The sequence below is a fragment of the Lissotriton vulgaris genome, unplaced genomic scaffold, assembly GCF_964263255.1.
Source record: "Lissotriton vulgaris unplaced genomic scaffold, aLisVul1.2 SCAFFOLD_2206, whole genome shotgun sequence".
Taxonomy (NCBI): Eukaryota; Metazoa; Chordata; class Amphibia; order Caudata; family Salamandridae; genus Lissotriton; species Lissotriton vulgaris.
In genome coordinates, this window is record NW_028254763.1 from 287,905 (window position 1) to 359,993 (window position 72,089).

General features: G+C 46.7%; 1 protein-coding gene across 1 annotated transcript; it reads right to left on the reverse strand.

Annotated features, from left to right (window-relative positions):
• Nucleotides 1-30,596: 30,596 nt before the first annotated feature.
• LOC147659419 (beta-1,3-galactosyltransferase 2-like) lies at nt 30,597-33,922 on the reverse strand. Its single transcript, XM_086951756.1, has one exon. The coding sequence runs from the start codon at nt 33,903-33,905 to the stop codon at nt 32,835-32,837; it is 1,071 nt and encodes a 356-aa protein (XP_086807882.1). The 5' UTR covers nt 33,906-33,922; the 3' UTR covers nt 30,597-32,834.
• Nucleotides 33,923-72,089: the final 38,167 nt, after the last annotated feature.

Consider the following 72,089-nt stretch of genomic DNA (forward strand, 5'->3'; position numbering starts at 1 on the left):
GGAAGTCCTCATCCTGGGCTCCGCGCCCTCCGCCTGGGACGACTCCTCGTGGCCCCCCGCCCTGGGCACCGCACCCAAACCGACAGACCACGCATGCAACCTGGGCTTCATCCTGGACTCCTCCCTCTCCATGACCAGACAAGTCAACGCCGTCTCCTCGTCGTGCTTCAACATCCTGCGCATGCTACGGAAGATCTTCCGGTGGATCCCCACCGAGACCAGGAAGACGGTCACCCAGGCCCTCGTCACCAGCCGACTGGACTACGGCAACGCCCTCTACGCCGGAACCACCGCCAAGCTCCAGAAGAGACTCCAGCGGATCCAGAACACCTCAGCCAGACTCATCCTCGACATCCCACGACTCAGCCACATCTCCGGACATCTGAGAGACCTGCATTGACTCCCCGTCAACAAAAGAATCACCTTCCGTCTCCTCACCCACGCACACAAAGCCCTACACGATCAAGGCCCGAGCTACCTCAACAACCGCATCAACTTCTACGCTCCCAAACGCCATCTCCGATCAGCCAGTCACGCCCTCGCCGGCGTCCCCCGCATCCGAAGAACGACAACAGGAGGAAGGTCCTTCTCCTACCTTGCCGCCAAGACCTGGAACTCCCTCCCTCCCGACCTGCATCTGACCCAAGACCACCTCTCCTTCAGGAAGAAGCTCAAGACCTGGCTGTTCGAGCAGTAGCAGCACCCCCCCTCCCCCAAGCGCCTTGAGACCCTCCGGGTAAGTAGTGCGCTCTATAAATGTCTTTGATTGATTGATTGATTGATTGATTGTGGGGATGTAGGCAAGTAGTCAGGGGAATCATCTATTGGGTCTATTTTCTTGAAGACACTTGAAGCCACCAACCCTAAATTTGCTCTTGCACTGTGATACCATCATAGCTAAAATGATAATAAGGATCATGTGCAGATACTGATGAGGGACAAAGACCGCCAGAATTGCTTGAAATGTCAAATGCCCTGCCTACTATAACCATCTAAACCATGCTAATCTGGACATGTAGAGGTCTGCCTGTCCTATTTAGAGACCCTCACCAGCCTTGCTGAGATGTCCATCCTGTGAGGACAGCCAGGACAGGGGTGGCAGCCATGATGGAAGCACTCCCCTCATGCTCTGCAGTGGTTGCTGAGCAGGCACAATGTTTAAATCAATCACTTGGCAAACTTCTTTGCAGTGGGAAATTCACTCTCAAAGCAGGAGTTTGTTTTCTCAATACAAAACACAAGGGGCCTGATGCACAAGGAGGACTTTCTACAGCAGAGGCCTCAAACCTTTTCTGCATTGAGAGATAATTCGGCTCAAAGAAAGTTCTCCTTGCCTGCTGGCAAATTTGATGCCTCTAAAATGGTGACCACGTGAGTTAACATTACACCACCCACCAGTCCAGGCCATGTCCTCCCTGGACCGGAAACAAGCATCCTAGGACCGGTGTCAGGGTATGTCACCCTTCTTCAGCCAGGCTAGCTTGAATCCAGTGGCACAGTGAGCAAGGGACCCACTTCTGGGCATACCCATCCCACTTAGGGCAAAAAGTGTTACAGCAAACAAATAATGGACGGAATTCTGACAATGCAAACATTCTCCCCCAGTCAAAAGATCTGGGTTAAATCCATGGTTCTTTTGCCTACTACGCCACCCGAGTTTGGACCCAGGCATATGTAAATCAGTCTTGACCCTGTGCCCCAAGGGAACAGTCAAGACCGAACTGCCAGGCCAGGTGGTCCAGCCTGGACCGGAAACAAGCATCCTAGGATCGGTTTCAGCGTATGTCACCCTTCTAACCCGGAAACCGGTCCTAGGATGCTTGTTTTCAGTCCAGGGGGGGCCTGACTTAGCAGTTCGGGCTGGACTGTTCCCATGAGGCACAGAGTCAAGACTAATTTGCATATGGCCAGGTCTAAACTGGGGTGGCATGGTGAGCAAAAGAATAATGGATTCAACCTCGATCTTTTAACTGGGGGAGAATGTTTGGATTGTCAGCATTCAGCAGGATCACAGCAACATTTCTCAGTTTTTTAGTCAGGGACGTGGTCCTATGAGAAATGCATCACTAAGGCGAGGGCAGGCATGAAAATTCCAAAAATATGTTACTCCCAGACTATTGTCGTGAGGTTCAACGTCACCCACGGACCTTTGAGGTGAAGCTCAGAGCCCTCCGCATTCATTCAATCCCCGGAGGATGCTTGGGCCTGGATAGAGGAGAGGCAGATCCTTCGCCACCATGGATGGGGAGGGGGGTAGTTTTCATGGTTAGTTTGACAATCGCGGGGATAACTGTAGAACAGTGTTCTCACGGGGTACACAAATATATTGAACACTCTCAACACATAGGTAGGTGACAGAGAGAAAGATCATGTCTCATGGCTGTATCTACTTTCGTTGAAACTCCAGACATTACGGTACTGTCATGGAATGTCAATGGCAGGGTGAGAAAAACAAGGGGGTTAGTGCAGCAATTTACCAAGAGAGTACACCCAGATATAATGATGCTCCAGAAGACACATCTGCAGGGGAAGTAATGCAGGTTTCCTAGCTGTGCGCTTATACAGTACTGGCATATGCAGGCTACTCCACAGGGTCATGGGGCATAGTCATTTTAATCGAAAGAACCCCCATCTATTTAGCGATACGCCACTGGTTAGATCCCATGGGTTGATATTCGGGAGTTATGGGAAAATGGTGAAGGAGAGATATAACCCTGATATGCACATATGCACCGCCCAGGCACTCACATTAAGCAAGATCAGAGACAGTTTGCTCAAAATACCCTTAACCCTTCAAGTGGTGGGGGGGCGACTTTAATGATGTTATGAATCCAATGCTTGACTGCTTCGGAAGAACCAGGGGCTCATTGACTCCTACCCCTCTGTCCCGATCCGCTAATACCCTCTGGCTTACCGACATGTGGCGACAAAGACATCCTCATGATAGGCTGTACTCCTATTATTCAGGAGCACACAGAGCATATTTCAGGCTAGACTATGTTTTTATTACCGGGGATGAAATAAGTGAGGAGGGCAAGCTGAGTATTTGGCAAGGGGTCTATCTGACCATTCTCCACTCATGGTGTGTCTAGGGACCCAGGCCATGATCACTGCTCGGGGTGGCGCCTCATCGCCTGGGACCTGCACAATGATTAGATACTTAGGGGAATATGGGCAGAAACTGAAATATTTTCTCTTGAAAATTAAAACTCCTTCCCTTCTGGAGTGACAGTATGGGAAGTCTGTATTGCGGGACAAGGCTCAAAACAAAAGAAAGAAAGGGTCAATCAAGCAATCAATCAGAATACTTGTAAAAAGCGCTACTTACCCATGAGGGTCTCAAGGTGTTGGGGAAGATGCTACTGTCCGAAGAGCCAGGTATTGAGGAGTCTTCTGAATGAGAGTAGGTCTTGGGTCTGTCGTATGTGGGTAGGGAGGGTGTTCCAGTACTTTGCAGCGAGATAGGAGAAAGATCTGCTGATGGAGGTAGTACGTTGGATGCGGGGGACAGCGGCGAGGGCGAGGCTGGCGGAGAGGAGCTGACGGGTGGGGGTATGGAAGCTGAGTCTGCTGTTCAGGTAGGCTGGTCCGGAATTATGGAGGGCTTTGTGTGCATGTGTGAGGAGCTTGAAGGTGATCTTCTTGTCGACGAGAAGCCAGTGTAGGTTTCTCAGGTGGGGGGTGATGTGGTTGCGGCGTGGGACGTTGACGATCAGTCAGGCAGAGGCATTTTGGATGCATTGTAGTCGGCGTAGATGTTTGGCTGGGATTCCTGCGTAGAGTGTGTTGCTGTAGTCCAGTCTGCTGCTGACGAGGGCATGTGTAATCGTTCTTCTTGTTTCGGTCGGGATCCACTTGTAGATCATGCAGAGCATGTGGAGGGTGTGGTAGCAGGAGGAGACGGCGTTGACCTGTTTCGACACGGAGAGGGAGGAGTCAAGGATGAAGCCTAGGTTGCATGCATGGTCGGTGGGTGTTGGTGCTGTTCCCATTGTGGTTGGCCACCAGGAGTCGTCCCAGGCTGAGGGGGTGGGTCTGAAGATGGGGACCTCTGTCTTGTCCGAGTTCAGCTTCAGCCGGCTGCTCCTCATCCAGTCGGCGACGGCCTTCATTCAGTAGTGGAGGTTGGTTTTGGCGGTGAGTGGGCCCTTGGTGAGGGAGAGGATGAGTTAAGTGTCTTCGGAGTAGGAGATGATGTTGAGGTTGTGATGGCGGGCCACTTGTGCGAGGGGGGCCATGTAGATGTTGAACAGCGTCGGGTTGATGGATGAACCCTGGGGGACGCCGCAGAAGGAAGGGTGGGAGGCGGACTCTCTGGGTTCTGCCTGAGAGAAACGACGTGGTCCAGTCCAGGGCCTTCTCTTGGATTCTGGCTTCTAGCAGGCGTGTTTTTAGAGTGTGATGGCATACCGTGTCGAAGGCGGCTGATAGGTCGAGGAGGATGAGGGCTGATCTTTCGTCGTTGTCTAGTTGGCGCCTGATGTCGTCTGTGGCGGTGATGAGGGCTGTCTCAGTGCTGTGGTTGCGTCTGAATCCAGATTGGGATGGGTCTAAGATGTTGTTGTCTTCCAGGTGGCGGGCCAATTGCATGTTGACAATTTTCTAGAAGACTTTTGCCGGGAACGGGAGCTGGGAGATGGGCCGGAAGTTCTTGAGGTCCTTGGGTTTGTTTTGGGCTTCTTGAGGAGGGCGTTGATTTCGGCGTGCTTCCAGCTTTCTGGGAATGTTGCTGTTTCGAATGAGATGTTGATGACCTTCCGTAGTTCGGGTGCAATCACTGCGTCTGCTTTGTTGAATACGTGGTGGGGGCAAGGGTCTGACGGAGATCCTGAGCGGATGGAGTTCATGACCTTGCGTGTCTCGTCGTCGTTGACTTTGGCCCAGGAGGTCAGGCAGTTGGCGCTGATGGTATTCGCAGGGGAGGTGGCGGCTGGCGTGGTAGGGGCGGTCGTGGTGTTGAAGCTGTCGTGGATGTCAGCGATCTTGCGGTGGAAGAAGATGGCAAGTGAGAGTGTTGTCCAGGTGGTTTTTGAAGGAGGATCTCTGGTTAGTCTGATGAGGTGGTGATGTCTGTGTATGGCATCCTTGTGGGCTATGTAGTTGTCCGGTGTGCGTTTGTGGAGCGATGTCTTCTCCAGTTTTCCGGCATGCGTGTTTGGAGGTCTGGAGCTCCTCGGTGAACCAGGTGGTTCTTTTGCTGGTGTGGTTGTTGGATGGTTTCTTGAGAGGGACGAGGTGTTGGCTCAGTCTTTGATCCACTGACTGAGGTTGCGGGCTGCGGCGTCTGCGTTGGTGGGCTCGGTGGGGGGGTTCTGGGCGAGGGTGGTGATCAGCTAGTCGTCGGTGACTTTGCTCCATCAGCGGCGAGGTAGCTTTTGGGTGCGGTGGTGTGTGGTTGGCTTCTTGAAGGTGAAATGGATGCAGCGGTGGTCGGTGCAGTGAAGTTCGGTGGTGTGGTCGAAGGTGACGTGGGAGCCTGTGGAGAAGACGGGGTACAGCGTGTGGCCGGCGGCGTGGGTGGGTGTGGTGACGAGTTGTCTGAGGCCGAGGTTGGCTAGGTTGTCGATCAGGGTTGAGGAGTTTGCGTCATTGTTCTCGAGGTGGAAGTTCAGGTCCCCGAGGAGTATGTAGTCCATTGAGGTGAGTGCGTGGGTGCTGGCGAGGTCGGCGATGGAGTCACTAAATTGAACCCGTGGTCCGGTGGGCCTGTAGATGAGTGTTCCTCTGAGGGTGGTGTTGGGGTCGGTTTGGATCTGGAAGTGCAGGTGTTTGGCGTATTGAGGATGTTGTCTGCGTGGGTGGAGACCTTGAGGGTGGATTTGTGGATGATGGCTATTCCTCCTCCAACTCCGTTGGCGCAGTCCCTGCGGGTGATCTTGCAGCCGTCCTGGATGGCTATCGCAATGCCAGGTGCTGGGGAGTCGTTCTACCAGGTCTTGGTCAGGATGGCCACGTCTGGGGCAGAGGTGTCGATCAGATCCCAGAGTTCGACGGGGTGTTTGCATGCGGAGCGGGTGTTGAGGAGTATGCAGCGGAGGTGGTTGGGTCCGGTCCTCGGAGGTTTAGTGGTTCTGTCGCAGGTGAAGCTGCGGGTGCTTCAGAAGAAGGGTCTGTGGGTCCGTTTCCGGGCTGCCTGGAAGAGGGTGCTGGTGTCGTAGTGGATACTGGTGTCGTGGCATTCGCAGAGTTCAGGGGTTCTGGCGCTGGGCGCGGTACAGGCACGTACCGACGCAGACGGGCTTGCCTTTGGCGCGCCTGCAGCTGCCGCCATTTAAGGCGGGGAGGGAGGAAAGAGCAGCTGGGAGGTGGGAGCGGGGCGGCGAGGGGGCGGGGCCGCAGGGGGCAGCGGTGGAAAAAAACAGGGGTGCAGGAACAGGAAGGGGGGCGGCAAAATACAGGGAGGAAAAAGACCCCAAATAATAATACAGTAAAAAAAGGCGCAGCAGCGGACAGAGGCAGTCAGGGCACAGAAGGCTCAAACTCGCGCTCCGAACAGCGGTAAGCAGACAGACAGGTGGAGCTGTTTGGCAGTAGGGGGGGCGACCTGGCCTGCAAGCAGTGTCAGGGGTCGTTCCTACTGTCCAGCAGCGGACGCCATTTAAGGCGGGGAGGGAGGAGCAGTCGGGAGTGGGGCAGCAAGGGGGTGGGCCGCAGGGGGCAGCGGCGGGAAAAATGGGGGTGCAGGAACAGGAAGGGAGGATGGGGGGAAAACAGAAGGGTTGGGGCTGTGAATACGGTACAGAAAACAGCAAAATACAGGGAGGAAAAAGACCCCAAATAATAATAATAAAAAATAGTAAAAAAGGTGCAGTAGCGGACAGAGGCAGTCAGGGCACAGAAGGCTCGAACTCGCGCTCTGAGCTGCGGCGAGCAGACAGACAGGTGGAGCTGTTCGGCAGTAGAGGGGCATCCTGGCCTGCAAGAAGGGTCAGGGGTCGCTCCTACTGTCCAGCAGCGGCCGCCATTTAAGGCGGGGAAGGAGGGAGGAGCAGCTGGGAGGTGGGAGCAGGGCGGCAAGGGGGCGGGCAACAGGGGGCAGCGGTGGGAAAAAAAGGGGTTGCAGGAACAAGAAAGGGGGTGGGGGGGACAGAAGGGCTGGGGCTGTGAATACGGTACAGAAAACTTCAAAATACAGGGAGGAAAAAGACCCCAAATAATAATACAGTAAAAAAAGGCACAGAGGCCGGAAGAGGCAGTCAGAGCATAGAAGGCTCGAACTCACGCTCCGAGCAGTGGCGAGCAGACAGACAGGTAGAGCTGTTCAGCAGTAGGGGGGCGACCTGGCTTGCAAGCAGGGTCAGGGGTCGCTCATTGGAAGACGTAGAATATCAGCTTGACACCCTGAGAGAGGAATACTGGGACATAGCTATGAATAATGTCAGGAAACAAAGATTTGCGATGTTACATCGCCTTTCTGAGGTTGGGGACAAGGCCGGGAAACTGGTCTGGCTTAGTAAAAAGGAACAACAATCCAGATGAGTTATGGACATCGTAGGTAGCCACGATGTAAAACACACCAAAGACATTCACATCACCCAGGAATTTGCCAAGTACCACACGGAGTTCTATAAAGCACGTCCACCTAGTAACAACAATGAGATAGAGGAATACTTGGCAGCAGTTCAGTCCCCAGTGCTAGGAGATGAGGAGGTGCAGGGGCTAGAGTCTGATCTGACCCTAACAGAAATACAAGAGGTAGTGAAAAAGCTACAACATAAGATGACCCCTGGTCCTAACGGGATACCAGTGGAGTTATATAAATGTTGTATAGATCTCCTGGGTCCAAACCTGCTGCGTCCTATCCAAGATGCACACAAAGAAGGCATCCTACCCCCCTCGACTTGCAATTGACAACAATGGTAGTATTACACAAAGATATTAAGCCACATGAGAGATGCAACTTATACCATCCCATCTCCCTACTACACACAAAAGTAAAGATATTAGTTCTGATGACCCATCTCTTAAGACATATCACATCCCTTATTCATGATGGCGAATCAGGTGTTATGCCTGGACGTGCCACCATATTAAACCTTCACAGGACCCATAACTGGCTGATGAAGGTGAAGCACCGTGACTTGCCACATGTATATTTATCTCTAGACACAGAAAAAGCATCTGACACAGTACACAGGCCATTTCTAGAATGCACACTGGCTAGTTTTGGTGTAGGTCCTAAATTCAGAAGCTGGGTAGCACTACTATACCATATGCCCACTGCCACGGTTAGAGAGCCACATTTTTTTATTTTCAGCTATTTTCAACTTTATGCATTCTTTGCACTTCCTGGTGTAGGGGGCGTAGCCAAGATGGCGGCCACATCGGACTCTCAGTAAACATGCTGAATCCCGGCGATTACCCTTATAAATTGAATCCCGGGTAGGTACCGGAGTGTTGGCGGACACACTGAGACCCTGACCGGGTTGGCAATTTCAGAGACCCGTCTCCACAGAGAAGGCTGAATCTGCGATGGGGTGGGGCCTGGTGGATCCGAGAATGACCTCTGCTCTTGCGTAAGAGAACGCGGGGAAGTAAATGGGAGGCCAGAAGAGAGGAGCGGTGCTGATACCTCCACGGGGGCGGGGCCTCAGTGACTGGAGGTCATGATGGGTGCTGAAATAGCACGCATTGACTGGAGACCTGACGGCGCTGAGGGTCCCGCGTCTGACAGCAATGGGGCACCCAGACAAAGTTCCGATGAAAGCGAGCCCAGAGACACCAGGAAAAACCAGCGGACAGATTGGCCAAACACGGCAGTGAGTGTGGCCGGCCCTTAATCGTGAGGCCAGAACCTGCCCCACGGCTATAAAACAGATTGCAGTGATGGCCTCTATTGGCACTATAAGGGGGAAACAGCCGGGAGCAGGTCAGATCGGCAGGCCCCAACATCGAGGATTGCATGACTCAAAGTAGACCGAGATAGCCCCCTGGTGAGGCCTGAGAGTAGCCTGTAGTTCTAGTGCTGCCCCCAAAATCAATCAATCAATGAGGGGTTTGTAAAGTGCAGCTACTCACCAGCGAGGGTTTCAAAGCGCTAAGAGACGTCCCAGACTGGAAGCAAAGAGCTGAGTACTTTTCGCCCCCCCCCTAGAGCTTTGGTATTCCATAGTGGAGAGAACCCAGATTGAAGATTGTGGGACATCGCCATTCCTGCTCTGAGAGACTACAACATACTACGGGGCCCATGAGACAGACAGGAGTAGGCACTGCACTGCTTGCATCGCGCTGGGACCTGAGACTTAGGAGAAGGCAATTGCAACTGAAGGTCAGTATATGGAACTGGTTTTAGCCGAGTGGAGACCCTGCAGTCCACAGGAGATGAGGGGAGGTGGCCCAGCGACACACCTTTGCCCACAGCCTATGTGAGAAACTGGGGAGACGTGGGTGCAAACAGCAGGCGATGAAAGGAGCACCTAAGGCGCACACATCGGCACACCAGGAATGTTTATGAGGGGGCTGCCCACTCAGTGTAATATTCTAGATTGGTGGATACCCCCGAGATCCTCCACATGGGCCTAGAAAAGTCGACTGCTGTGGGGAGGGATCATTTTACTTTCGACGCAGATGGGCAGCAGGGAACAGCCAGTGTGTACTTAATGAGATGCCGTGGGACTTTTGGGACACCAGGCCTGTCTTGTAGTGCCGCAAATGAGGAAATTTGCAAGACAGAGTCCAGCTCCTTGAAAAACGAGTTGAAGATGCGGAAGGACGTACCAGGTGCAACAACATCAGAGTGGTTGGATTGGCGGAAGGAATAGAAAACGGGATATGGTGGCCTTCTAGGAGAATGGGATATGAACGGATGTGCCCCGGAGTTGCTGACTTTTTAGCATTGGAGCGAGCTCATCGAGTTCCATCACAGCCACTGCACTAGGCAGCCCCCCCCTCTGGCTGGCGGTGACCAGGTTATTACACAACCGGTAAAGTGACATTATCCTGCAAAAACACATTCGGATGGCCCCTTTGTTGTGGCCAATAGTAAGGTCTCCATATTCCCAGACTACACAGCTGGGGTACAGGCCAAGAGAGCCTTATTTTTGAGGGTCAGGAAAGTGCTCCAGAACACAGGCATACAATATTCCCTGATGCTTCCCTCCAGTCTCAGGATAGAAGTTGATGGCACCATGTATTTTTGTGAAGATCCAGACTCCGCCTGGACGTGGCTGGAAGCATACCATGCTGGGAAAACCCTCCCAGTGACACATTCGAGATCATTACCTCACAGGAGAAGGAGGCGCTAACACCCCTGCGGGACTATCCAGAGCAAAACTAGAAGTGGCCCATCTCCATGGCAGACTGAAACAGATGGAGAGGCACCACAATAGGAGGTGGTGGAGATAGGCTTGGAACAACAAAGGACCTGGGAAGTGAGCTCCTTATCTAAACAGAAGTCGGCAACATCTGACTCCATGTCCTCGCAAGGGGACAAAACTGGCCTACCTGCGGTGACACCACAGACGGCGGATGGCATAATTTGATATCCCAACATTACTCTGATACTCTGGAACTGTGGAGAGCCCAGGTGGAAGGAAGAGAGTTGGGTGGATCCAACCCAAGATTCATGCCGTAACTAGGGACCTTGCATGCAATTTGTTATTTACAAAGCAGAACATTAACAGAGAGATCTATAACTTTCTAATTAAGAGATGGGCTGGCATGGAGTGTTCTTGAAGCACCCCTCTTGGCAAGTCACGTCTGGTGAGGCCCTTATAGACTGACCAGGAGAGAAATTCCCTAAACATATATTTGTATTTCACAGTTTGGATGGTCAGCTTTTGCAGAGAACTGCCCATGGGTTGGGGAGTTGCTGTGGGGGATTTTTTATGTTTCCCTTTCTTTTCCTATTTATCCTTTATTCCCTCTTTTCTGTTTACACCTGGAATATAGGACCGAATATGTGGTCGTGGGTTAGGGGGAGATCACAGGAGGGGGGGGAATAGAAAACAATATCATCCAATATGGCTGACCCCTGACTGTCAGTGACACTCATGTCATGTAACATTAGGGGGATGGGATCAGCCTCCAAAAGACATAGGGGCAGATTTACAAGCCCCTTGCGCCACGTTTACGCCGCCTTGCATGACGCAACAGCGGCGTAAACGTGGCGCATCCCTGCGAGGCATTTACAATGTGACGCATCTAGGGAGATGCATCACGTTATAAAGCCATGCGGCACAATGGGGGGCGTTCCCAAGCAGGGTGGGCATTCCGGCGCCTGTGCGCCTCGCAAAAGTGCCGGCGTGAAATCTACAAGATTTCATGCAGGCACTTCCGCGACGCTGGTACGTCAATTCCTTACGCCGAGTGACGAGAAATAAATATAATTCTGCCTTATAGAGGCTGCTCGCCAATGATCACAAATAATATGTTGTAAGAGTTCATGACAAGGAAGGGAAATCTGGCTAGCTACTAGCGTGGCTTATTAGGCAGGAATCTCGAGGATCTCCCATTACATATATACGGAAAACTGATGGTCAGCCCCTGTACTCTCAGACACTTATCAATAAGGATGTCAGGGTGTAGACTAGCGCGCCTACCTAAAAGACTACGATTCCCTGCACTCCCTGGTAAAGGACTACTTTTCCCACAATCCCCGGCGGGATTACAGGATATCACCGGGCGGAGTCTGCCATTCGGTGCTAGTGATTCCTGTGTTGGAGGCTGCTTTTGTTCCTCAGCTCCAAGGGTTCCAAGCAGCCGGTTTGTTTCCAGCTTGGGAGAGGCAAGAACCAGTAATTGGGTAACATTTGTGAATGCGCTGGCTAGCGCGTTCTGTTTTGCAACTTTGTATCGGATGGTTTGTTGAAAAAAGGAACAGCGCTGAGACTTTGTTTCACCTCGCGGCTGCGAGGGACTGTTACAGACTACATGTTGCAACTTTGTAACGGATTGCTTGTACAACAGGGAACAGCGCTGAGAGTTTGTTTAGCCTTGGCTGCAAGGGACTGTTACAGACTACATGTTGCAACTTTGTAACGGATTGCTTGTACAAAAGGAAACAGTGCTGAGAGTTTGTTTAGCCTCTGCTGCGAGGGTGTTGTACAGACTACATAGCTTCTTGGCACACGTTCCTGGAGGTTCCTGAGACTGTGTGGTAAAGGAATGAGATTTGGCTATTCAAGTGGCGGAGTGCAGGGGGGGAGTCTGGGACCTCCGCACTGCCGTCACGAAGCATAGGTTTGGGGCTCATTTACTTGGAACTAGTGGATATACCAATACCAAAGCGGAGTGCAGTAGTGAAGAAACTACGCCCTGCCGTGTTTGGTCATCTTTTTGTACTATTTTGATGGAAGGAAAACATATGGGCTTTCAGTTCACAACGAAGTGGATTCCTTTGCTTTTCTGTTGAGCATAAGGGTGCTCATTTAATCCTGGTGATTTTGGCGCATTTCTTTGGAACTAGTTTACAAACATACATAAGCACAAAGGGGTATGTGTATGTTAACGACAATGGCTTCTAGATAATGGAGTACTGTGGGTTGTTGCTAATACCTTCTTTTGTATTGAGCAGGATGGAAGGAAGACGGGAGATGCAGCAATAGGGTGGCGTAGAGCCCATGTATTACAGGTGAATTCAGGGGTTATCGACCTAGTGAGAATTCATGAGAGTAGGTTTAAGTATTGCATTTAACCTTTGTACTTTTGTTTTTCAGTTTCTTTTTCCCTGCTGCCCCTTCCTTCTTCTCTTTGTTCTTTCTGGGTTTTTTCCCCATTTGGGTTTTTTTCCCTCACCGTATCGTCTGAATACCCTGTGTTCATACTTCAGGGTGTTCGGAGGGTCCGGAGGTGGAGCATAGTTGCTGCATGCGGATCCTGCGGAGTGTACATCTGACAGAATCACTAGCCCAAGAATTTCACTCTGCCCGATCCGTGTGTAGCAGCGATGGCGTCCATGGAGGATGTGTTACATGCTTTGGTCCTGGTACAGCAGGAATTGGCTTCCTCTAAGGCAGAGACCACTGCATTGCGGGAAAAAGTGGAGCGTCTGAGTAGTAATCCTTTTAACGCCTCCGCTTCATCTTCTAACGTCCAGGTCACTGTGCCTCCACCAATACCACTGGCTACACCTGAAAGGTTTTCGGGGGACCCTAGGAAGGTACATGTGTTCATGACACAAATCCTAATGCATTTCTCATGCAAGCCGTCTTCTTTCCCCACAAACCATTCAAGGGTGGCTTTTTTGATTTCATATCTGACAGGTGATGCAGCGGATTGGGTGGTACCCTTGGTGAAACGTGACGATGCTATTCTGACTGATTGGTCAGCGTTTAAAAATGAATTTGAGAGGGTTTTTGACCGAAGAGCTACTACATTTAGTGCTGATCGGGAATTACTGACTTTGAGACAAGGCAGGGGTGAACTGATTACATATCTTACTGCTTTCAATAGACTTGTGGCAGAAGCAGAATGGCCAGAGGAAAAAAGATTGTCACTGTTCTATCAAGGGTTACATGATGATTTGAAGGATGTAGTGGCTCAGGTGGATCCACAGCCTACATCTTTTGTGGACATGGTAAATTTGGTGTTAAGGCTCGATAGTCGTCTTACGGATAGGGGGAGTAACAGGAGACGATGGGAAAGAGGAGCTTACAGTGGTGAAAGAAACCCGCGGAAGGTATCTGGGGGTACTGACAATCCTCCAGAACCTATGGAGATAGGAGCAATTAGAGCACCTCTGTCGAGAGAAGAGAGGGAAGCCAGAAGAGTACAGGGCCTGTGCATGTACTGTGGGAAGAAGGGGCATTACGTTCGGGAATGTCCTTCTAAACCCAAGTCCTCGGGGAATATCAGTAGGTTCAAAAAGGTTGGTGTATCTAGTACAGTACAGGAAAGGGAGAAGAAGGAAGACAACACGTCTAGAGTAGAAGAGGGACATGCGTGGAAACTCACATCTTTGTCCTCTTTGGTTGATGATGAAACAGAGCCGCACTTGGTAGTGGTAATGACACTAGAATACAAACTAGAAAGATGTCAGGTGATGGTAATGTTAGATTCTGGAGCGACTGGTAATTTTGTGGACGAAGGCCTGGTGAGGCGGTTAGCTTTACCTCGTGTCTCTAGAGAGACTCCTGAGGATGTGTTGGCAGTTGATGGGCAACCATTAACATCAGGTCAGATAACGGAAAGAACAGGTGACTTGGGATTGTCAGTGGTTTCCCATGGATATGTGCATTCTGAGGTGTTGTCTCTGAACATCATCGACGCACCTCAGTACGAAATAATTTTGGGTATGCCTTGGTTACATAAACACAACCCGGTGGTGGATTGGCAGTCGAAAATGTTTCAATTTGTATCTGAGTATTGTAAGGATCATTTAACTCCATGCATGTCTGCTAATGTCACAGTATTAGCCACCCCGTTTTTGGCAGCTACGGTGGCTGAAAAGAATGTCAGGCTAACAGTTGAATACTCGGCTTACAGTGACGTGTTCAGTGAGGTAAAGGCAGAAAATCTACCCCCTCACAGGGAATACGACTGTCGCATCGATTTAGTGGAGGGGGCTACAATACCATCTTGTAGAGTGTACGCTTTGTCGGTGCCCGAGACCCAACACTTGAAAGAGTACATAGAGCACTATTCTCGTCTGGGGTTCATCCGACCCTCTCGCTCTCCAGCAGCTTCCCCTCTTTTCTTCATAGCGAAAGCCAACGGGGATTTAAGAGCGTGTGTGGACTACCGCGTCTTGAATAGAAACACCATCCGTAACCGGTACCCTCTTCCGCTCATCTCGGTTTTGCTCGATCAGGTGAGAGAGGCCAAGATATATACCCGTTTGGACCTCCGTGGGGCGTATCACCTGGTTCGAGTGAGAGAAGGAGATGAGTGGAAGACGGCGTTCAAGACGCGATTCGGTCTGTACGAATATTTAATGATGCCTTTTGGGCTTTGTAATGCTCCTGCAGCATTTCAGTTTTTCATAAACGATGTCCTGAAGGAATATGTGGATCAATTTGTGGTGATGTACATTGATGACATCTTGATCTACTCACAGGATGTATCATGCCATAAGAATCATGTCTGTAAGGTTTTGGATAAACTAAGGGAACATTGTTTATATGTGAAACTGAGTAAATGTGAGTTCGGGGTGCGTGAGGTGGAGTTTCTTGGTGTGATCCTTAGTCCTGGCGGATTACAGATGTCAGAGAGAAAAGTACAGGCAGTGAGGGATTGGCCAGCCCCTAAGAATGTGAAAGAGGCGCAGAGCTTCCTGGGGTTCGCAAACTATTATAGGCGGTTCATTTTGCACTTTTCCCAAACCGCTGTCCACATTACCAGGTTGTTAAGAAAAGGGAAGCCTTTTGAGTGGACTGGGGAGGCGGAGGAGGCGTTTAGAGCTTTAAAAAGGGCATTCACCACAGCACCGGTGTTAGCACATCCTGTCTTGGAACATCCATTCATAGTTGAGGCCGACGCTTCGGATGAAGCCATAGGGGCAGTTCTGTCTCAGAGAGATGTCCACACGGGTCAGCTCCATCCTGTTGCTTACCTATCGAAGAAGTTGAGCTCGGCTGAGGTCAACTACTCCATCGCGGAGAAAGAACTATTGGCGATTAAAAAGGCTTTTCAGGAATGGAGGCCTTATCTGTGGGGGGCTTGTCAGGCTGTGACGGTTTATACTGATCACAGAAATCTCCAATACATGTCCTCCGCCAGACATCTGACACAAAGGCAGATGCGGTGGATGCTGTTCTTTTCCGAATACAACTTTATGATCACTTTTCGTCCTGGCTCAGAGAACAGGAAGGCTGATGCTCTTTCCAGACAGGAAATCCCCTTAAAACAGCGAGAGGAGCAGCAACCCATCATCCCTCCTAATAAAGTGGTGTGTGTGATCCGGGCCGAGCAGTTCCTGGACGACATCAAGGGCTCCAGGTCTTTGGGGTCTTGGGTCAGATGGGCGGCTGACAAACCAGGCAGGAAGGTGAGACAGGGGTTGCCTTTCCAAGGGGAGTGTTTGTTTCTCCCTAATGAAGAGATTAGGAAGAAAGCTTTCAGTTGGTGTCACGAGGCTCCAGCGGCTGGACATCCTGGGATTACCAAGACCGTGGAACTGCTTAGGAGACATTTCTGGTGGGAGTCATTGGTCAAAGACGCGACTCAATGGGTGGGAAGATGTGATACCTGTGCCAGAGCTAAGGGGGAAACAACAAAAAAGAAAGGCTGGTTGATGCCTATGCCCACGCCTGATAGACCATGGATGAACATAAGTCTGGACTTCATTACGGGTCTCCCATCTGATCAGGGAAACACCGCAGTGTTGGTAATAGTGGACAACTTAACAAAGATGGGACACTTTGTACCGTGTGTAAACCTTCCCACGGCTAGTCAAACGGCTCAGATTCTGGCATCTCAAGTGATCCGTTTGCATGGCATTCCGAGAGTCATTGTGTCTGATAGGGGACCACAATTTATCGCTCACTTTTGGCGGATGTGGTGCAGTGCTTTGGGCATAGAGACAGCGCTATCGACCAGCTTCCATCCCCAGACGGATGGCCAGGTGGAACGTCTAAATCAAACATTGAAGAAGTATCTGCGCTGTTACGCCAAGGAAGCAAATGAGTCTTGGGTGGACTTATTGTGGTTGGCGGAGTTGGCATACAACAATGCTTGGCACAGTTCCATTGGTATGTCACCGTTCAAAGCCAATTATGGTTATGATGTGCAGACCTTGCCTATCAATATCCCTGAGGAATTGGGCGATCAGCCCTCGGTGAGGAAGCGTGTACTGACAATGAGGAGAGTGCATAGAGCGGTGCAGAGACATCTGTTAAAGGCCAAGGAGGTGTACAAACGATGGGAGGACAAGCATCGCGTACCTGGTCCTCAGTTCGAGGTGGGGGATAAAGTGTGGCTTTCGACCAAATACATACGTTTCAAAATGAGAAGTATCTTCCATCCGCGATTCATTGGGCCTTATCCCGTAGTGCGTCGTATCAACCCTGTTGCATACAAGCTGAAGTTGCCTAACACGTTGAGAATCCATCCCGTGTTCCATGTGCAGCTACTAAAGAGAGCCCTTACGTCGGGCAGAACCGTGCCCCCTGTCCTGGCCAGTGACGGGAACCAGGAGTACGAGGTGAGGTCTATCCGAGACTCCAAATTCCGCAGAGGGGTGCTGTGGTATCTGGTCTCGTGGAAGGGCTACGGGGCGGAGGAGGATTCATCGGAACCAGTGCACAATATCCATGCTCCTAGGGCGGTGAGGTCTTTCCATGTCAGGTTTCCTGCGAAGCCTGGGCCTAGGAGGCGCTTGGAAGGAGGGCGTACTGTCAGGGTGTAGACTAGCGCGCCTACCTAAAAGACTACGATTCCCTGCACTCCCTGGTAAAGGACTACTTTTCCCACAATCCCCGGCGGGATTACAGGATATCACCGGGCGGAGTCTGCCATTCGGTGCTAGTGATTCCTGTGTTGGAGGCTGCTTTTGTTCCTCAGCTCCAAGGGTTCCAAGCAGCCGGTTTGTTTCCAGCTTGGGAGAGGCAAGAACCAGTAATTGGGTAACATTTGTGAATGCGCTGGCTAGCGCGTTCTGTTTTGCAACTTTGTATCGGATGGTTTGTTGAAAAAAGTGCCTCAATTGGCCTTCCTGGACCTCAACATCAAAGCAGACATGGATGGCCTGACAACTACGACCTACCACAAACCTACATCAAGGAACTCCCTTCTGAGGTTTGACAGCTTCCACCCTAGACTTCTACGGGAAAATCTCCCTTATGGTCAGTTTTTGCGACTGAGATGCAATTGCAGCCGGATCCAGGATTTCAAACAACAATCAGCCAGCCTAGTCCATAAATTGGAAGACAGGGGATACCCCACTAGGATCCTGAACACCACCTGCAAGAGGGCACGAAACCAAAATAGAGAGGCGCTCCTTGAGGTAACAACAAGGCCTCCTGAGGTATCTACTCTGACATGCGTCACCACTTACAATACCGTATCAAATCAGGTTTCAAGCATAATCAACAGGAACTGGAAGATTATTAATTCGGGCAACCGAAACTGGGAAAAACCTAGATTCGCATATAAAAGGGCGAAGAATCTGAAAGACTCCCTGGTACACACCAGACCCAGGCCAAACCATGCCACAAACGACAACACTGTCCTCAATGCCTGGGGCTTACCAAAACTTACAGGACACCAACCGTGCAATAATTGCAGTGTATGCCACCTTACATCCCCATCCAAAACCCTGGACTTAGAACCAGGCAGAGTATGGACACAACGCCAGTTCACCAACTGTAATTCATCAAACCTGGTGTACCTTATGACATGCAGATGTGGCCTACGGTATGTGGGGATGACCACCCGCAAGGTACGGACAAGAATGACGGAACACCGCAGTACCATCCGATGTGGCAAAAATATAAGTAGACTTACAGACCACTTCCTGTCCCGCAACCACACCCCAAATGACTTCACTTGGACTGTGATTGAACAATTTGCCACAACTGAAAACAATGAAAGATATCTCCTCCAAAAAGAACAACGTTGGATTTACCGTCTATCCACCCATACTGAGGGGCTCAACGACTCCATACCGTGGAATTCCCTCACCACCTAATGTATGATCTTTCCTTTTCTTTACAATACTGTGCATAACCCAATCTGTCTCACATTGAGCGACCAACAATTTAAATTGTAAATCTCATTCCTCTTATCTTAATTCCTTCTATACTATATTATTTATTCCCCTTTGCCTGCTCTCTCCACGAGCAATAATGTACATTAGCGCGTCCTTGGCAACAGCGAGCGCTCCCACGCTCTCCCGCGCATGCACGGTAGCTTGACACAGCTTCTACCCCTCCGCGCATGCGCGGAGCACCATACACCGAAGGCTCGCGCGCGGAATAGGGACTACTACCCACCCCAATCATGCGCAGACCTTACATGACATGGCGCTTTTCGCGCAAGAGCATCCCTCCCTCTATTTCTACCTTGACCTAGGTGCAGGCAATTACGGAGGCTTTAAAAACATGCTCGGCCAGCCCTCCTTTCACAACCGGGCGCCGCAGAAGGACGACAGGTCCAAGGAGGAACCAGATCGACAGTTTTGTGAGTAATGAGGCTGCGCGCTACAGCAACTGTGGGGGTAAGGTGTTGAGGTCTTCCCTTACAGGTCGGATAATTTTGTAAACCAATACAACCTTCTTTTAGGGTCTTTTTCTCTGCCAGGCGACCCAAGGAGGCTTTGAACAGCAAAATACTGTGTGAGGATAATAATTTTCTTTCACTTACCTGAACCTCACATTGGTATTCTCGTTTTCTAGCTCACCACAACAACCGGCTTCTAGTTAACTATCACATGAGTCTTGCCACTGACAAGACCACACTTTAGCCATGCATAGTTCGCTCACTCACCTTATAAGACTGTGGAATGACGACTGTTTTTGCAATAATATGCTAATATGACTCTACCCTGTACGTCTGTCTGTCTCCCCTTTTATGTTATATGTAGCAAAGCGAGAGGGAATCCCCTTCTCACCCATATAGCACCTTAGTGCGTGCTACACATAAAAACAAAAACACTCACTGTAAATTAATTTTGTAACTCCACACATACTCACTTGGTCCTGAGGAAAGCCTGTTTTAAATTAAGAAAGGCCAGGCTGAAACATGTAGACCACACAGGATACTGGAGGTCATAATCCATACTCCACCGTGTCCGTCTGCCTTTTAATGTGCCAACAGATACCCAGTTTATTAAAATAGTTTTTTACCCTCGGGTGCTGGGACTTTTGTATGGCTTTTTAATCTTCACCTTCACACTCACCACACTGCACACTCAGTAATTATACCAGCTCCGCAGTAATCTGGCGTCGAAGCACACCCGGGGCACGTTAGGTGCCACTGTGGTGGGCCCGATGATGAAGCATGCCACCAACTAGGTTGGTGGGTGAGGGCTTTCTAAAAACCTACTGGTTTTCCTTGACATACGTACTCCATTGAGTCTTACCTGTAAAAAACCTAGCTAGTCTTTCTTGATTTTTGATATATAAAAGCGGGGATTCAGACTAGCTTACCTAGTCCTCCCTCTCTCCTTTGATTCAGTGATTGTTGAAAAAAGGAACAGCGCTGAGACTTTGTTTCACCTCGCGGCTGCGAGGGACTGTTACAGACTACATGTTGCAACTTTGTAACGGATTGCTTGTACAACAGGGAACAGCGCTGAGAGTTTGTTTAGCCTTGGCTGCAAGGGACTGTTACAGACTACATGTTGCAACTTTGTAACGGATTGCTTGTACAAAAGGAAACAGTGCTGAGAGTTTGTTTAGCCTCTGCTGCGAGGGTGTTGTACAGACTACATAGCTTCTTGGCACACGTTCCTGGAGGTTCCTGAGACTGTGTGGTAAAGGAATGAGATTTGGCTATTCAAGTGGCGGAGTGCAGGGGGGGAGTCTGGGACCTCCGCACTGCCGTCACGAAGCATAGGTTTGGGGCTCATTTACTTGGAACTAGTGGATATACAAATACCAAAGCGGAGTGCAGTAGTGAAGAAACTACGCCCTGCCGTGTTTGGTCATCTTTTTGTACTATTTTGATGGAAGGAAAACATATGGGCTTTCAGTTCACAACGGAGTGGATTCCTTTGCTTTTCTGTTGAGCATAAGGGTGCTCATTTAATCCTGGTGATTTTGGCGCATTTCTTTGGAACTAGTTTACAAACATACATAAGCACAAAGGGGTATGTGTATGTTAACGACAATGGCTTCTAGATAATGGAGTACTGTGGGTTGTTGCTAATACCTTCTTTTGTATTGAGCAGGATGGAAGGAAGACAGGAGATGCAGCAATAGGGTGGCGTAGAGTCCATGTATTACAGGTGAATTCAGGGGTTATCGACCTAGTGAGAATTCATGAGAGTAGGTTTAAGTATTGCATTTAACCTTTGTACTTTTGTTTTTCAGTTTCTTTTTCCCTGCTGCCCCTTCCTTCTTCTCTTTGTTCTTTCTGGGTTTTTTCCCCATTTGGGGTTTTTTCCCTCACCGTATCGTCTGAATACCCTGTGTTCATACTTCAGGGTGTTCGGAGGGTACGGAGGTGGAGCATAGTTGCTGCATGCGGATCCTGCGGAGTGTACATCTGACAAAGGAGTTCTGTGACTATTACACAGGTTTGTATTCTGCCCTGCCTCTCCCATAGGAAGCTTAAGCCGCTTTCTTGGCACACATACCACTAATAAAACTCTATGAAGAACACCGTACAGAATTGGGAGGCCCCATAACTACTCAAGAGATCCAAGCAGCCATCAAATGTATGGCGATAGCCAAAACACCAGCCCCTGATGGCCTCCCACCGACTTTTCTGCTGCCTACATCGGGCTCCTGGCCCCATGCCTTGAAAAGTTATTTGCAGAATCCTGGTGGCTTGTTGCCCTCCCAGATTCCACTAATGATGCCATAGTCATCCCCCTGCCCAAAACTAAGGTGCAGGGAGCTACGCTCACGGAGTTCCGTGCCCTCTCTATGCTAAATTAAGACTTCAAAATCCTCAGTAAGGTGCTAGCCCTCCGACTGCTCCCATGTCTGAAGGCACTAATACATGAAGACCAAAGTGGATTTATTCCCTCACCTAACACCTCCCACAACACCAGAAGACTACCCTGTAACGCACCACCCCGCAATAAATGTGAACCAGGAAGCAATACTGATGTGTGGGGACCTTGAGAAAGAATTCAACACAGTACACTGGGATTTCTTATTTGCTGTGATGAGGTAGATGGATATGGGGGATGACTGGATCAAGTAGGTCAAACTATTATATACGACCCAAGTGTAAGACAGGCACAATGCTCTCCTCACATTATCAGGTAGGCAGGAGCGTGAGGCAGGGATGTTCACCCGTCCCCACTGCTGTTCACCCTGGCTACTGAACGTCTTGCAAAGCTATTCAGACAGGAGAGTCAGGTTGTGGGCTTAGAGTTTGAGCGGTTGGAACACATTATCTCCCTCTATGTGGACGATATACTCCTCTATTTGAGAGAGGGGATATCTGACATTCCCAGAGCTCTAGATTTCCTACGAACCTTTGAAACAGTCTCCCTCCTCCGGGTCAACAAAGCCAAGACCAATGTGTTCCCTGTTTCCCCCGAGGAGGAGAGAGCTCTGGGCTTACCTTTTAACCTGATGTGGTCACCCACCACCTTTAGGTACCTAGGGATACAGATTTTCCATACAGTGGAAGACCTTCGAGATAGTAACCTAGGAGGGGCCCTCAGATCCCTGAGATCCTGTGTACCCTTTTGGCGCTCATCATGGCCCGAATAACGATCTCCAAGATGGTCATGCTACCAAGATTCCTATATTTTTTACAAATCTACTGGTGTGTGTACCAGCCTCCTGGTTCAGACAGCTGGATGCCCTGTTGCGTGGCTTGATATGGGATGGGAGCTGGCATAGGGTGTCGCTGGCTACCCTTCGACGACTCCCTGAGGAGGGAGGCTTGGGGGCACCAGACTTTGAACTTTATTTTTTTGTGTCTCAGCTCCAGTGGATCTCACTGTGGTTGGACAGGGTTAAACAAGAAGAGATGGGTCAAATTGGCCGCACAACATGAATAGAACTCCTGGTGGCCAAACTACTTAACCCCATGATAGTGATTCAATAGTCTGGGATACTGCTGTTGACAGCATTGCGATGTTGGCACAGATGTGTCTTAAAACTGCAGGAATGCCCTTGTATGCACCGACACTGCCCCCTGGCAGGACTCTTGCATGGCGACTCCCTGGTTTACTATACTCAGGGTAATTGACTGTCTGGCATGAAGCCGGATTAATCACATTAGGAGATTGCTATCAACAGGGCACCTTGCTGCTGATGGGGACATAATGGACTGTTATAGTTTGCCCCCAAGTCAGTTTCTTACTTACGAAGAGCTGACCCGAGCAGCCCTAGTCATGTGGAGGGGAGAGGGGGGGGTGAAGGAGAGGAATCTATGACACATCAAGTTCTACAACTATTATCGATGGGTGCAACTAAACATCTGGTGACTTGGTTTTACAGATCTCTTGCAAGTATGTTCCGTGGCCCATTGACTGCTTTGTGAAATAGATGGGACTGAATCTTCGAGCGTGAACTAACAGACCCGGAATGGCGGAAGATATTAGCCTACCCTAGAAAAATCTCTAGGAATACAAGACTGAAATACTTACAATTCAATTATATACACATGACCTACATGACTCCACATAGATTACGGGTGGTCTATGGGGGTGAGTCCCATTCGTGCCCCAATGCGGGCAACTGAACGCTGATTTTGCCGATATGGTGTGGGAGTGCCCCCACCTACAACCCTCCTGGGGGAGGTGCTCTGTGCCATTTAGTCCGCACTTGTGCACTCACCCGCCAACCTCCGCTCATTGGAGGCTTGTATCTTGGGACTATTCCCGAGACCAACCTTGAAGAAAGTGCCACTAGGTTTATAAACCTGGCACTAATGTTAGCCAGACGGCGGATAGCAGTGGACAGGAATTCAGAGGAGGAACCACGGGCCCAGGCCTGGAGGGAGGACGTAACCCAATGGGCGATGGATGAGGAGAGGATGTTGATTAGGGAAGAAGCCAGAGGGGTAAGGATCCGCCCCTTAGCGGACCTGTGGACTGAGGCGCTAACAGCATGGGAGCACCCAGAATAGGGATCTGGAGAAGAATCTAAAGTAAAACCAGACACACCTGAGAGGAGAGAAACGGCGGTACCAACTGACCAGAGCGCTCGACCACCATACAGAAGAACTATAGTGTGAAGGCATGAGACTGGGAGCCAAGGTGTTTACCATACCATCATACGGACCTATGGTTTATGACCACCACCCCACACATCACACAAAATAAATGACAGAGCATAGACATGGGATAATATGTGACACAAGCCTGAGGAGCTAGTACTTGGGCGTGGGCACCAACTCACTGAGATCTTCCCCCCCCCATCCCCCCTTTTTCTTGCACAGGTACCCTAGCTGATAACCGACGGCAGCTCATAGGCATGCAGAAGGATCAGACACTAATAAGGTTATTCCTTTGCCCCCAATTGCTCCTTCTCCTCCTTTCCCCCTTTTTCCCACCGTTTTCATTTTCTCTTTGTCTTTTTTCTGTGAGCTTACTTATTGCTGGTGTGGCATCCTTATTAAGCCCCTGCACTGGCTATCGAGAGGAACAACATCACATGAAGAGCCATCGCTAGGGGAAGACTTTACACTCCCAGACATTGATATAGAAGCCCAAAAAAGGGTCTTGGGAGACTGTTTCGATCGTAGACATAATGACGTTCAGTCAATGAGTGGTCACAAACATGTCAATACCCCAATTGTAAGCTCTTCGCCAAGGCGCCTCCCTATGCCTCTCTTATACAATTGTATAAGTCACTTTATTGGCACCTCCATGGAGTCGGGCCATGATGTATTCTTGCCTGATTCCCAACAAAAATGGGGAAATGAGAGAGAGGGGGCACCATCAGAATATCTCGTGTGTATTGAAAATATCTTAAATTCCATATTATCCTTATTAGCGAAATCCGTCTTAAGTTCTGACCATATGCTGGTAATGATTTCTGTAATGTTATTTGAAATCCAAAAAGGAAACAAGTCTGTTACCCCTGTTACCCTTAAATCTAAATCTATCCCTACGATTCTCCCGCACATGGATGGACGGTCAAGGGATAGGTGGGTATTAGACCTTCCCTCTGGAGAGTCGAGAGATGTTTCTGTATAGGCATGAACCCCCCTCTCCCTGATGCCCCCTATGGCCTTGTATGTAATCTTGAAAAGGAAGAGCTATGCCTAAGTACATTATTTGAGGAGGTCAAACTGAGTCCTCCTATGAAAAAATACTCTTTGAAATTTTTCCCCCTGTTTAAAAAGTGTAGATTGGAGTGCACCGGAGAAAATGAGAAAATCAGGGCCGTGGTTAAGCAACCCAAACAGGTAGAGAGGGCAGGAGGGGAGGAGGTGGCTTTAACCTCTCTGACTACCTCTCAGGTGTACTCTCCTACATTGTCAGGGAAGAGAGGACAGAGAGTAGGTAAGAGGGATGGCCCAGTTTCAAAACCTAAAATTGAAAATATGAAAAAGAAACACAAAAAAGGAGACAATTTTCCAAACGTAAAGCGTCTAAATTGCATTTTTCCCGGATTTTGGAAAGCCAGAGCGATGCCCACTTAATAACAGAGAAGGGAGGCCCGACAACTCCATCAGCTGATGGCAACCTAAGGGAATCCACCATAATATCCACAGTATCGAATGGGAGTTTGGGGGACTCAGGACCGGAAGTACCTCCTTTAAACCGGTCATTGCAGACCCTCCAAGGAACCCTGCCCTCCACTAAGAAGACATTAGACTCATTGGGTGGAGAAAAGCATATGGGTTATGGGGTCTCCTCGCTGCACATAGGGTCTGGGGCAATTGACTCTATTGATTCAATGTGATGATTTATGCACATGACATTGTCCCATACTCCAGGGTTACTTTCTGTTCACCGATAGTGGCTAATTTGGTTTTGAAGAACTCTGAGGCTTTTTTGAAACGAGGGCTTGATGTAACACCTGTCATTGAATTTGATGGAAAATCAAATTGCGGGCGCCAAAAGTCAAAACCTGAAAGTCTTGAAGGCTACTAATTCAGTGGCACAAGCCGTACTGGGCCCCGAAATAGAGTATTCTGCGGTCAATCCTAAAGATATAGTGGTTTCCATGGACTGGAGGGGGTGTTTAATAAATGTTGTACCCGCCGTAGTAGCTGCCCCACAGACCCCAGACACAGAAGATGAATTTGCCCAGTGGAGCTGGGTTGCAAGAGCCCTGAACAACACCAATGTGAATACAGTAAGGAGTGCTCCATTGAGGTAGCCTGGGTGGGCTGCTCATGTCCTGGAATATGGCTGGCCTGGGACCTAAGGAAACAAAATTAAATTCCTTAAAAAGTATGGATCCCATAATTATATGTCTACAAGAAACGTGGTCTTGTAAAGAGTTTGAATGTGATGGCTATTTTGTATATTCGTGTTATGCAAAGCGATCGGAAAGGGGACATGCCAGCGGGGGTTATCTATTCTGCTCAAAAACTCCATCAACTGCAACTAGAAGGATTTCCTCACCCTTCAAACCTCTGTATATGTTTGAAGTTGGCATGCTTGGGAGATTCGGACACGCCCACGCCCACTTCCTTTCTTGTGGCAAACTTGTACGTACCCCTGGGGTACTATTCAGGAAATAGCTACTAATGAAGATTGCCCCCTAGTGATAGTAGTGGGGGATTTAAATGCTAAAATTTCAAATTCTGCCTCTGAGATTTATGCCAACACTGATAAAGAGGAAATCTGGCACATCCCCAAGATCATATTACCAAATAAAGTAAAGACAGACAAGCGGGGGTTTCTCTTACTGGATAGTATTAGAAGTTCAGATCTTGTTAACTTAAATAGGAGAGTGCCCGCCGATAAAACAGCCCATTTCACCTTTCATTCTCAACATACTGAGAGCCTTTTAGATTACGTGATTGTTTCCTACCAAATGTTTGTGATAACTTTTTTGCTCGCCCGTCGGTATGGAGCGACCACTGTATAGTGGGTATGTCTGTGGCTTTTGATCTACCGACACTGGACTCAGGGAATGCCGGTCAGGGCTTGGCCACCTTTAATAAAGGAAATGGCCGATCCTTTCGGACACAAAAAAACACTGTTGAAGTAGGCTCTATTGTGAAGAAGGTGTATGTCGAAAAGGAAGGTTTTACTCACTGCAATATCATATCCTTTTTGGAGGCTCAAATGAAGAAGATCTGTAACTTAAGCTCCACATCTTCTGAACCCCTCACGTATAAACAAGATAGGTCTCATATGATAATTATAAAACGGGCAATTAACCATCTTGTTCGAAAACAGTACATACATTATCTCCTTGGTCGACAGCAGGAAATCGATCGCCTCAAGCGAGCGAGAAGTCGCCTCATGCTCAGCGACAAAAGAAAGAGCTTGACGCGAAGTGGATAGGGCTGAGGGAAGCCGCAAGGGCCAAGGACTCGAGAAAATATTGGCACTTGATCGCTAAATATTGTGATTCAAGGCAGAGAGCTACTCCGATACCGATTCCCGAAAAGGAATGGGTGGATTACATCTCTCTATTATATAGAAATAATAGCCCAGTTTCTCCCGTGTTGCCTGATGAGGTTAAACCAGTATCTGCTGTCCTTACTGAATTTGGTCCCCCACTAGGAAAGGAACTGATAAAGTACATAAAGATGGCTAGAACTTCTGGCGCACAAGGGCCGGATGGTATCCCAATTGCATTAATCAAAAAGGAGCCAGAAGAATGGGGTGATTTTTTAGAACCACTTTTAAAATATTGCTTTTCTATGAATAAAATCCCCCCTCTTGGAAGGGAAGCATTATAGTCCCCCTGTATAAAAAAGGACCAAAAACAGTGCCAACTAGTTTTAGGCAGATTGCCCTCCTGTATGCTGCTGGCAAATTATTTGCAAAAAGCATAGTATGCCACTTACAACAATGGGTCCATGATCAAGATATCCTTCTGCCGGAACAAGACGGTTTTAGAAAGAACCATGGCACCTTAGATAATATAGCGGTTGTTCAGACAATTGTGGAGAAATATGTTTTTTCCCTAGGGATGCCAGTTTATACAGCTTTTATTGATTTCTCCACAGCGTTTGACAAGGTGGACCGCCACACCCTGTGGAGAAAACTTGTCTCCCTCGACATTCCAAATCATCTCCTGGGTCTGATCATGGAATTGCATAATGACACCTGGTGCCAGGTTCTAATGGGAGGTTCGCGGGGGTTAACATGTAAAATTAGGACGCATAATGGGATTAAGCAGGGCTGTCTATTAGCACCACTTTATTTTTCACTGTACATTGTTGATCTCCCTGGTTCTTTGAACTTGGCGAAAGGGGATGCCCCCAAAATTGGTCGAATGTCAGTTGGGTCTTTATTGTACGCAGACAATGTTGCAATTTTCGATTTAACGCCTATTGGCTTGCAACGCCTTCTGGACGTTTTAAATAAATATGAGGTTCATTTTTTTAAAACTAACATTGCAAAAAGCAAGATCTTGGTTTTTCGTAAGATGGGGCTCAAGAGATGTTTTAGATGGATACTTGGTTCTGAAAAAATGGAATTGGTGTACTCGTACGTATATTTAGGGAAAGTTTTTTCAAAAACAGGTCGAGATTTGGAACATACTAAACACTGCATTGGTAAAGCCGTCTCCCAGGCAAGTGCATTAAAGAGATTCTATAACACCTGCGGGAGACGCCATTTTAGCCATGTCGTATCTGTTTTTAAGGTTAAAATCCCACCCTCATTAATATATGCTGCTGAGGTGGTGGACATTAGTCATTGGCATATGTTTGAGAAGGCAGAAGGACGAATTATGTGCCAAATCTGTAATTTAAATTCTTTGGCTGCCCCACATGTTCTGCGCCTTGAATTTGGATTAGTCTTGTCCTTTATTTTAGCCGAGGCAGCAGTTCTTAGGTGGGGTAACTCTCTCTTCTTGGGGGAAGAGGGTACTCTTAGGGCTGCTTTGAGAACAGAATTTTTTTGCACTCTAAATATACAATCCACGTTTTTAGGTCTTTTTTAGGTGCAATTGACAGTTTTGGTCTTAGTTTAACTCCCGCTTCTTCTATGCCTAAATCTGGCTTGAAACAGTTCTTAAAGAAATTTAGATCCCCTATCAGTTTAGCCAGAGACATCGCTTTCAGTAAATCCAGGCTTAGCAACGTGGCGGTCAGTGGGAGTACATTGGGGAATAAACCACAGCCTTATTTAACTTGGAATATCCCTCATGGAATTAAAAGGCTGATACTCCTACTTAGATTTAATCTGCTGCCTTTAAGAGACGTCACTGGCATCTGGGATAAAATACCTAGAGAGAAGAGAATCTGTGAACTGTGCCTGTTGCAAATCCAAGATCTTAATCATGTTTTATTTGCATGTTCAAAGCTGCAAAGTGCCAGGCGAGTGTTTTTAAAACCAGTATTTATTAAATTTAATATTCACTCTGCTCAGGATGCACGTTCTCTGGTTTTGTCGCCCCGAATGAAATGGTTTGTTTTAAGATATACCAATGTTTTAGAAATTTTTTGCCTATTTACTAGAATTTTGTCTAACAGTGGTACCCTGGTTTTGTTCTAATATCTACTGTTTGGCTATTGAATAGTTATATGTATTCATTGTATCATCCGCACATTACTTAGTATGTATATAAGAAATTTTATTGGCCGGTCATGCGATTGTTTTACGTGTCATAGCTTATTTGCACATTTCGCACTATGTTGATATCATGTTATAGTAATGTATAAGGAAGGAATTTTGTGCTGTATGCAATGTCTGTTTGTTTAAATTGTCAGTGTGTTTTTGTGGACGTCCGTCGGAGTTCCAAAACAAAATTAAATGAATAAATTGAAGATTGAGAGGAACAACAGGTCTCTTTATCCTTTTGCTGTTTCTCTTACTTTGCTTTCTTAAATATTGCGCTACTTTCCTCATGTGATGTTGCTTTCTAGTATTCATAATCGGGGAAATAACAGAGAGTACCCTGTATTTAATAATTCTGAGGCTTGGTACTGTGACTTAAGGGTAGAAGACTTTGAATAATATTCGCTACGGGAAAGAATGGAAGACATTGTGAGCTGGTTCCCGCATGTTGCAATGTTGTATACGTGTAATACCAAAAAAACGCAATTAAAAAAGAGTTTAAAAAAAAACTGCATGTGATGCACTTGCGCCCAAAGTAAGCCACACTCACGCTTTAAATCGGTTCTGCTCCAGCATGGTGCATTTCATTTTGCGTCACTTGATTGGTCATGGCAGCGCTAGTGTTTTGTTTAAAATCCTTGTATAAAATAGGCAGGGCCACTGGAATTATGCGGTAAGGGAGGACCAAATTACGTGGCAGGGTTGATCAAATTATGCAGCAGGGTTTCCCTAATTGTTGTCATTTTTACGTATAGTAACATTGTATGAGAAAATGATTCACCTTATTAGTACCAGTTTAAAACCCCAATACAGAAACAGGAGATTTAAAGATGAGCAGGAAGGCCTTCCACTGCATAGGAACATTTGTCACCATGTTTTTAGTAACTTTCGATCTATGTAATTTGGAGAAAAAAATGGGTTTAAATCTGCAGATTATGCAGCAGGTGATGGTTTATATGGCAAATGCAGCAATTCCATTATTATGCAGAAAATGCTGCAGAGTTGCATAATTCCAGTGGCTCTGAACATATGGTTGCAAACCAGTGGCCTAAAATGCATGTGCAAGGTGTTTGACCGCTGTGACAAGGCTAATACTGTTTGGCACCCAATCTCTGGCAGGCAGCTCTTTCTGGTATATGATCTGCATGAATGTCAGTCTAGGAGGGTAACAATGATTGACTGGCTGAGTTGCCTAACCCCGAGTCTTGCAGGGAAAAGGAGATGAGTTAACAATGCATCACTTAAATGGGAGTGCCACTCTCCTGAAGAAGTAGCTTAGCTCCAAAATTCATTGAAATTCTACTTTCTTCATATAAAATTACATACTGAAATGAAGGAAAAAAGAAACATAGATCATGTATATTCATGGTAAATATTTAAAAGAGGCGATTGGGCCTTTAAATACAAATAAAAACACACAGGAGCAAGTATGTACACAATTTCAACTTTTCCATGAAGTCAGATAGCTTGTAACAACATAGGATAAATAAATACATTATCAATGCTTATTTTCTTAGTCACCACATGGGGTGCCAAAACCTTTGCTAATGTTCTTCAAATACTTTACATCGACGTACTTCATTGTTTTGTAACTTGTAAACTGATGACTATCACGTTAGGTGAATAAACATTATTATTGAATTCAAGGGAATTACAAAAGGCACTCTAAAGGAAGCATTATAGTTGAAAAAACATGAACAATATAGATAAGCAGGGGCGAAATCTGTCAACATGAACGGGATCATGGTATGTCCTTGTCTAGGTTTCTTTCTCAGTCTGCACACAGTACCCATTATTGTGGGTAAGTGACAACCGAAATGTTGTTCATATGCCACAAGTGTAGAAGCAGCCTGCACGCATTTGAAATTCGAAAAACACTGCTAAATGTATCCTTTTACACATAGAAAAATAATAACAATGCAGATAGCAGAAATGTTTCTGTATTTACATGCACAATTGTTCACTGAGAAAGTCTTAATCTTGTTTATAAATGCTTTCCTATTAGCCCCGTGCCTAACTCCAACCTTAGTCCATCAGTTTGGTGAGTACCTGCTCTTATTTATTCCCATTTAAAGCATTGGTTAAAACATATACTAAAGAGATATCATTCATTGTAATAAGTCCTGCAGTGAAAAGTCCGATGACATATAAACAACATTTTTAACATATATTATTAAAGTAAATCTTTGCATTACTTGTTAAAAACCAATCAATTAACTCAGTGTTCTGCATGATGCACAGACTGTCATTATTTTCCAAACTATGGGTGCTCAGCTGTAACTAATGATGGACCCCAGTCACAAAAGTAATCTGAGACAAAATCCTAACTTTACGACTTTCGGTATTTAAAAAGGGCATTTAGGAGTAGTAAAGTTAAGATTTTGGCTCAGTTAAAGTTAAGTTTTGGTCAAGTTAGGATTTTGTCACAGGTTACTTTTGTGAACCGGGCCTGATAATTTTCCAGAATTAACCAATGCTTCCCTAGTGAAATTTGACTTTTCTTTCGTGAGCGAACTGTTTTTTCATCAAAATTATTTTATATTTAAAATTTACTAAACACTTCTTAATGGTTCATCATGGACCATACAATCTCTCATATGCACATCACTTGACTTAACTTTCTAGAGAGGAAGTCATGAAAATCCATGTCTATATTTTAGGCAAAAAAATGACTTCCACCTCAGAGAAATATATAATGCACTAGTTAGGTGATGTGCTGTAAGAGCCCAATATGTGCACATGGTTTGCAGGGAGGGATTTGGGGACATATTGAAGTGTCTGCCCTTTCACAAAAAATTATACATCCCCAAACCAGGATTTAAACATAAGGCAATTTATGACCATTTTAGACTTTTAAACCAGAGATTTGGAATTTTCTTTGGTCTTATTTGGACTTACATAATAATCACAAATTAACTAACTGAATCTCTGCACATAGAAAATTAAAATAAAGCACATTTCATTTCCATGATTCTTACCTATTTCAAGAAATTGATTTACAAAATGCCAATATTATATATAATAAACATTTAGAGAAAACACATTTTATCATAATACGAAGTTAAGGATAAATGAACAATTTGAGGTAAACTTTATCATAACCAAGTATAATAGTGCCGAACAGTAAACAAGTACACAAGTGAAAGATTCAAACTTCATTTTGGAGTAAAAGCATATTCTTTGGAACATCATCAATACCTTCCAGAAGCCGCTGACTGTCTTCAAGGTAAGCGACAAAAAGCACTGCATGAAAGTCCTATTTGCTGTATGAAGGTACAACAAACAGAATGACTTTAGATATTCTGTATTGCACTTGAGAGTACATATCTGAAAATTAAAAGGTATACAGCTTGGAAATAGTCAGTCATAACTTAAGATAAGATAATGGTAGCAGCAGGGCCCAAAGGCATATATCCCGTTCATGATTCTTCTCCTTACAGTGCATATTGAGGTTTACCGATTTATTTGTTATCACAGGATTGCGTAACCTCTTGTCCAGCTTTCATCCCCATAAAGCATTATGTTTGCCTGGATACAGGACGATGCTGAGTATCTTAGGATACAGACCCTCAAATTAACATCAGCATAAACCCTAGGATGCACAATGGTCACTGGGCCTAGCTCCAGTTCACCTTGTTTTCTTTGCTATACACTCTGAGTCATTCCTGGATTGGAAGTCTGGCCATATTTCCAGCAGTCGCTGAGGGCTGTAGTGATGCACAGTGATGAGAGAAGAGAACTGGCATCTGTTGTACTTTATTTTGTGCCCATTAAACACATCGCTGGGGGGCTCCGTAAGATTGATTTTCAGCTCATCCATGCATATTCCGATGAAACAGTCCTCCATGTTAATTAGTTGGACGGTCTGAGCCACATCATAGATCTTCATGGCCAAGTCTCCAGAAAAAACGTAGCCTGGTCCAGCGCAATATGGAGGATACTCGTCCTTTGGATAGACCTCTTTCGGCACATACGATTTGGATTCATTGTTTCGGATTGGCCCTGTATTTGAAACAATATAGCCAGACATATAGTTTGTCCTTACTGATAGCTCAGGCCTCAGAAGTTTGTGGACTAAAATGTCCACATTCAAGAACATGTCGCTGTCTATTTTCATGACATAGCTGGCTCGAGGACAGTATTTGGTCACCCACTCCATCCCCATCATGGTTTTTAGGGTCAGGTTATTGTAGGTGTCCAGGAAGTCCTGCTGAATAATGTCTTTGAAAGTTACACTCTCTTCCTGGAGCATGTTCTGGATTTCATTGGTCATTGTGGGAGAAATCCCAGTCAGGAAAATCCTTGCAATAGACACCCCAGGGATGCTGCTTTCGTTACCCCAAGTGCTTCGAATGGCGTGCCTAGCGGCAACATCTTTGCTATCTACAATGATCAAGATAAGCAGGAAAGGTGCTTCCCTCTTGCACTTGTCTGGTTCATTGAGAATGAACTTGTAGTCGTATGGATAAGGTGGTATGAGTGGGTGCCGTGTGGTGGACGACATCTGGCTTGCATAGCGCACAGTATATTCCAAGATGGGGTTGGCAGTGGGTATAGCTCTGGGAGATATATGATGCAACAGAGTCCACGGCACACCTATTTTTGAATTCATAAACATAGAAAGTGTGAAGATGCCTAACATGAGGAGCAGGGGATTGCAATGGATGTACCGAAGTCGCTTTAATGGACTTGCCTTCATGCTGCCAGACCTGAAGAATCCGAGCAGAATCTCCGAATGACCTTAAATAGTAAACAAAAATAACCTCAATGTTAGTAATTGCTAAGGAAGATGTAGTGGTAAAGATGAGTGTGTTAGTTACAATCAGGCACTGAAAATAGGTTATTATTTGATTCAATTATTCACCCAGCAAAGACAAGGATCCTCACAGCTTCTAATAGCAACCAGGATCCAAGACAAGAAATGCCTCCCACCCTCCCTGCTAGATACATGATCTTAAATCATCTCTTACACCCCTCAATGTACAGTGCTCAAGTGGGTCTCTGTCATTATTGCACTGATACAATGCTCATTTACACTGTAAATTCTGAAAGCATACAATACAGTGGTTGATCTCCCAAACCCACTCATAAAGTTTTGGAAGCAACCACATGGCAGGTCATACTATATGGAAAAAAAACAGAATGATGATAATAATACGACATCTATAATCCACAGCAGTACTGACACTGACAATGTATTGATGATAACCTTGACTTAATATTGTGTAACATAGCTGGCTATCATGTGGGTTACAACAGTACTAACTACTAAAGCACTCATTAGACAGAACAAACATCCAACACAACACAATTATGGCATACAGTTGGCTTTCAAGATGCTCACAACAGCATGGGTACTGTGATACACTGTTGCATTAGCATCCAACAGAACACAATAGATAGAACAACATTCCTTCAACAAAACACACACACACACACACAACCACCCTCTCCTCCCCACCTGCCAGGTGATGTGGTGGTCTACTGACCATTAAAAAGCATAAGCAGTTAGCAGATGCCTCTGGGCCTAGCCCTAAAAAAACAAAATTAGACAGCAACACTCACTGCATCATACACAGACACCAAATCTGGTACAGAATCATGAAACAATGTCTGTGATGTATCAACACAAGCCAAATCTGCGATTATAAGCTCAGGACCAGATGGAAAGGCAATGGACTGCCAATGGCTTAGTGCAGTGGTGTATGGTGACTAGGCCATTCTAATAGCAGACTGGACACTATAGAAATTCCGAAAACATAACTTAGGGGCTCATTTGGATGACGGGCGGACTTTGTCTGCCACCATCGTGTCGGAATGCGGGACCGCCCGCCATAAGGGCAGGGGTCCCGTGGGGGAAATTAGGATGTGCCCGCCACAGTGGTGGGCACATCCTGCATTTTCAGCATTGTGCATTGTTCTCTCTGCACCGCCCACCACATTGCTAAAAAAGCATTGTTGCATTTGCATACACAAAGCTGCAGGCACCGCGCGGTACCTGCCGCTTTGTATATGCAAATGCTGGGGGGTACCACAGGTACCCCCCGTGTGCACCCCCCACCTCTCCTTCACTCTGGGGGCCGGCAGGGGGCCCCCAGAGTGAAGACCGCATGCCTTTCCGTGGCGGCATCGCCACCACCGAAAGGCACCTACAGACGCCCATCATAATATGTCTGGCGGTGTCTGATAGACACCGCCACCATATTATTCCTTTTCCGCCCCGGCTGCAAGGCGACCGGGGCGGAAAAGCGTCGGACGGACTTTCCGTCCTCCGAGGTCCCCCCCGCCATACTAATATGGCGGGGTGAAAACGAGTGTGGATGTCGGGCGGATTGCCCCCGCCATCCTGGCAGTGGCTACCGCCAGCCTGGCGGGGGCAATCCGCCCGACATCATAATGGGCCCCTTAGACTTTATATAATAAGGGTTTTAGATTTTGATTTGGAACCATAATGACTCTTTAATTGTTTTTTTCCAGTGAATTTCCTAGGTTTTTCCCATTTGAATATAACAAGACTTAAGCAATAACATAATTTTATTCGTTTTTTCAGGGAATTTCTTAAGTGTTTTTTTTAAAAAACATTACCCGTTAGATGCAGGCTAACCCCTGCATCTAACTGCCAATTTTTAGTTTTTTCAGGGAATTTCTTAAGTGCTTTTGTAAAAGACACATTAGTAGTTAGATGCAGGCCAAACCCTGCATCTACCTGCCAAGCATCTTGTACCTGTAGCAAAAGGCCTTTCACTAATAGCTGCCCCTGTGCATCAAATATCCATTGCACATGCCAGAAGGCCAGTCCCTGGGCCCAAGCCCTTATGCATACCAATAGTTGCAGGCAGATCTATTCAAATAGGCCCTATACATTCAACCAGGCCTGAGGCCTTCATCTCCACCCCTTTTTAGGTCGAGCATAGGCAGCACACTTGCACTGTCTGGAAGACCAGCTGTAATCAGTATACGGAGTGTAATCCTGCCTGCTGCTTGCCATTGGTTAACTCCTCCGTTGCTCTTGTTTCCTTGCTCCTAACTGGTCCCGCAGTCGATACATCAGTTCCACTGAAGGCTGAGGAGCAACCGCTAAGTACAGTTTCCCTACGCTTTCAGGGCTTCTATGTTGGTTGGCAAAACTCTTTTTCTTTTGCTTCCCTTCAATTCACTACAAGCCCAACTTGTGTCTTCTGTGCCCCTGCTTTTGCTACCTAATCTCCCCGTGCGGTGGCCTCCCCCCCACTGCCTCATGGCGCTGTGCTTTTCTCATGTCTTTGGTTCACCTGCTCTCTCTACCTAATCTCCCAGTGCAGTGTCCTCCCCCCACCACCACCTCCCGTGGCATGCAAAGCTTTATCTTTAAGAATGGAGACCGCACTTTTCTTTTGTTCTGCACGGTGCAGCCTGCCCACCTCTATTTTTAATAATGGTGAACATACTTTATCAGTGCTGCGCCCATTTCACGAGCACCATGCTTTTCTTTCCTTTCATTCCTGCGTCTTTTCCACGCTACTCCATCCCACTCTCTCTACTCTCCCTCCCCCTCCTTTACAATCAGTCAGCAGGCTCTAGCCTGGCTTGCCTCACAGCAGAGCAGCGGAGCCAGGTAGATGGAGAGGGAGGGCAGTGCTGCTGGTTAACAATGCCCTAACCTTGTAATAAGGCTGAAGAGCTGGCGGCTGAGACCAATGTCCCAGCCTCGCCTTCTGCTGTGATTAGCACTAATCTGATTATAGAAAATAATTCTGAGCCCTGTCTGCTGGAATACTTCCTTTGTTTACCCGGGCATACTTTCCTTACCTTGCCATTTTCTCCGTAACATTTTAACCATATCACACATGCCTCTGGGAGACCTCTCTTTGATTGTTTGACTCGAGTCACCACCCTGCCACGCTGCATAGTCCATGGAGGGTTCTCTCTCTTGGCATTTATTGCGCATTATATTTTGAGTTCCATGCCTTATATGCATACAATGTGAAATTAAATGCTGTGTGTTTATTTGATATATTTCACTCATTCTGCCTACAGTCTAGCCACAGATTGGCAGGGAAGCCATCTGATTTTTTTCAGAGATGCCTTCTTGGTGCTACTCAGTCATAATTGCATTTAGGGCAGCGATTGTGCTACGTGAAAAGTGGTCTACACGTCCATATTTTACCTAGCAGCATACTGTTGTTTCAAGATAAGTGTGTGTGTTATAGAGACTGAGTTTGACTCTCCTGATGGAAGGCTGATGCAAACTGCCAGTCACTCTTATTAAATTACTGCACTTTAAGAATACCTAGGCGAGCTTAGGAGTCCTAACTTCTGTGAATACTGAAATGAGTAAGTGCCTTCTGTGAATACCAAAATGGTAGTGAGTTTAGGATTTTGTCTTAAGTTAGTTCTGTGAATCGGGCCTTAAGTTATTCCTGCTCACATTTCAGCTTTTGAATGAACTATGGAAATGCAATACCTCTGCCCCCATAAATTAGCACCCTGGCTGCCATGGCAGTAGGCATTGTGATCTCAAAAGTCAACTATAAAAACTCATTAGAGTTGAGCAGCTATGTCATGTCTTTATTACTGGTGAGCAGAGACCCCACAAGTCGCCTGTAATAAGGAATTAGATACAGGCTGTTATACTCTGAAGCAAGTATTCTCGGGTACCACCCCCAAAATATGGAAAGCCATTTTACAGCTATCAATACCAACCGATCTCATGATCCCTTAGGAAACACCTGATGATGTCAGATGCCAGGAGTGTGGTGTTTGGAGCTCGGAGGTTGGAGGAGCTTGGTAAGGTGAGGCAGTATTGGGGTGGGTACGCCTTGAGTCTCAGCATGTAGAGACAGTGAAGCGAGACAGTGAGGCGAGCGCGGACTACCTCCATCGTGAATCTGATGTGACAGCGAGGGGCGGGCCTGTGTAGAAGGCAGTTGCTGCTGTGATGCTTCAGATCAATAGACTGTTGGGCGTGTGCTAGATGAGAGCTCCTGGTATGTCATGTGTCCCGCCCAAACACCCTGCCCAGGCCTGCCCGCTTGCCTGACGGGTCTGGTAAAAGAAGGGGTTCCTCACTGCCTCATCTCCTTATACCTACTTGCATTAGTTGTTAGCATGGCCTCATGATCTGACGATTGAGGTCTTCAGCAGTAATGCTCAGAGGAGGCTTAGGCCGTAGGCCCCCTCAGTGGTGCATTAGCCCAGTATGGTTGTGCCACAGAGGGGGCTCTCTCCATGCACACACACTCGTTATCCATTTTTTGCTCATTTGTTTTGCCCTCAAAAAATGCCCTCTCATTGCCTATCATTGGTTACTTGATTTTGCGTACATTTTAACATTGTGACTTGGGGTTTGCTGCCTGCCTCACCTTTCCGTATTCCGCAATAGACACATTCAGTGTGAATGTGATCTGAAGAATCTTACGAAGAAGTTCCAAATAGCTACAGATTGAGTAGAGACCTGTACAAGCCACCAAGATCCTAACTGAGTTGGTGGTTCTCCCCTCCTCTATGATTTACTCTGATGAGACTCCAACGCTCAAGGTGGTTTCTCTTCGCAAAACATTTTGTGTTAAGTCCAGGCACAGCCGCGCCTGTTTAAATCTCCTCACTGGAGAATTCTTGGACACTGTTTCGTGTCTTGAATTCATATCTATACTCTAACACTCACTCCATCGTGGGAGTGTTTAACTTCATTCGAAGTCGGCTGTCCTTCTTTGTTGTCTGCTCGTCCTGAGGAAGATCCACCCTGACACTCACCCACTTGCCCATACTCCAGGGTCGAAACGTCGAAGTTCACTTTAGTCTATGTCCACCGGGTCACTTGGCCCCAAGATTTAAAAAGATCTACAGGGGACAGCAGTTACCATGTGTTAAATTGAATAGGACAAACTCCCTCTCTGTTGTTTTTGTATATTGTGTACAAATTTGTATGTCTCTTACAACGTGCACAATTTCACATAGTCACTTATGTCACCTTGTTGCACTTTATTCTTAGATCACTGATGTAATTTGATGAATATTGAATTCAGCAGCCTTACATGACTCAAAGAGTAAAAAACAGTTTTTTATATCACAAATGTAATTTCATATATGCATGTTCCTTTCGGAAGTCTATAAAGAAATGTATTAGACTCATCATTTTTTGCATGATCAATAATGCACAGGTTCATAGAAGGGTTTTACCCGACAAAACCGTTTGTAGATTGATTTTTGCCTGCTAACACTGGCTTGTTAAGTGGCTCCCTGGGTAACAAGTTCAGTTCAGTGGAGCAGCTTTGTTTGATCGTGCAGTGTTTTCTTGCTGTGGAGGCAGCAGTATTTTGCCGTGTCCTGTAGGAGAAGTTATACTCCCACTAATTGGGTCCCAATTTAAGGTAGTTTAGGCATCTCAAGGCATATTGGGCATTGTATAGAACAAGGAACAACTAGACAACTAGAAAGGCGTGGACGCCAGTTGAGGAGTTGTAAAGGGAAGGGGGGGGAAGAGCATGCATCTGAGGCATTTGAGATATAAAGATGCCATTTATGTGTTTGTGTTCTGGCCATTCAATCCCAACTTCTGTTCCAACTACTAGCTCTATTAGTTGTCCCAAACTTTTAAAAACTAAAAAACAATTCAGCGAAAGAAATCTAAGTTCCATCTGTCTCTCCTGAAGTCTCATCCCTCTGTACTGTCCCTGTTCCTGAAGAAGGGAAGTGGGCAGGAACTAAGGAACTAAAGATGATGTCAGGTGCAGATAATGAAGACGATGGAAGATTGCTTACGTTTTTGTCCCAGGGTACCGCTTTGCATCAGGCTAGTAGATTTATTAACAGCCAGAAATGGAAGACATGAACATTGAGACTGCATCTAAGTTGAACACTGCTGGCATTAATTAGGATTCTGAGTCCGGTCCCATAGGTCCTGTGGCCAAGATGTTGCCCTCATGTAAGAAGTGTTGACATTTAAAGAGAATTTTGGAGTAATTCAGGGTGGGCTTGGCGCTGATTTGTGTGACACTGACCCTGATGCATTGGAGGACTATTCCTTGCCAGACATCGCTGTTCATATAGAAAAGACTCAAATTAGATAGACAAACTGAAAATCATTTATTGCCTCGGACCTGGTCTTGACCCCGCCACTGGAACATTTACCTGGTCGTCGATCATTACCAGCTTTATATTGTGGTACGCCATCTTCTCGGCTTTTTTTAATGTGCTCAATGAACTCTTTGAACTGTGTTTTATCTGTGTCCACAGGGCCCCAAGTACTTGTGCAGTCATTTAATCGGGAAGGGGCGGTGGTATGTGGGGGAAGGTCCAGTCTGATATTTTATTATGCATAGGGAAGATCCTATCAACTATTTTGGCTCTGTTGAATGGAGCTGTTACTAATTTTGATCATGTGCTGGATGTGTATTCCCCAATTTTAATGCGAGTGCAGCACCTCACGTCCCTTGACTTAAGCCCAAGGAAGGAAGAAAGGGGCATTGAAATGAAATCGTAGGCCTCCAAAACTAAGAGAGTGGCAAGAAATGGGGTGGCAGAAATTGGAATTCAGGCGGGTAATCATGGCGGCCCTGAGGCTACTTCTTTGCGGCAATCCAAAGGTATTACTGAGGCCATTATGGAGATTGACAATATGCCCCGTTCTCCATTTTTCTGAAGAAGGATGTTATGTAACCCAAAGTGGAAATGTAAATAATTGAGAATCCTCTTCCTATTTTTCTAAGATTTAAAAAAATGGGCTCCCTTACCCCTAGGGTTGTAGTCTTGCAAGATGTCCCTTTTAGTGTTAATTTTTCAAGGGCTCACCAAGATGGTGATTTTCCTGTGAAGTGGGCCGCCAGGGTCGTAATAGGGCAAAGCACCAGAAGGGGAAAAAGAAGATAACTCCGCGTATTATGAAATGTAAGTCTACAAAACTCAGGTTCTCTAATGTTCCTGAAGAATCTACTTCCATTAATCAGCTTCAAAAAGTAGAAGTGACAAAGAACGCCGTCCTTCATCTAGGTTGGGAACTTGAGTACCCAGAAGTAATCAGTATGCCCACTTTTCGTAATATATCAGAAGTACCATTCCTAGACTGCCGTAGTCGGTAGGAGGGGAATATGTGGGTAACTATCCATAATAAGTGGGATCGTATGAACTGGAGTATAGTGAAGGATGATGCTGGGGTTGGGATTGTTAAATCCATGAGAACTGATGAAGAAGGTTGTGTAATCCTACGAGAGGCTGAGTAAGTCCTTAAAAGATCTCGCCCAGCTCCCCCTCGTGGAGAATCTGCTTTATGAACTGCTCCCAAATTTGTGTGGGGAGACTCCTCCTTTCCTTCCGTTAGCACAGCCTCTTAATTCAGGGGTTGGGCCAAGGCATAAGAATAATCCCATCGAATGACTTGTTTTTAGCAATCTCTCTAATACCTTGAATTTTGTTTCCTTGTTTGATAGTGAATTGATCCCTCTGAATAGAAGTTTTATAGTGCAGCTCTTATTAGAAATTGCGGCTCTGTGCCTGGTGTCAAGTACAGATATTGATTGGGTGTACTCGATCCTCTTGCTCCACTTTCGAGATCCAGGGTCACATTTGTCTCTTGGTTTGTTGCAATGATAATCCCGGCCAATGTGGACTATTTCCGGAAAAAAGGTATTGATGTTTGTCTGTTTGAAATGACCATAGACTCTAAGCCTGATAGCCTTAGATTGGGCACCCAGGAGTCCCCTCAAGATTCACGTAGGAGCAGGGGGGGTTTGCAAACCTGAAGGACATCACGATCTCAACTGGTAGAAATACATGGAGGAGAGTGATAGACAGTGTTAGATATGAGGACCAGTGGGCCAGGGAATCTGAGAAGGGAGATCAGTTAGTCCCATGTGTAGGAGAGTAGGGTCTGCAATCCTATGATCACCCCAGATTTTTGCTTTTTTGCTTCACTGGTTTACGACTTCTCTGGCTGTGGGCCTGCTAATCAGACCCACAGCCTTGCTGTTCTCTCACTAAATTGACACATGTACCTTAGGTGCATTTACCAATTGGTACTGGGCCACCTTATCAGACCCTGTAACTCAGGGCATAGGTGTACCCAGGGCCTACCAGGGGCTGCAGCATGTATTATGCCACCCCTGGCTGGCCATTTAAATCTGACACAACTGGCTGCACGACAGCTGGGGCAAGGTGGTGTACTCACCCTTTGCTTTAGATATAGTATACCTATATCTAACCCTAAAATGGACACCCGTAACAGCCATATACTCTTAAGTGCATTATAATCCTCGCGGTTATATGCTATCTTTGGTATCGCTTTATCAAAACATGTCGAGTAAGGTGTCATACGAATTGGAATACTAACCCCTCGCCAATTCTGGCGACGGGGTTAGCATTCCACCCTTCTAGAGGGACACGACATGTATGTAACTGTGAACCCCGGTTAAAGTTAACTCAAGCCTCAGCATCACAAAATGGATGCTGCCACCACAGACACAAGTCTGACCCCCTGCAGCTGGGAGTCCTTCCAGCGGGGGGAGCTTGGACAAAGGGTTTCCTGTCAGGGGCGGTGCTAGCACCATCCCAGACAGGGTTTTGTGTATCCTGGGTAGGCAGGGCTTTAGAGGAAGGTGACTGCAAGTGGCACCCCGGTGCTCACTATGCATCCACCATCTAAGAACACTGCGGTTTGCTGCACGTCCTTCCTCCGGAATCCGACCGACCAGCACAACGAGACCCGGCTTCCCTGGCACCTCTGACCTCTACCTACCTCTACAGCTAAGCTGAGAACCTTAGGTGCGACGAGACCTCGAGGGACCGGCCATCATCAGAACTACACGACTTCTATCCAGCACGACTGCCGAGGGATCCTCTAGTGAGTGCTTTGGGGTCCGAGAAGCCCCGACCCTGAGCAGCTCCAGCACCGAAGTCCCGGCCTTCAGCATCCACCAGATCTGCGTGGGGCCCTTCTGTTTTTTGCTGCTCACCGCGTTGTCTGGCTACTAGCCCGCTGGCTTGTGGCCTTCCCGACGACGACCGACGACAACAACACTGCTGGTCTGGTTGCTCCAGACTGGCCCTTGCTCCCTTCCAAAAGAGTAGCACCCCGGACCCTCCTGGTCCACTCCAGACGCCATTTTGAGTCCAGAGCGTGGGCTTGAATTTGCCCAGACTTGTTGCCCCAATCCTGGGTCCAGCGACGTCAACAGCAGCAACCATCGTGGGACAGCTCGCACCTCCATCCTGGTTGCCGACAACGCCTCCTGGTCCGTGAGACTGCAGAGCCCAGCGTCGCCCACTCACCTGGTCGAGGTGACTCCAGCCGGTGCCATACTGGTGCCCATCTAATCACTGGCTAGTGATTCAGAACTTGGTCCCCTCTGCTTACAGGTGTCTTCCATCTTCGATCCAGGCTTGGATCACTTCGAACTTCTTCACTGGTCGCCTGCCAGCAACTTCTTCTTTCAGGCTCCATAGACTGCAAAGAGGATTCCCGACGTCTTTCCAGACCTATGCAGCCGCAGCCCCTGGGCTAGGTAACTTCGGCATTTCGGTGCCCCAGCATAGCCTCACTATCCAAGGGTCCAGATCCTTTTTCGTTTTCAGCCTAACTAGTCGGGTTCGCCCGAGAACACTAACTTTGTAAATTCTAGCAACCATAGACTTCGTCCCGCATCCCGCGTGAGAGTGTACACTCTGCACCCGAGTCCCCGAGGCCTCCTGCTAGTAATCTGAAGTTTCAGTAGTCCAATCCTAGCGATTCCAAAGCCTATTAGTCCAGTACTTACCTGCTAGTAATTTTGCATTCCACTTTTGTAGTATATGGTTTTTCGTGCCCCTCGGGCATTTGTGTAAATTTTGCAACTTAAAGTATTTTCGTAAGAGTTTTGTTGTGTGCTTAGTACCCTGTCCTCATAAAGAGTACAGGGCTGTTGTGATCTAAATAAATACACTGTTTATTTTCATAACACTTGTGTGGTGTCCTTTCACTTGGTGTTCAAGGGGTATATGTGATGGTATAACAGCTGGCTTAACACGCCCTCTAGAGTTTAGCCCGAAGACTGCTCGTATCCATGCTACTAGGATAGCTGGTTTATAAGGTTGACTTACAACCAATCATCAATAAGGGTTGTTTGGACTGATACAAAGTGCTCACTAGAATAGTGAACATTATATATCAGGCCAACTTCTCACATTGGTGAGCAGCGGTTGGGATTTGAGCTTGCTGTTGTTTTACCACACGTATCCTAAGAATATCTTTGTGAAAGATCACATAAGTATTTAAGGTACATATAACTTCGCTTAGAATACTCTGAGTTCTACTGAACCAGCTGTTGTAGTTTAACAGGGCCTAGCACACACTGACTACAACTCTTAGCAAGGGATCAGTAGGCAAACAAATAGTGTAGGTAGGTGCATCACTTACACCACACTAGAAGCATGTCTAACCACGGAGAGTCTTCAGAGACCCCTCTTGTGGTTGTGGACCCTCCACATGTCCCTTCCAGATATGCTGCTCTTAGCTTCCAGGAGATGAGACAAATCTGTACATCCAGGAAGCTAAAAGAGGGTTCTAACCCTACCATTCCTTTTCTGATTGGTCTCTTAGAGACTTATGATGCAAGGAGGTCTGCCAACACAGAACCTTCTCATCCAGATGGGAATCTGCCCCCCTTAGAGGGACCCTTTAGTAACCCTGACCACCACCTCCAGGCAGCAGATGATGCTGAGGAGGAGGAGGAAGAGGAGTTATCAGAGGATGAGGCAGACAAAGGTCAGGTAGAAGTCAGTAGACTCACTAGGACCAACTTAAGTAGGCATGAGAATGGATTTGGGGGACCCCCAGGTAAGCATGGGCGGAAAATCCGTTTCGCTCGCGGATTTTGCGGATTTTCGGTAAATTCGCAATCCGCGAGATCCGCGAATCTCCCGCAAAATCCGCAAATCCGCGAGCAGCGGATTTTATGGCTTGCTCGCACTGTTCGCGTGAGTTCGCGGCTTGCCAGTACAACTTCGCACCCCGCGAGTAAGTGCTAAATTGCAGAAATACGATCTTAGCAAAACTGAAACTACTTACCAGGTTCAAAAGTTCAGGCTCATCATTAGTAGCCATTTCCTGTAGTGCTTCCTGAGGGGCCCCTCCAGAGTTCAGTTGCCAGTTGCAACTATTATGTGACCCTGCTCTGAACCTCAGAATAGTTACACATATGCCACAAAGGTCCTGAATTACAGCTAAGGGAGACAAGCAGGAGCCAGGCTGGAAGTTAAAATCCATTAATCAGCCCCTAATTCATTATTGTCAGTTGGGGCAGGGCAGGTGTTGTAACTAATTTTGCAACAATGAAAGCACTTAGCAAGTGCAAAAGATCACTAATCAGGAAGCACTAAGGAAGCAGGTGCCAGCTAAACAAATATTCTGTGACACATTAATCAGCCCCAAATTAATTCAGGTCACTTGAGGCAGGGAAGGTGTGCTTTGCTTTGCCGAAAATAATGTACACTGGACAACCAGAGGGTGTGGTGATGAAACAGAGGGTGGCATGGGTGGGCCAGAGGGTGGCATGAGTAGTCAGAGAGTGGCAGTGGTGACAGAGAGTGGCAGTGATGAAGAAGAGTGTCCCAAACAGGCTGGACACGTAGAAACAACAAGTTCGCAAAACTTGCGACCCGACAGGTAAGTTCACAAATTGCGAAATTGTAAAAACCCTCGCGAACTGGCAGAAACACGCGCGAACACAAAAAAAAAAACCGCAAATTCGCGGGAATTCGCGGATTTTGCGGATTGCGAGTTCGCAAATCCTCAAAATTCGCGAACGCGAGATTCGCAAAATTCGCCCATGCTTACCCCCAGGGCCACTCTCAGGCAGACTTAACATTGGGAATGGACGAGTTAGGTCTCTATCCAGAGGCTCTAATAGATCCATTCGAACCAATGGCTCTCAGACCTCTTCTCATAGAGGGATGTCATCCCCTAAGAGAAGGGAGCATGAAGCTAAGATGAGGGAAGCCAGTCTGAGGATTGAAAGGGAAGAACTTGCCCTGGCCAAAGAGAGGCTTGCCTTTGCTAGAGAGCAAAAGTTAAGTGGGTTAGATCTCACTGGTGGCAGCATTCTCCCAAGAGAAAAAGACAGGAGTTTAGACACTAGACACCTGAGTAAGATAGTGCCCCCCTTTAAACAAGGGGATGATATCCACAAATGGATAACTGCTTTGGAGAGGGCCTGCACTGTCCAGTGCGTCCCCCAGAGTCAGTGGGCAGCTGTCTTGTGGCTCTCCTTTGAAGGTAAAGGTAGAGATAAACTCCTCACTACTAGAGCTGAGGATGCTAACAATTACCAAGTCCTGAAAAGTACACTGATAGATGGGTTTGGGCTAACCACTGAGCAGTACAGGTTGCTGTTCAGGGATACCCAGTCAGGATTGGTCTGACTTTGTAGATTGTGCCACTAAGGCTTTGGAGGGCTGGTTGCTGGGCAGTAAGGTTACTGATTATACAGGATTGTACAATCTTATCATGAGGGAACAGATTTTAAACAATTGTCAGAACCAGTTGTTGCATCAGCACCTTGTTGACTCAGATCTGACCTCTCCCCAAGAATTGGGAAAGAAGGCAGACAGATGGGTCAGAACAAGGGTTAAGCAGAACCAGGGCCAGAACCAGGGTGGTCAGAAGAAAGCAGACCAGAAGGGTAAAGATACCAAAGGTGAACAAAATGACCAGAAGTCTTCAACAGGTCCCCAACAAACCAAAGAGGGTGGGGGTCAGGCTTCCCAGAAGAAGAAGAATCAAGAAGGCCAGTCTAAAAGGTGGTGCCAGTACTGTAAAAGTAAAACTCACTGGTTTAGTGAGTGCACCAAGAAAGGAGGGCAAACTCCTGCCACTGCAGCCCCTAAGGCACCTGCACCCCCTAGTACAGTCAGCAGTGGTAGTGCACCTCCCAAGGGATTAGTTGGGTTAACCTTGGGTTCTGAGGGGTATGACAACTTAGTTGGCACACTCACTCAGGCTGTCCTTGTCTGTACAGGGGATGTGGATATATCCCCTGATGCCAGTCCCAATACTTTGGGCAAATACAGACAGACACCTTTTATCAATGGCAAGATGGCTCAGGCCTACAGGGACACTTGTGCCAGTGTCACAATGGTGACACCTAACTTTGTGGACCCTGGACAGATCATGCTAGGTCCAGAGTACCTAGTGACCAATGCCAGCAATGTCACTACCCACCATCGTATGGCAATTGTTGATTTCTCCTGGGGAGGGGTAAGTGGCCAAAAGAAGGTTGTTGTTAGTTCAGACCTCCCAGTTGAATGTTTGTTGGGCAATGATTTGGAGTCATCCCTATGGTCAGAAGTGGAGCAGAGGACTCACATGGAAATGTTAGGCTTGCCAGCACATGTGCTTGCTGTGACTAGGTCACAGGCCAGAAGATGCCCCACTGAACAGCTGCTGGATCCTGGAACAATGGACCAGACACCTTCCAAGAAGAAGAGCAGGAGAGTAAAGGCATTGCTTTCCCCCTTGCCCCAGGTTGGGGATCAAGTCTCAGAGGAGGCTGACCTCAAAGAGCTGAGGGAAACTGAGCCTAAAGAACTTGAACCTGATCAGGTTGAGTTTCTGGGTTCAGGGGGACCCTCCAGAGAAGACCTGGGGAAGGAACAGTTAGCCTGCCCTTCTCTTGAACCCCTCAGACAGCAGGCTGCTGCTGAGGCTGCAGGGAACGCCACAGGTGCCCACAAGGTATACTGGGAAGATGGACTCCAGTACTCTGAGTCAAGAGACCCCAAACCTGGTGCAACCAGGAGGCTGGTCATCCCCTTGTCTCTGAAAGGTTTCCTTCTCACCTTGGCCCATGAGATTCCCCTTGCAGGTCACTTAGGCCAGAACAAGACTTGGGACAGAATTGTCTCACATTTTCACTGGCCTCACATGAATGAGGATACCAAGGAGTTTTGTCGCTCCTGTGTCACTTGCCAAGCCAGTGGTAAGTCAGGTGGCACAACAAAGACCCCCCTTATACCAATGCCTGTGGTGGGGGTGCACTTTGAAAGAGTGGGGATTGACATTGTTGGACCAATGGAACCCCAGACAGCATCAGGGCACAAGTTTATACTGGTGGTGGTGGACCATGCCACCAGGTATCCTGAAGCTATTCCCCTTAGGACCACTACAGCACCTGTTGTGGCAAGAGCCCTAGTTGGAGTGTTCTCCAGAGTGGGCTTCCCTAAGGAGGTTGTCTCTGACAGAGGTGCAAACTTCATTATTTATTTATGTATTTATTACGTAACTTGTACCGCGCATACTAAACCCGAAGGTGTCAAGGCGCCTATCAACAGATCAAAAGTTTGCAGAGCGCCACTAAGGGTATGCACGTGTGAAAAGGTGGGTCTTTAGAGCAGATCTAAAAGCTTGTAGAGTGGGGCGGGACCTTACTTCCAAAGGGAGAGCGTTCCACCATTTAGGGGCCAAGTTAGAAAAGGCCTTGCCTCCCCATCTTGTTTTTCTAACATGAGGTACAGAAAGAAGAAGTTTCTGAGTGGAACGGAGATTCCTACCAGGGTTATATTGAGATAGGATCGATCCAATGCCTGTAGAGCTAGATTTAGCTAAGGCTTTATACACCATACACATGGATTTAAAAAGGATCCGATCCTCAACAGGGAGCCAGTGTAGCTGCTTTCGCGCTTCGGTGGCAGAGGCACGTTTAGGTAGGTCAAGAACGAATCTCGCTGCCGCATTCTGGACCACCTGCAAGCGCTGTAGCTGACTCTTGTTCAGTCCTGCATACAGCGCATTGCAATAGTCCAGTCGCGAGCCCAGAAGTGCGACAGCAAGTTGCCTTCTTGCCTGGGGTGACAGATAGTGCCTAATTTTCCTTAGGATGTGGATAATCCCCCAGAAGATCGATACAGTCCTGTTGACCTGTTGGCACATACTAAGGGTGGGGTCAATCATTACTCCCAGATTTTTTGCTGAGGAGGTAGGCTCGGGACATAAGCCCAGCGAGTTCGGCCACCACTCAGCAGACCAGATCTGTTCCTTTCCTCCGAATACCATCACCTCCGTCTTCTCCCCATTCAGTTTAAGTGAATTATGGATCATCCACTGTCCAACTGCCTCCATGCAAGATCTAAAATTGGCGGCAGTCGACGTAACTGACTGGGAGAGAGAGACTAGGATCTGGGTGTCGTCCGCATAGGAAACTACCTCCATCCCAAAAGATCTAATAAGTCTGGCAAGGGGGGTCACATAGATATTAAAAAGGGTAGGACTAAGCGCTGACCCTTGGGGGACCCCACATTGCACAGACAGGGATGGAGATAGAAACGATCCCAGCATGACCCTTTGCTCTCTGTGATCGAGAAAAGAGGAAAGGAGTCCCAGGGCTGACCCTCGAACCCCAATCTCCCTCAGGCGAGATGTTAGCACCGAGGGGGATAGGGTGTCGAAGGCCGCTGTGAGATCTAGAAGGATCAGGAGGGAGGTCTGTCCCTCATCAACCCTGGTGCGGATATTATCCAGCACTATGGTGAGGGCAGACTCGGTGCTATGCTCCCTCCTAAATCCATGCTGGGAAAGATCCAGACAGCCCGAACTCTCCACGAATGCAGCCAGATGTTTGTTCAGATGGGCTTCTAGCATCTTCGCGGGAGCCGGGAGCAGTGAAATGGGGCGAAAGTTTTTTAACACCCCAGGGTCCAGAGAAGGCTTTTTTAGCAGCGGTTTTACTACAGCATTTTTCCACTGCTGTGGAAAAATGCCTTCCTTCATCACCCTATTCATGATGTCAACCAGAGGGGGAAGGAGAGATTCTCTGCACTGCTTGAGGATCTTTAGCGGGCAGACATCTAGTGGGGAGCCCGATTTGGTTTTGTCAAGCAGGATCTCAAGATCCTGACAGGAAAGAGGGGGAAAGGATACCAGATCTTGATGTCGAGAAGATTCCAGCATCGACAGGCTCAGAAAGAACGAGCACCGAAGGCACGGCGGTCAAGGATTTTTGGACCTCCAAAGCGGTATAGATGTCCGTGATCTTTGACTGAAAGAAGGCAGCAATCTTGTTGCATAGTTCCTGTGAGGCAACCACAGGATCCGGGGTCTGGAGGGAAGTAAGGGAATCAACGATCCTAAAAAGTTCTCTAGGAGATGAAAGTGAGGAAGTGAGGGCCGTGAAATATTCCTGCTTGGTCTTAATCACTTCCAATTTGTAGTTTTTAAGCAGGACCTTATGAGCTTCTCTATCCTTGAGGGCCCAACTAGAGTGCCATAGGCGTTCCTGTCTCCTTACTTCCTGTCTACGAAGCCTTAGTTGTTCGGAGAACCAGGGAGCAGAAGGTTTTTTTCTGGCAGAGTAGCAGGACCTAGCAGGAGCCAGCTCCTCTAGTGCCTCAGAAATGGTGTTTTCATATATAGAGACCGCTGTAGAAGCGTCCACCTCCTGAGTAGTGGACAGACTAGATGTCCATGGGTGGAATGAATCTTCCCTGATCTTTTTAAGGTTCTTTCGCACTTCCATTGTGCTCGGGGCCCTTCTAGCAGGATCCCGTGTCAGATAAGTCAAATTGAAGGGAACGGCCAGGTGGTCCGACCAAGAGAGATGGAAAGGATTGGTGACTGTCAGCCTTAGATCATTAGAAAAGATTCCATCGAGCGTGTGCCCTGCTCGATGGGTGGGACCATTCACCAATTGGGTGAGTCCACAGGCTGACATTATTTCCACCAAGGAGATAGTGTCATGAGCCTCCAGTAACTCTAGGTGGAAATTAAAATCACCTAGAATAGGAAGATTTTGTCGGCCAAAGTAGGGTTCCAAAACCTGCATTAGTTTCAGCCCAAAACCTGCTCTTGGGCCAGGGGGGCGATAGACCAAGATTCCATTAAAAGCAAGGTTAGCAGAGTCAAATAGGGAAAAATATAAAACTTGAAAGACATCCCTGGGATCAGAGAGAGGTACAATATGACAGTGGAATCTGTCCTGATACAAAATAGCCAGGCCACCGCCAACACGGCCTATTCTGTCAAGTCGGGTTAGGCAGTAACCATCAGGGACCGCTTCGACAAGATCAGGGCCTGAAGAATCTTTCGCCAAGGTCTCCGTTATAAAAACCCAGGATGGCATTTTATCTAAAACAAGTTCCTTAAAAACCATGTTATTCTTAATAAGTGAACGAGCATTCAGGAGGAGACAAGTTTCGCTAGGACTTTTAGGTGCTGAGAAAGGGCAAGGCTCCGGGGGAGCAGGAGGGAGAGAGAGTTTAGGCTCATCCGCATCTCTCTGAAAGCAAATCCTCAGGTCTGTACCGATGAAGGCATGGGGCACGTAGGGGCTTAAGCTGCAGTATATCCTGTAGAGAATATTTCAATACGGGGGTGCGTACCTTATTTTGGCCAGAGGTCCAGCCGTCCAGCCCGGCCTCAGCGCGGACGGGCGCAGACGGGCTGGACTCTGGCGTGACTCCGGCGTGGCTGCGGCGGACACGCTGCGCGAACACGCTGCGCGTCATCGCCCTCGGTTTAAGAGGAGCTCTAGCCAGTCCTCCTGACTGCTAGAGCGCGGGAGTGTCCAGCGTTTCCTGCAACCTACCCAAGATGGCGCTCCGAAAATCGAAAGCGCGAGGGACCGGGCCGCCAAAGTAGCGGTGAGGGACACAATTTAATTTGCAAGTATGCGCACAAGGGAATTTTAAAAGCAAGGTAAAACGCTGCTCAAAATAAAATTAAATCAAGGACAAAAACGGGAGATTTTAAAATACTCAGCACACGAGCACAACAAGTGAGCGCTCGCCAAACAGGAGGATCCTACACCCTACCTCCTTTTAAACACTTCCCGGCAACTTCATGTCAAGCTATTTGACTGCTATGTGGAAGGAATGTGGTGTCAACTACAGGTTCACCACACCCTATCACCCACAATGCAATGGGCTTGTTGAAAGGTTCAACAGGACCCTAAAAGGGATGATTCATGGACTACCTGAAAAGCTCAGGCGTAGATGGGATGTCCTGATACCGTGCCTTTTGTTTGCTTACAGAGAGGTCCCACAGAAGGGGGTTGGCTTCAGCCCTTTTGAACTTCTGTATGGGCATCCTGTAAGAGGACCCCTGTGTTTGGTGAAGGAAGGTTTGGAGAGACCTCTCAAAAAGCCTGCAACCAACATAGTGGACTATGTACTTGGTCTCCGCTCCAGGATGGCTGAGTATATGGAAAAGGCTTCTAAAAACCTTGAGGCAAGCCAAGAACTCCAAAAGGCTGTCCTGACTGTGTACAAGCCATGACAGAAGGTGTGGGTGTTGGAGCCAGTGGCCCCAGCAGCACTCAAAGACAAATGGTCTGGGCCCCACACAATCCTTGAGCAAAAGGGAGAGGTCACCTACCTGGTGCTTCATGTGAACAGGCTCAAAGCATATGTTGACAGGAAGGACATGAGTTTGCTCATAGCCACAGATGAGGGACAGGAGGAGGAGAGTGACCCTCTCCCAGACCTGCTCACTCAGAATCCTGATGATGGATCAGTAGATGGTGTTGTCTTTTGTGGCAGCCTCTCTGACCATCAACAGAAGGATTGTAAACAGGTTCTTCAATCCTTCAGACATATGTTCTCTCTGACACCCAGTCAAACCAATTGGTGTACCCATGAGGTTGACACTGGTGACAGCCTGCCAGTCAAGAGTAAAATCTACAGGCAGCCTGATCATGTTAGAGACTGCATCAAAACAGAAGTGCAGAAAATGATCGAGCTGGGAGTCATTGAGCCCTCAGATAGCCCCTGGGCTAGTCCAGTAGTTCTAGTGCCAAAGCCTCACACCCAGGGTGGTAAGAAATAGATGAGGTTTTGCGTAGACTACAGAGGTCTCAATGCAGTCACTAAGACTGATGCCCACCCAATACCAAGGGCAGATGAGCTTATAGATAGATTGGCTTCTGCCAACTACTTAAGTACATTTGACCTGACAGCTGGGTATTGGCAAATCAGGTTAGCTGAGGATGCCAAGCCCAAGACAGCATTTTCAACCCCTGGTGGACATTATCAGTTTGTGGTAATGCCCTTTGGTCTGTAAAATGCACCTGCCACCTTCCAAAGGCTGGTGAATCAAGTTCTCACTGGGCTGGATGACTTCTGTGCAGCATATCTTGATGATATAGCTGTCTTTAGTTCCACCTGGGAGGATCACCTGGTCCACCTGAGGAAAGTGTTAGAGGCACTGCAAGCAGCAGGTCTCACTATCAAGGCCACAAAGTGCCAGATAGGGCAGACACAGGTTGTATACCTGGGCCACCTTGTAGGTGGAGGCCAGGTTCAGCCACTGGAGAGCAAGATACAATCCATCAGGGATTGGGCTCCTCAAAACCACCCAGACTCTGGTTCGAGCTTTCTTGGGCCTGACTGGTTACTATAGGAAATTTGTCAGAAATTATGGATCAATTGTGACTCCACTTAATGAACTGACAAGTAAAAAGATGCCAAAGAAAGTTCAGTGGACAGCAAGCTGTCAAAAAGCATTCGATGACCTAAAGCAGGCCATGTGCACATCACCTATCCTAAAGAGTCCAGACTACTCCAAACCATTCATTGTCCAAACAGATGCTTCTGAGTTGGGTGTGGAAGCTGTTCTATCTCAACTGAATTTTGATGGCCATGACCAGCCCATTGCTTTTATAAGCAGAAGGCTGACCCCCAGAGAGAAAAATTGGTCAGCTATTGAGAGGGAGGCCTTTGCTGTGGTTTGGGCCCTGAAGAAACTGAGGCCATACTTGTTTGGCACTCATTTCAAGATTCAGACCGACCATAAGCCCCTCTTGTGGCTAAATCAGATGAAGGGTGAAAACCCCAAACTGCTTAGGTGGTCCATTTCCCTACAGGGGATGAATTTTACAGTGGAGCATAGACCTGGCATTGATCACAGCAATGCAGATGGGCTCTCCAGGTATTTCCACTTAGAGCAAGAAGACTCACCTGGTCAAGGTTAGTTTATTGTCCCAAAGTTTGGGAGGGGTCATGTAGGAGAGTAGGGTCTGCAATCCTATGATCACCCCAGATTTTTGCTTTTTTGCTTCACTGGTTTACGACTTCTCTGGCTGTGGGCCTGCTAATCAGGCCCACAGCCTTGCCGTTCTCTCACTAAATTGACACATGTACCTTAGGTGCATTTACCAATTGGTACTGGGCCACCTTATCAGACCCTATAACTCAGGGCATAGGTGTAACCAGGGCCTACCAGGGGCTGCAGCATGTATTATGCCACCCCTGGCTGGCCATCTAAATCTGACACAACTGGCTCCACGACAGCTGGGGCAAGGTGGTGTAATCACCCTTTGCTTTAGATATAGTATACCTATATCTAGCCCTAAAATGGACACACAGATTCCTATCAGTCACTCCTATGGCAGGCCTTGACAATCCTGAAGGCAGAGTGCTTGGAATCGTGTGAGATGGTGCTCTGGCATGAGCTGAGCCCGTTTGCAGCTTGCGGAACCAAGTCCTAATAGCTGTTCCATGATAACGCATACCATATACTCTTAAGTGCATTATAATCCTCGCGGTTATATGCTATCTTTGGTATCGCTTTATCAAAACATGTCGAGTAAGGTGTCATACGAATTGGAATACTGACCCCTCGCCAATTCTGGCGACGGGGTTAGCATTCCACCCTTCTAGAGGGACACGACATGTATGTAACTGTGAACCCCGGTTAAAGTTAACTCAAGCCTCAGCATCACAAAATGGATGCTGCCACCACAGACACAAGTCTGACCCCCTGCAGCTGGGAGTCCTTCCAGCGAGGGGAGCTTGGACAAAGGGTTTCCTGTCAGGGGCGGTGCTAGCACCATCCCAGACAGGGTTTTGTGTATCCTGGGTAGGCAGGGCTTTAGAGGAAGGTGACTGCAAGTGGCACCCCGGTGCTCACTATGCATCTGCCGGCTAGAACCAGTTCCAGGGGCACACCAGCCCCTGAGCTGGGGAAAGTCCAGCATGGGAGAGGGGTGTAACCACCGCCCTTCCTGGTCCCACCCCTAGGGCAGGACCTAGTCGCGTACCAACCCCTTTCTTTAGGATAAAGGCAGGAGCGGGGACCCTTCCAAATTAGATCATCTTTGAATCCTGAAACTACTTTCTACGAAAGGAACTCTCGACTTCTTCTCAAGATTTCTCCCTTGTGACTAAGGAGTAGTCACCCTGCACCCGCAGGCACCATCTAAGAACACTGCGGTTTGCTGCACGTCCTTCCTCCGGAATCCGACCGACCAGCACGACGAGACCCGGCTTCCCTGGCACCTCTGACCTCGACCTACCTCTACAGCTAAGCTGAGAACCGTAGGTGTAACGAGACCTCGAGGGACCGGCCATCATCTGAACTGCATGACTTCTATCGAGCACGACCGCCGAGGGATCCTCGAGTGAGTGCTTTGAGGTCCGAGAAGCCCTGACCCTGAGCAGCTCCAGCACCGAAGTCCAGCCCTCCAGCATCCACCAGATCTGCGTGGGGCCCTTCTGCTTTTTGCTGCTCACCGCGTTGTCTGGCTACTAGCCCGCTGGCTTGTGGCCTTCCCGACGACGACCGACGACAACAACACTGCTGGTCTGGTTGCTCCAGACTGGCCCTTGCTCCCTTCCAAAAGAGGAGTACCCCAGACCCTCCTGGTCCACTCCAGACGCCATTTTGAGTCCACCGCGTGGGCTTGAATTTGCCAAGACTTTTGCCCCAATCCTGGGTCCAGCGACGTCGACAGCAGCAACCATCGTGGGACAGCTCGCACCTCCATCCTGGTCGCCGACAACGCCTCCTGGTCCGTGAGACTGCAGAGCCCAGCGTCTCCCACTCACCTGGTCGAGGTGACTCCAGCCGGTGCCATCCTGGTGCCCACCTAATCACTGGCTAGTGATTCAGAACTCGGTCCCCTTTGCTTACAGGTGTCTTCCATCTTCGATCCAGGCTTGGATCACTTCAAACTTCTTCACTGGTCGCCTGCCAGCAACTTCTTCTTTCAGGCTCCATAGACTGCAACGAGGATTCCCGACGTCTTTCCAGAGCTATTCAGCCGCAGCCCCTGGGCTAGGTTACTTCGGCATTTTTGTGCCCCAGCATAGCCTCACTATCCAAGGGTCCAGATCCTTTTTCGTTTTCAGCCTAACTAGTCGGGTTCGCCCGAGAACACTAACTTTGCAAATTCTAGCAACCATAGATTTTGTCCCGCATCCCGCGTGAGAGTGCACACTCTGCACCCGAGTCCCCTAGGCCTCCTGCTAGTAATCTGAAGCTACAGTAGTCCAATCCTAGCGATTCCAAAGCCTATTAGTCCAGTACTTACCTGCTAGTAATTTCGCATTCCACTTTTGTAGTATATGGTTTTTAGTGCCCCTCGGGCATTTGTGTAAATTGTGCAACTTAAAGTATTTTCTTAAGAGTTTTGTTGTGTGCTTAGTACCCTGTCCTCATAAAGAGTACAGGGCTGTTGTGATCTAAATAAACACACTGTTTATTTTCATAACACTTGTGTGGTGTCCTTTCACTTGGTGTTCAAGGGGTATATGTGATGGTATAACAGCTGGCTTAACATGCCCTCTAGAGTTTAGCCCGAAGACTGCTCGTATCCATGCTACTAGGATAGCTGGTCTATAAGGTTGACTTACAACCAATCATCAATAAGGGTTGTTTGGACTGATACAAAGTGCTCACTAGAATAGTGAACATTATATATCAGGCCAACTTCTCACACCATGGAGCTGCGTAGCAGGCACACTGAATGCTTAACATAATATAACACTTCCAATGTTGCAGAGGTAGCCCCTTTGGTGAAATCCTTTCCTGGAATATGGTTGGCCTGGGACAGTCTAATTCCAAGCTAAACTTTTTAATGCGTTTTTCTCCATTGATAATTGGCTTACAGGAAACTTGGATATGCTCTGATTTTATATATAAGTATTATTTTGTCTTTTCTTGTGCAGCAAAACCCACAGTAAAAGGTCATGCCAGTGGAGATATAGCTTCTACTCAGTAGTAGTATACATTGTAATCCTAAGATGTTTGTCCATCCTTCAAAACGTTGCATATGTTTAAAGTTAGCCCTGGGCAATGTAATAGGAAGAACTTATACATCCTTTCTTTTGGTAAACGTGTACATCCCCCATGGCGATCGTCTGATTTTTTTGTTGAGTCTGTTTTCTTCTGTACACAATATTAGTGTTTCGGGAGAATGCACATTGATAATCATTGTGGTAGACTTTAAAGCTAAAACCTCAAACTGTTTCTCTTTGACCTTTGGGAACTCAGAGTTGAATGAGGTGTGGAGTATTTCAGAACCTATTCTGCCTGGTAATATTAGATCAGATAGGAGGGGCTTATGCTTCCTGGATTGCCTGAGATCTAATGACCTTATTGCTTCAAACGGCAGGTTCTCAGTAGATTCTCCAGGCTCTCTCACCTTTCATTCCTCTTGAGGGCAATCATTAATTGATTATATGGAAGTATCTTACCAAATGTTTGGTGCTTGCTCTCATTTTAAGGTCCTGAGGATATATGTAAGTGATCGCAGCATTCTCTTGGTGGTATTTGATCTAGAGCTTGAGGAGCTCAAGTCCTGGTATTCCAGAGCGGACACTATTGCTTACAGTAAAATAAATTGGCATACTTTTGGTCGTATAATAATATGATGAACTTGGCCGCTCATGTTTAAATAGCGAGTTTAGGCCCTTCTGTTACTTCACTATAAAACTTTACTGCCTCGTTCGAAAAGCAGCTGTCCCTGTTTCGATCATGAGGGAGCAAAAATAGAATTATTAGTGTTAAGCCCTCTGTAGCTATCCCTTGGAAGGTACCGAAGGTAAATTGTGACATACATTCCCTAATAAGGAAACAATTTAAGCAGTTGTCGCTATAGAGGCAAAGAGAAATCAATTGGTTAAAGCGGGTGAGAATTACATTCAAGGCATCTGAACGAAGGAGGGAGGAGGACCTGAAATGGATTACATTGAGAGAAGTCACTTTTTCTGGTGACTCCCATAAATACTGGTCTTTAATACCTGAATATTGTGATTGTAGAATTAAGGCCGAGACCATCCCTATATCAGATGCAGAGTGAACCCAATATATTTCACAGTTATATGCCATCAATTCAAGTAGCTGGATGTTGTTGGAGTCAAGTGATGAACCTCCCTTCTTGTGAGGAGATAGAGAGTTTTATTAAGGGAACAAGATTCTCGGGGGGATGGGCCAGGATGTACCCCCGATATCTCTTATTAAACAAGAGGTTTCTGCGTTGGCTCTTTTTCTGTGCCCCGTGTATCAATATTGTTATTTGCATGGGGTTATACCATCTACCTGGAAAGGAAGTGTTGTTGTATATCTATCTATCTATCTATCTATCTTATATATATATGTGCACAAAGGATGGAATAAATCTAATTAACTTGCAAAATATCCGCGAGGGCGAAGTTCGTGGCATATATATATATATATATATATATATATATATATATATATATATATATATATATATATATATCCTAAAACCTATCCTGCTAGTTTCAAACAGAGTGCACTATTGGATGCAATTTGAATTTTGTTTACCAAGAGTATTCTTCTTCACCTTCAGGATTGGGCATTTGGCAACAACCTTGTTACTGTGGAGCATGCTGGTTTTCGTAAGAACTGTGGCACCTTAGATAATATCACGGCCCTCCAAACTCTGATAGAAAAGTATCCTGCAGGTAAGGGAATGTCCTTATTTTCTGCCTTTATTGATATCTCCACAGCGTTCGATAGGGTTGACAGTCAGACGCAGTGGAGGAAACTGGTTGCTCTGGCGATCCCCGCGCACTTGCTTAGATTGACCGTTGCTCTGCACTCTTCAACTTGGATTCAGGTTCTGATGGGAGTGAATTAGGGTTTGTCCTGCAAAGTAGAGACATATAATGAATTGACGCAGGGGTGCTTACTTGCGCCCCTTCTTTTTTCTCTTTACACCCATGACTTACCTTGCAGAGTTTGACAGTGTAAAGTGGACCAACCTGAGCTACGATTGATGAGCGTGGGCTGTCTGCTCTACGCTGATGATATTGTTATGTTGGATTGAACCCCAATAGGATTACAGAGAGATCTTTCTGATCTAGGAAATTATACTTATGAACACTTTTTAAAAATAAACATCTCTAAGAGTAAAGTCATGGTTTTTAGGTCCTGGGGGTGCAGAGTTAGGAAGGGTTTCCACTGTTTTCTGGGGAATAACAAGTTGGAAGTGGTGAAGTTGTATCCATATCTAGGTAGAATATTTGCCAGTAATTGCTTAAATAAGGACCATATCAATCAGTGCAAAAGTAAGCTTTATTTCAAGCGTCAGACATTTGCAGACTATATAGGTGTTGTGGGCAAAGGCATTTTGCCCCTTTTCTGTCAGTTTATAAGATTAAAATTCCGCCTTCCATGACCTATACCTGTGAGGTAATATAAAAGCAATGTTGGTCCTTTTGTAAGAAGGCTGAAGTGCGCACTTGGCGCCAAATCTGTAATTTGAATTCTTCGGCCGTACCTTTGGTTTTCAGCATGAATTTGGGCTCCTCTCACCGAATGTATTTGCTATGGCTGCTATTTTAAGTTGCGGAAATAATATACTGAATAGTTATTCAGATTCCATCTGAGCTGCATTCAAATGTGGCATTTTTGTATTGCTTGAAGGGAAGAAATACCATCTTTTCAAATTATATGAGAGCTTTGGAGATGTTTGAAATTGATCAGAGTGAGGTGGCACCTCTTCCAAAGCTTATTTTAGTAAATCTGATAATAAAAAAAACAATTTATGAAGTGAGTCGGAGAAGAGACATTGCACTCTGTGCTCTATATGCCCCGAATGAGATAATCACGAAGAGTATCTGTATGTACTATAGAACCTTCCCCATGGTGTGCGCAGAAATATGTTACTATTAAGGTAGAATTTGCTTCCATTACGAATTATCACAGTATCCTGGGAGTGATTCCCTAGAGAGGAGAGGCTTTGTAATCTTTGCGGTAATTGTGTTAAATTTTAAATCATGTCAATTTCTAAGACCATTTTTCTTAAAGTACAACATAACTTCGGTAGTGGAGGCCTGGAATATCTCTGCTCCACCATCTAAAAGTAGTTGTGCAATAATGTAATTTTTTTTTTTTTTTTTTTAGATTTGTTAGAATGTTGTAATTCTACAGTAACTGTATTTGCCTTCGAAAGTGTGAAATACTGCATTTTAGTCCTTAAACATTTTGCACAGTATAAATAGAATTACGGCATCAGTACTGCCCTGTAAAGCTGGACATTTTGCATAAATAGATGTACTGTATTAGTGTTACACTGTACAACGTTTTGCACCACTTATTCGTTGAATTTATCAACCTTGTACAGTTTTCTGCATTATAATGTTTATTTAATTGCGCATTTGGACTTTCTCTGTCCGTGAGGCCTTTATTATCTAAAGCAGAGTATGGTTGTATGCCCAAATGGTTTCTTGTATTTTTCAAAAGTTCTAAATCAGAATAAATATTTGGACATTTAAGTTGATGATATCTTTTTCAACAGTATCCCCCAGCTTAAGAAATGTTGGGGCATATTATCAAGGGGGGCGTTAGTGACTTATCGCCGCTTTAGCGGCCGTTTTCAACCGCTAAGCGGCGATAATTCTATCGCCCTATTAGCAAGCTGTCACTAACAGCAGTTAGCGACAGCTTGTAGGCGATAGCGAGTGGTTTGGGGCCCGCTTTGCATGTCAGCGATATTTATCGCTAATGACATGCAAAGTGGGCGTACCCAACCTGTTAGCGACTGAAAGCAGTCGCTAACGTCGCTATCGCCTATTAGCAAGGCAGGCATAGCGATGGAAATATTTGCGCTAAGCGTAAATATCTCCAAAAACTAACACCTGCCCAGACCAGTTCTTAGCCATGTTATCCAATGGGAGGTGGATAACATGGCTAAGAGCATTTTGTCGCTAATGCGTGAATATCGCTGTATTCTCAGCGATATTCACGTATTTCGCCGCTATCGCCGGAAAATTTATCGCTTTGAAGATAAACGTTGCTAATAGCACGTTATCTCAGCGATAAATTCCGGCAATGCTCAGCGATAAAAAAAATCGTCGCTAATCCTATTTAGCGATAAATATCGCTACTTGTAGGTAATATGCCCCGTTGTTCCTCATAAATAAGTAACATATGTTGACTTGCTTTGTATGCTCCATAAGTCAGGTATAAACATGTTTGAGCGTGCTCGCTCCTGAGCTCTATGGTTTTGCAGCATCCCATCCTACTCGTTAATTCAATGACCCTGCTGAGATTGCTATTGCTGACCTATATAAAGCGCTCTGAAGCTCTTTGGGGTCTGGTTCATGCTATATAGGACTGCAAAAATACAATTAAGTAAAAATAAATACAAACAAGCGGATATCAGGCTCCCACATACATGGGATAAAATACAAACTTCTGTATAATATAAGGAAACTGCAAGTCACTGAGGAGTGATGTACATAGGCTGAGTTCCTTAATATAGTCATGCAAATCCACAGTGGCTTGCAATATCCTGAAATGTATAATAGAGAGTAAAGTATTCCTTATAATACGTGGTCATGACATCAACCTTCTTAAAAGCCACTTACATCAATAGAGTCATTCTCTTTCATATGAAACCGTAGCATGGTTGCTGACTAGAAGAACAATAGAAAAATCAAGAGGCAGATTTATCATTCTTTTGCGATGCCCTTGTACCACGCAAGGCGACATAGGGCAACACAAAACCTGGAATCCGGTTTACCACCTTTGTGGCCCTGTGTGGCTTGGCAAATCTTGTGTACTTCAAGGCAGTGCAAGTCATTGCCTTGATTACACTGCATGGTGGAGGCATTACGTGGGTGGAGCTTGGGTGCTCCCTGCATCCACCCATGCATTCCGACACATTGCCAGATTTACTAACACTGGTGGACCAGGGAATGTATCGGAATTGCACGACTTCCCACCAGAGGTGCAATGAGGACAAATATCTTTCTTTCTCCTCATTTGTTCTTCTTCCTACGTTGGCTGCATTCCGCAGAACACTTAAACAGATGAAATTGCTTTTAAGGATGGTAGGTGCAGGTAGGTGCCCCTTACTGCACAAAAACAATCCTGCCTGCAACGCACGCACCCTTGCACCATGACACAAGGCTGCCTGCATTGGCGCTAGGCTGCACTGAGTCATATTTACAATATTACAAACACATCTGATCTCTTTTGGTTGGATGACTTTCGTTGTTGCATTCAATCAGTCATTTGTTAAACACACTACATACCCACGAGGGTTATTATAAAGATTGGTAAATATCTTCAATCAGACCTAAACTGCAAGAAAGCATCCTGTTACGTCAAATGTTTTTAAATTTTCACGGCAACACCAGATTTAATTGTGCAATTGCTACTGTTAACAATAGTAGAAATGTTTTGTAATGTCTCAGCCTGATGAAACAAGACCAGATCGTAATATTTTCAAAGCAAAAATGTCCTACATCAACTAAATACAATGTGGACATTGCAAGAGAATAAAAAGTGTTGGCAACACAAGCCTACAGAGAGACTGCAGCCTTAATCCTGAGGCTTGACCACTGGGCCACACTCGCTTCCATGGGACGTCTCCAATCCTAAGACACAGACTGCAAAAGGGAGGCGCCTATGTGGCTGTCCTTTGATGAAGTTGAACCAGGACATGCAAATATGTATCTTGCAATGGCGTCTGCCTTTTTCCTTCTGCAGGACCACTTCCACATGGGTCCTATTTCCAACAACCTTTCACATTGTATCTTTTGTATTTGATTCAAGATGCAAGGTGGCACATGCAATCTGATATCTTCTGCTGGAGCAGCAGCGAAGTGTGAGAGGTCGTGGGGGATGGCACGGGGAGATGAGGTGATTTATGCCAAACATGAAGAGCAGTGGAGGAAGTCTTGGTAAGGAAAGACAAGCGTTTGCAATGCAATAGGTCTCGTAGTTGTGAGAGTTTGAGCTTTTGCCATTGTAAATGGCAATGCCTTTTATTTACTTAAATAAAAGGCATTGTTATTTACAATGCCAATAGCTTAAACTCTCGCAAATGCGAGACCTATTGGATTGCAAATGCTTGTTAAATATTGGTTTAACAATGTCAATTAGAAAAAAACACGAAGGGCATACTCAGTTAAAATATAAATCCCAGATGCCTGCTGAAGACCCAGAGTGAACACCAAAAACACAGCAGCAAGTAAGAATTGTATTCAACTTGAATGTTTTCCATGGCATATTAATCACACATATAGAATACACAGCATCTTTTGTACCACAGTTTGGCTACAATCTATTCCCATTTTAGTGAAGAAATCTTACTGATTCCGGTATGTCCGTCCTCAGCGCCAAGAAACCGTTCGGTATACGAGCGCTCTCTAAATGTTTTAACTTCAACTTCATAATTGTGACATCACCTCCTGTGACGTTATCCCACATCGCTTATGCTTATTAGCCCACCACTTGGTGTTTTCGCCCTGATTTCCTGCTTTCAGCATTCATAGGTTGGCAGCTTGGATCTGACGGTGGTTTCATGCAAGCTGCTGGGGGGGTCAGTATGTGGTTGATACCAACTCTTTCTCATTGGTATGGGGCACAGATGCCATGTTACTTTGCGGCTCGTGCATAGTGTCTGGCCTCGTTGGACCTGCAACTAAATGGGTCAGTCTGTCTTCCTTGCATTGCAGCTGTCACTTGGCATACACACGTGCACAAGAGGCAAACAGAAAAGGGTAGTAATGGGATGGTGAAGAAAATGATTCTTTGACGTGGACACAGATAGAAGGACGCTTCGAAGAAAGGTGGAAGGACGACAACAGCATATTAAGGCAGACAAAGAGCAAAGGGAAAGTAAGAAATTAAAAGCAACTGCAGGAAATGGACAGAGCTAGAGAAGGGACACGGAATGAAAGAAAACACACAGAAAGAAAACCTATTGAGAGCGAAAAGTAGTTACATAATGCAGAACAAAAGGGACCTGGCTAGAGAAGTATAGCAGGAAATACAGGAAGAGGAAAAGAATGCCTAGGAGAAACATTAACAAAAAATGAAGAAAACAGAAAGGAAAGAAAGGAAAGAAAGGGAAACCGAACTGAAATTAAAAGGTAGCAACAAGAAGCGCAAGCAAAAACGTGTGGGCGAGGAGGGAGGCGTGCGCGCTTGGGAGAGCAGACGGCTCTTTTTGGAAGCACATTCTCATGCTTGTGGTGTGCCCCTGCGTGCTCACGCAAGTTGTATACCGCCAGAAGCAGGAGTGTGCTTCCAAAAAGAGCTATACGATGGCTTACGGTCTCCTATGCAGTGCATGAGCCCTGCGTAGGTGAGACCTAAAAACTGATGTCAGTGCGCTGGGTTGGCACCTATATAGGCACCACTTCCGCCGCAGATGACACGGACCCTTCTAATATAACCATCAGTGAAACCGAAAACAATCCAACTAAGCATCCGTCCCATGCATGCATCGTGCTGCGCGTCATGAGTGAAAACAGTGAAATACCCAGTGTATTTACCAAACGATGTGCAAAAAACAATGCCATGTTAAGTGTTCATGCTTACTGAGTTCAATAGTGCCCTCATTTTATTCGTGTGAGCATACCGACTCTCAGAACTTCGATGGTGTTCACAATCCAACTTCTGACACTCTGTTGCACTTCCCGAAAGCACAAGTGTTTCGCGCAGCTTGCGCGGGACAGGGGCTTCCTCTGATTATTTTCGGTTTCGCTGGTGGTTATTTTGGAAGGATTCTGTGACCACGGTATTCTAGAATATGCATGACCATGAGCCGATCACGGGGCCACTCATCCTATTGTTAAAACAGCGTTCCTTTTGTCAATTGGTGTGGTTATCTGCATTCGGTGCACAATACACTTAATGGACATATACCCCTGATGAAGGGCCCCATGACCCGAAATACACTGGGTAAAATGAAAACATTGGCATACTGGAGAAGTTAGCTATGTTGGATGATGATAAATATGTTTGCATGAGTGACTAGTATATGCATCAAAGTTGGATACAGACAACCCTAAATACTTTTGAAATAAAGACAACAGAGACTTGTCTAAACTTATTTTTTAAAGTTGATTAGTCTGTGTGGGACATAAAAGAAGGACAGAACCAGGTGGGTTCAAAGTGAAGTGCAGCCACGAAAGACAAGTGGGGACCCACTAGCGGTACGCTGTTCTAAGTGCGATACAGAGACATTGCACATGGCTGGTCAGCACAGAGAGGTAAAAGTGATTAACAAGGAGTAACACATTTTTAAAAGAGAGCGCGCAGTTGGAACATAGTGAGTTAGCTATGTTGCAAGGTCACCCCCAAGACCTAAAGCATGTCTGTCAACAGGGACTCATGATAAAACAGTCTAGTCGGCTAGATATCATGTGTCTTACACTCCAGTTTCACTGTGACATAAGGCTGATTGCCGTGGTGCAGGCATTTTTTGTGCTTAGCAGCCCATTGCTTATTGTCTTTAGGAGGTATTCTGGAGGCGTCCGTTTACCAAAAGTAATCCTTCTGTAATAATACCAGGCCAAGGTATGCACATAGGTCTACCCTTGCTCCTGATAAACTCAAAATAGATATATTATGACTATGGTCATGCAAGATAGGAAGGAATCAAGACAGGTGGCCAAGAAATCTCCTACACTTATAGGGCTAGGTCTGCTACAACATCCACTGCTGGGAATGGGGGTGGAGGGGACCTTTGCTGCCTGTTCCACTGCAGGAACTAGGTTCACGCTCTAGCCAGAGTACCTCCCTCCATCTCTAGACTGCATGGGCTCATTGCCCTTTCAGGCATTTCTTCCTGCGGTGGCAGGCTTCTGGCATCTGAATGCCATACACTGTGACATGCACCATATTGCCCCTCTGACTATGTCAGTAGAGGAAGGGTGGTCGCCAGAGGCTCCACAAAACCGGTCCGGAGGTCCACAGCGGTTGAGGAGACAAATGCTACTTGCACACAAATATCCCACACAAAATGGATTCCACATATTCTAGGATTCAATAAAGCTCCATCCGACACTAGAAACAGGGAATGTTCAGTTACTAAAGGAAAATGGACCGCTTGAAGGAAGAGAAGGGGCAAAAGAGAATTTTGAAAATGCATGAGTGGGCCAGAATTCACCAGCAGCACAGGATGCCACACTTCCCTTGCCACAAGACTCATTCATTTTCAAAATAAGAGTATTCTGCGAGTCAGGATGAAAAGTAAACTCTAAATCCTACCTATGGAATCGTATCAGTTTGCATGTTCCAGCATGTCTGCAATAGCAGAACAAGTGTTTAGCCAAGCAACAGTTGATGTTGTTGCACCAAGGATATTGTGCTGCATAACTAAATACTTATAAGGTCCCAAAAGCGAGACCTATTGGCTATGCCAATGCTTGTTATATATAAATACAGATAAAGGAAAACTTTTTTTCCGTCTGTATTTATATGTACAAATCTGTAAAAATGAAAAACCGGGAGCCCTAGTTATAATAAATCCTTTACGATGTGAAAGCCTGTTTGTGTCCCTAAATATATTTATGTTTGCTCCTCTAGGCATCAATTGATTCTATATGCCTAATGCTATAAGTGTAAATACTATCACAATTCAACAGGTCTTGCTGTTTTCAGGACCTGCTTGGCCTAGCATGAACCATTGTTTATTCTAAATATCTTTAAAGAAAGTGAGCACTGCGGAAGAATACAGTAAACAGGGTATGCTCCACGAAAGGGATAAACTCAAGTTGGACAGCCTAAAACAAATAAAGCCAGCAAACAGAAAACAAGCAGTTGGGAGTTACAACCACAATGCCAATGTTAATGTTATGTTAATGTTATGGGACATTTGTACAAGCGCGCGGCTACTCCAAGGAGTGTCCCGGCGCTAAGGAGAAAAGAAAAGAGACCCTGGAAAGAGCAACACCGATAATTCACCATTCCTTTTCTCAGTTTCTTGTCTCAAGGGTAGAGGTAGCCAGTTCCATAGGCTACTCACTACCACCTGGAAGGAGCGCCCCCCCTTCCTTACCCTACAGAATGTAGGTATTAGCAACAAATGTTCGGTAGATGACCTCAAGATCCTAAATGGAATATAAGGAATAATTATTTTTCTGATGTACTTTGCCCCACTGTTTGCCTTAAAGGCTAACACCAGAGATTTTAACTCAACTCTGTGTTTTACTGATAGTCAGTGAAGTGATCTCAAGTGGCTCGTCATGTGTGTTCTAGGCCCGACCATAGAAATTGCTCTGGCGGCCGAATTCTGGACACCCTGAAGTCGGTTCAATAAGTACTTTGGGATTCCTAAATAATGCACATTCCCATAGTCCAGCCTCGACATTATCAAGGCTTGGACCACCGTCTTTCTATGGGCCAGTGGCAGTAATGGGAGGAAATTTCTCATCATTTTTAACAGCCTGGTAAGCTGGTAAGCAATGGGTGGAATGTATTCCAAGGGAAGCCTTCCGAATCTCCCCAAGATGTCTTTAGCAAACAAGACAGCTGTGTTGTCTGGTAGGCTTTGACCTAAAACCTCTACATTGGTAAGAGCTGTTACTAAGTGCTTAAGCAGCATCTGAGCATTGAGCCACCATCCTACTCCCACAAACGATGTGAGCATCAGATATCAACCCACCCGAGGCTTTAGCCGACAATCTTGTAGTTTCTGGTCGGCAAGAAAGACCCTAAGTCAGCCTAGTCTCCCCACAGTTGGCATTTAACCCAACATAACATATGTATTTGTAAAGCACACGTTCACCCACGCCATTCTTGTCACTGAATAACAGATGTTTATTGTTATCCAACTCAATGGTAATTATTTTAATCAACCTCAGAAGGATAAATGGTTGAGTGGACTCGCTGGGATTTGAACTTGTGACCATGAGGTAGAACACATGCCCCGTGGGTGGACACATTAGTCCACAAAGCCACCACACCCAGCTCCTTAGCAAATCATGGTCAACCATGCCAAAGGTTGCTGATGTTTTCAGTACTAGTGCCAATGTCTGGAATTACATATACTCAGGGTAGTATATTTAATTCTGGTATAAGTATATGTAACTGCAGACAGTTATAGGCTCATTTCAGTACTGTGCCTCGGCAGAAATCCAGACCCAACTAAGTAAAGGAAGCAACAAACATCAAGAGAATACTGGAGAACCATATGTCTATGAATGTTGCTACCCTGTTGGTTCCCAGTAATCCGTCAGTAATCATTAAGTTCCACTGGATTTTGATAGCTCTTTTAAGGATGGGAGAAACCTGGGGGTTTGGGAAGATGAAATAATTCTTTCTTGCAATGTGGATTTAAAAATTGCTGAATATAACCTGAAATACGCAACAGGGATGGGAATGACGGATGCAAACTTTGACTTCAATGTATTTTTTAAATGTCAATAACACCCTTCTTAGTTGGTACAACCACAGAGCAAATCTCCGATATTGCCGGTTTTTCAAACATGGATGTCAGTTCACCAAAATGCCTGTGGTAGCGGAAGTGACATCAAACACCCTTTGACCTTTACTTTCACCCACACACACATGCTAACACATACACACACTCTCTCACATAAACACCCACAATATACAATTGAAGGCATTTTTTACTTACCTCAGCTGCCAAGGAATGTCATATTCCAGATAACTGTCCTCTATGTTTGCTTACACTAATAGCAAATAATGTACTATGATTCATTATTAGTGTAATCAAAGGTTGACACAAAACAAAGAGTTGAGCCCAAACCATTGCCCATAAGGACGAGCTGCCACTGTGTTAATGGCACTGATTTTGCCACCCTTGAGACCAGGGGTCACCAGGAGTAGCAATGGGCAAGCCAGGGGTCGTAGCTGTGACCTCTGGCGACCCCTAAATGACAGCTATGTTTCCAACCCTAATGATTAGGAAGTGATTAGTGTAGAGTTGCACCTGGCAGCAATCGATATTGCCAGGACTACTGCAAAATAACCTGACACACTGCCGGAGTCAGCAAGAATAAGATACGTGTCTCAAAAGGGACATGTACACAGATAAGTTTGATCTGTGGTTTTAACCCTTTCGCTGCTGATGACGAGCTCAGCTCGTCATCACCCACGGGTGTCGTGTGCTGATGACGAGCTGAGCTCGTCATGAAGAAGGGGAATCTGAATATTGCAGCACAGCGCAAAAATCCCCGCAGCAGCCATGTGGTTAAAGCACATGCTGCTGCTGATGAGATTGTTAACATGATGTTGCAATCTCCATTTGTCAGTTACGGCCCGTGGAGGGTGTTCCATGGGGCGGAAAGGGGGGCCGGGGGAGGGGCAGGCTGAGGTGTAATAAACACCGGAACATAGATGATCGGAGGTAAGTCAACAATTAAATTAATAAAATGAATTTCGTTGCGCGCCCTGCATTGCAAAATGCGATGCAGGGCGTGCAATGAAATTCGTCTAAATTATTCAATTGTTTACTTACCTCCAGGGCACGAGTCCTAAAAAGAGAAGTGGGGGAACGCTGTCACCGGCAGTGACGTCACGACAGGAAGTGAGGTCACGGAAGATGCGCTTCGATCTCGTCCCAGTGGCCTGAGAGTGAAGTCCAGCTGTTTGGCAGGGGGGACAGCGTCCCCCTGGTAAAATAAGTGGGGGGACGCCGTCCACCATGCTTGGAGCCATTTGGTCACCCAGTTCATTTGCACACTGCCCTCTCTGCACTTCAGCTGAGACACTGCTGCTGCTAGGGGAGGGGGGGGGATGTCTGGGGTCGGTGGTTCCCTCAGCTGAAACATCATGGGCCCTCGGGACCGAGGACCCAGGGCCGTACATAAGTTGGTACCTATATCTAAAGAGCTGCTTCGTGCGCTTTGTCCGGCTGCCTCGGAGTGACAGTGAGTGCCGTGAGGAATCGAAACTAACAAGTAGGTCTTGTGACGCATAAGGGTAAACTCACGGGCAGAAACGCCCTGCTTCCGAGGAAACGAAACCGGGAGATGGCCCAGGGGAGTGTATTGAGGAAAAAGAGGAGGAGGCGGTATTAAGGATGTGAGGAACGACTGACTTTAACCTTCCTCCCTTGCTGCTGTGTAAAGTGTTTTAAGGAAGGGCGATATTTGGGTTGTAAACTGAGAGGACTTTAGGCTGGAAAGGCATGTTGCAGGTGGGCGGGACTGCTGAGTTGCAGACCCACTTATTCATTGGTTGAGGTCGGATCTTGGCATCTATTGGGTACCCTGGCAACGGTGCACCTGGTAGGTGCAGAGGCCTGGTGACCGGCGTGCTTGGTAACTTCCGGATTCAGCCAGCCACTCGCCCACCCGGAAATGCTTTGTTTACTTTGTGCGCGCCGGGCTCCCATTTTGTAATTGTGGACGCGGTTTTGATTTAGCAGGGTGGACGGCGTCCACCCTGAAAAACCCTCGGAAATGAGTGGGGAGATGCCGTCCACCCGCGTGGTACCCCGACTCGTTTCCTCTGATCATCCATATTCCTGTGTTTACCTCCCCCCACCCCGCCTTTCCGCCCCAAGGAACTCCCTCCACGGGCCGTGCTTGCCATTTGTCAAGCTGACCTTTCACACTCCGCAGAAAAAAAGAAAGGATGATAGACAGAATGCTGAACAATGCAAACAATCAGCCCTAATCTCAAATTTGTGTTTAATCCATCATTTTTTTGCTCACTACGTCACCCCACTTTGGACCCAGCCATATGCTAATAAGTCCTGACCCTGCTCCCCATGGGAACCATCCAGACCGAACTGCCAGGCCAGGTCCTCCCTGGACCGCGAACAAGTATCCTGGGACTGGTTTGGGGCTTTCACACTCTTAAAAACAGTTATGAAAGTCTGAATAAGCAGCCATTAACTGAAAGTTATGGTGCAGCATGTGTAAGTTAGGACAGCATGAGTGCATACGGTAAGGGGGCTAGTTTGGTGCTGTATCTCTTATACAAGTAACTGCAACTCTGCGAGCCACATGCTTATATGGAAGCTGAAGAATTTCAGTATATGCCCCTGATTCTTCTACAAAGTGCCAGCGAAGTATTACACCGCTCAAATTAATTTCATATTTCCCTATACTAATTCCCCATTAATCCTGTTTGAGTTCCGGAGTAGCGTGCTGCCTGCCAAAAAGCACTTCAACAGCTCAACAGGTGTAGCACGCTCTATATAATGCAAACGTTTCCTTCTTCTGTCCCTCCACTATCCTTCTCAATCCAAATAACAGACCAACAAATCCACCGCTCAAATTAATTTCATAATTCACGATACTAATTCACAACTAATACTTTTGGGTTACGGAGTAGCGTCCTACTCGCTGAAAAAGTGCTTTGACGCCTCGTCGGAGATAGTAAGCACTATATAAATGCAATTACAATACAATACAACACTGTTGGGTTGGGATATTAACGTCAGTTGTTACTTAACATAAACAGACATTGCCTGCCTGAAGCAGAAAGCATAATACATGTGAATGTCATTATCAGATGTGTTGGTGTATGTACATGGACTTTTTAGATAGTGTTCCTCCTACAAACAGAAACGTCTGTACAAATGCAAAAAGTGGATATATCTGACCTTCTTTCACAAGGGCTTAACAGAGCACAAAACAGAGCGCACCTCAGAAGGCGCATCCCCAGTGGGTAACAATGGCATAACTTGCATTTTGTTTTCCGCCTCAAAGCCTGAATGAAAAAACACCAGCTAACTAGGGTGACCAACTGGCATTGGTGCAAATTCAGGACGGTGAGTGTAAAAATTTAGGACAAAGGGTCAAAATTCAGGACACAAATTCAGGACAGGAGGTCAAAATTCAGGACAAAACTTCAGGACAATTGGATAAGTTTTACAGACACATCAGAGGTCGCGCAGTAGTATATAAGTAAGCCCAGCCATATCCAAACATATTCAACCATTTGCAAACCTATCCATCATGTATCCTTCCATCTATCCTTTCA

What these genes read in the sequence shown, in the direction of transcription:
- LOC147659419 (XM_086951756.1), bottom strand. Translation starts at nt 33,905, where the DNA reads ATGAAGGCAAGTCCATTAAAGCGACTTCGGTACATCCATTGCAATCCC.